Below are 72,089 nucleotides of genomic sequence, written 5' to 3' on the forward strand. Positions count from 1 at the left end.
TCATTTCTCTTTCCTCCATTGAATATTTACTGAATCCATATTTATTTACGGAAATCCATATCTATGTCAATTCCTAAGAAAGTGTTTGCCAAGGGCTAGACTGTAAAAGTCTATAAAGTTTGTAAGGAATTCATTAAAACTAAGATCAGCTAACTTAATAGGAGAAATGTCACTGACTTACTAGCCAAATAAACACGTAAATAAAAGCAAAGACTCGTTTATATTGATTCTATACATGGTTTACACTCTCTTATAAATATTTCAGAGCACCGGCATTTGGGTTTAATTTGCACATTCTGGTTCCCAAGAATTAGCTTTGATTTGCATAGCCTGAGACTGGGATCAGATATGCTAACTTGCTCCTGCGTACAGAGACCCCTTGTGGCGCTGATCTTATTGTCTCCCCGGGTTATGTGGGAAACTTTCTATTGCTTTTACAGTATGACACACAACTCCTTTACCTCACTGGTGGCAATTAATTTCAATACATTTGAACGAAAATAATATCTAACCTTTATGGAGTATTTTTTGTATGCCAGGCACTATTCTTAGTGTTCTATAAGCATTTAGTCATTTAATCCTTAGCTCTATGAGATAGATGATTTATTATCCCCATTTTACAGATGGAAAAACTGAGGCACAGAAATGTTAAGTAAGGTGCCCAAGGTCATACACTTATTAAATGATAAAGCTGGAATTTGGACCCAGAAAGTCTAGTTCCAGAATCAGAATCTGGATTCTTAGCTACGAGAATATACCACAAGCTCCAGTAGGTAGGGGACCTGTGTAAGTACATTTTAGGAGAGGATGTAGAGCAACTGGTACTTTCGTCACTGCCACTGCAAATTGGTACAATTATAAACAAATTGTTTGGCAATATCTACTAAAGCTGAATGTATACTTCCCCTATGACCTAGTCATTCCTGGGCATATATCCAATAAAAACGTTACTTATGTTGATGAAAAGACATGAATCTGAATGTTTATAAAGCACTACTCATAACAGCACTGAACTGGAAACTACTAAATGTCCATCAACAGAAAAATAGATAAATAAATTCTGGTGTATTTATATCATTATGCAGCAATGAGAATAAAAAATCTGTAACTACATGGAGTAATAAGGATGGAGCTCATGAACATAGTGCTGACTGAAAGAAGTCAGAAAAAAAGAGTACATGCTGTACGCTTCTTTCTTTTCTTTTCTTTTCTTTTTTTGAGGAAGATTAGCCCTGAGCTAACATCTGCTGCCAATCCTCCTCTTTTTGCTGAGGAAGACTGGCCCTGAGCTAACATCCGTGCCCATCTTCCTCCACTTTTATATGTGGGACGCCTACCACAGCACAGCTTGCCAAGCGGTGCCATGTCTGCACCCAGGATCCCAACTGGCGAACCCGGGCCGCCAAAGCAGAAGGTGCGCACTTAACTGCTATGCCACCGGGCGGGCCCCCCCCCAAAAGTACATGCTGTATGCTTCTATTTATCTGGAGTTCAAAGGTGGGCAAAAAGAATCTCTGCTATTAGGGGTCAGGCTACTGGTTATCCTTAGGGGTAGGAGTTGTGACTGGAAGGAATATGGGCGGGGGGAAGGGGCCACTGGGGTGCTGGTAAAGTCTTTTTCTTTGATCAGGGTACTGGCCACAGCATGTGTTTAAGTTTTGAAAATTCAGTGAACTGTACATTTAGATTATATGCACTATTCTGTATGTATAGCATATATCAATAAAAAGCTTGAAAGAGTACTATCTGTGATGAAATATTATCTAGAGTTAGGAGATTTAGGTAAATATTTTCAAATAAATAATACATATTTAAGGAGAACAGTCATTCCAGGCAATCAAAGAGTAAGTTTTTAATACCTCCAGTTCTTTCCTGCTTTCCCACTTCTTATCACAAAGGCTAACCTGATGAGTTAATAATAATAATAATAATAATAATAAGAGAAAACGATCAATATGGGATGCCCCCGGTCACCTCCTGACAGGAGTTCCAAGGCAGGGTGACTAATGAGAGTTGTATGAAAGTACATTCGGTAGCAGGCATCAGAACAAAGTGTCCTTGGCTCGCTCGCCTTTGCATCTTCTGGAGCACCCGCTTACAGTATCATGGAGAGCAAATGAAAGCAAGAGATAGGTTTCTTTTGTAGGAATCTTCAAGAATGAGGAAATTGAGGTCTAGGGTGAGAAGCAACTCCACATGACGTTCTGCCAAAGGGCAATCCCTTTTAGGAAGGATTCAGTGGAAGCAGGTGGGAGCGGCTTACCCTAAGAATTCTCACCACTCCTGGGCACCTGCGGAATCAACCCATCAGCCACCCCCTACATATGTGAGAGGTACAGCCCAATCCACAATGCTCCATTTATCCTGCCTTTGAAAGAGAAAGACTTCTTCAACTGTCACAAAGGCAATGCTTTGCCAGGGAAAGCACAAACTTTTGTTTGCTTAAGAAGCATATCTACAAAAAACTTTCATCACTCCAAATGCCTTCAGCCAAGTTCTTTGAGGTAAGTTCCATGGGGAAGAACTATTGAATCTAGATCAAAAATTATAAACAAAACAGCCACAAAATTCACCTCTGTATCAGGCAAGACAATGGTTCCCCTCCTTGTGCCAGCCCATGAACCCGGCCACCTTACTGGGTAAACAGAAGCCATGAAGTCAAAACCTCTGGTTTTCTCCTCTTCCTCTGTGCATGGCACAGAAGTATGGATAATTAAACATGAGATAACTTTGGCAAACACTTTTCTTGGAGTTCTGCTGATTATTCTCAGGGGAAAAATCATACTAAAAGGAACTAGGTTGATTTAATTACTGGATTCACTCATCAATCATTTAGTGAACTTGCTTCCGGGCCTAATTTCAAGTTGCCTTTTAAATCTCGAGCTTTTACCAGATTTATTCCCCCTTCACTCTCCCCGTCACTTCTCCCGTCTATCTCCCTCTCTCCGTTATAGACTCACCACTATTCGCCTGAAGCCTTTCTTTCCCACAAGCACTTTATGGGACTGAAGCTGAGAATTCCAACATGGCGTCTGTGGTGGGAAGAATTTCAGAGATTTCCCTGTAGATGGGTCTGGATATTCAAATATTGTAAAAAGGCCTCTGCTCCCTTCTGAGTTAAGGCTGAAGGGGCTCTATTCATTGAAGATTCTCTGACACGCTGGGCCCAAGAAGGAGCCATGTTCCCTCAGCCCTACTCTGCCACAGACCACCACATAGCATCGACACTCTAGGGCCTTGGGGTGGCCACTAATGGAGAATGGCAGTTCACAGAAGAGAAACAGGTGCCTACCTGGCAACTGTCGGGACCTATGTACCTTGACAACAAAGACAGCTCAGAAGAATGTGGACAAGTACTTTCTTGAATACCTGTAAGACATTGTCCTTCAAAGTCCCGGGGACACGAGAGGATTTTTGGGGGTAGTGATGGGCTAGGAGTCCTCATGGTCTGGGCATAAATGTTAACGTGACATCATTTGTGCCCAAAACTGCCAAGATCTGGGAATATTTTAATTATTCTAGGAAAGGGTGTCCATCCCAATCTCCTTGAAGATTATACAGATTGCGTGTTGTCAGACTACTTCCATAATATTAAGGTGCTCTGTGAAAAGAATATTCAATAGTCAAAATGGTTTGAGAAGTACTGGATTAAATAGTGTCAAGCAGATTTCTTTACTGAAAAACTTCTCAGATCCTTATTCCGCTAATGGGGCAGTGAATCCCCGTATCAATTAGGATAGGCAAGGTTACGCTGCAATAAAAATTGACTCCAAAGTCCCAGTGCCTTACGTCAACAAAGATTTATTCCTCACTAGTTCTGCTGCAAATCATCTTCACTTTAGGACCTAGACTGAAGGAGCAGACTCTGTTTTTGTTTTTGTTTGTTTGTAGAAAATACTCTTTATTTTTACATATAATAAAATGCACAGATTGTATATGATTTTATGTGTGGAAGTACAGGGAAGTTAACGCCTGTGGGGTAAACTTTGACCAGTGGGGAAATGGGAGGTGGGAGAGTCAACAGATAAGTTTCCTATACATTTCTCCTTGGATGGACTGTGATGAGGCACAGTTCTTTCCTTTAGCCATGGGGCCAGGTGGGCGCACCTGAGAGAATCAGCTGTGTCTCTCATACAGTTTGCTGGAAAGCTTGTTGGGAAGCAGTAGCCAATGCCACAAGGCATCATCTTATGTTTGAATCTCATTCTTCTCTGTCCTCACTTTAGCTGCCCTGGATTATACCTCTCCTGAAAGGATTAGCATTTAAGCCTTGCCTCAGGGTCTGTTTTCCAGGGCACCCACAATAATACAACGTGGAAAAACATCAGGGATTTCTGATCTCATAGACGGACCAGTGGAGTTGCTGTCTTAGGCCTCCTTGTTATTCCTCAGTCTCACAAAGTGTACTCTCATCTTTTGTGTATGCTGTTTCTCCATATGGAACATTCTTCCTTCAGACATATGCATGGCTTACTCCCTCACCTCCTTCAGGTCATTCATTGCCCAAATATTACCTACTCACTGAGGCCTTCCCTGCTCTCCTACTTAAAATTTCAAGCACACTCCATTTATTTTTCTCCATATCTCCATATTACATCTTCATTTATCACTCTCTAAGATTGACTTATTTACTTACTTGGTAAGCTCCATGAGAGCAGGAACATTCAATAAGTATTTGTGGGTTGGATGGATGAATGAATGGATGGATGGATGGATGGACAGATGATGGATGAACGGATGGACAGACTGATGGATGGACAGACAGATAGATGGCGCAGTGGGTGATAAAGAACTGTCCCTTTTCATGGTTCAGGATCTCTGCAAACATGATGTAAAGAGCACTGGACAAGGAGTCAGGCTCTCCAGATCTGGATCTGGTTTGATGTAAACACCCTGTGTGACCTTGGGCAAGGGGAATCACTTATATTTGAACTGGGCTTTAGAGTTTGCAATGTGCCTTAACTATATTTTCTTCTTAGATCTTGAAAATAACTCTGTGGGATGGGTAAGTCTTAGCTTTGTTTTGCAGATGAGGAAACTGAGGTTCAGAAAAGTCAGGTAGCAGCACCTGAGTGGCATACACAATGACAGGGAAGCATCACATGAGGGAATAGCCTTCGAAGGCTTTATGACCCCTCTGGTTCTAAATTATGAGCAGGCATACAAGCGAAGGAGGACACCCTATACTAGTAGCGTGTTTTAGGGAAAGAACTTCCGTGGTAATTTTGCAAAATAGTATCGAGCATTTTGTTACCATGTTGACATTAATTAAACAAATTCCCAGAAAATACATATACTATTGCTAAGCTCAGATGACTTTTACAAGGCAGGAACTAAATGTATCCTGTCTTAACAGTGTTCCAAATGCACTCTATGCAATGTGATGTTGTAGTTCACAAATGATATAGGTTTCCTTTCTGTCAAGTTCATTGTCTTTGAAAGTCAGAACAATCGACTGTCAAGTGCAGAGAGAAGAGTCAATCAGTCAGTAAACAACTTTGGCTTTATTTTATTCCATAATTTACTTATCACAGGATTGGATCAATGCTTTTAAAATGTCTTTGATGATAACAAAGAGGACGGTGGTATTTGAGAACATGCTGGGGCTCTGTGCTGAGACTGAGTGGGTGTGGGAGAGTTTTGTGGATATAGACACAGGCGTAGACAGAAGTAAAAGCAGCAGCCACCAAGGTCCTAGTGCCGCCCCGTCTCAGAATACTGGACTAGGAGGGAAGTCAGGAGATAGCTGGAGGCTTTGAGTTGTCAAAACTTTCTATAAACCAACGCAGTCAAAACGCAGTTTCCCATTTCAAAGGCCTATGAAAAGGGTTAATTAGAGTCTAGAAAATTCTGCATGAAAAGTACTCAAAATGTTTAAGAGTTTGTCAGTGGATTATTTCTTCCCTTCGCTCTTGCCAGGTTAAGTTTTGGGCCCAAAGAATGAATTTGGGGTATGCAGACTTCTAAAATTCTGCTGTGAAAGATACAGTCCCTTCCTGCTAGGAGTTTATTCTCCTTTAGGCAGGCAAGAAAAAGACTTATGTAGAAACTCAGAAGCAGAGGAAACATATAAAAAAGTATAAAGAAAATGGAGCTATACTGGAATATCCAGTATTTTTGGCTTTGAATTTCAGCTCTGACAGCTAGCTGAGGAGCCAGGGGCTTTAAGAGAACCTGCTTAGTGTCACCCCTGGAGGGCTTTCTTTGGGAATGTGTTTGGAGATTGCTGCATGGGTGGCTTCCTGGGTGTCTGATTTGCGCTGTAGCACAGGGCCCTGTGCTCAGAAGGATCCTGCCTGTGGTTCAATGTTCTATTATTGTCATATTGAAATTCTTAATAATTTTATCTTTGAATCTGTGCTCTGTAAGTGAAGCCCTACGGGACAACGCAGCATAGGAGCAGGGCGATTGGAGCCTGGCCCGCCGTGAGTCTACCTCCTGCTATCTCCCCACCTCCCCTGATGGGTTCTTAACCCCCCACTCTCCTCCACCCACTGGAGCCCCAGCCCTGCCCAAGCTCCCCTCTCTGCCCTGTGACCAATGCCACCCTCTGCCCCCACAGTATCCAGGTAGCATTGGGGGAAGAGGATGGAGTGGTTTGGATGGGGTCGGGTAGAGGGTTGGAGGTGAGGGAGGAGACCCATGTTCTACCTGGCACAGGTGCTGGGAATGTCACGTGGGGGTTAAGATTGAACATGGGCCCCACATGGTGTCTCAGGTGGGGCACGGCAAAAGCCGTCCCCACCCTGGGCTGGCAGCACCATAGTAGGTTCAGCAGGCAACTTGGTAGGGGTGAGCCCCTAGCCCATCCCTGATGCAGGTATGGAAGTTGGAATCCCTTGAGAGTTGGCCATCTGCCACGGGGTGGGACAGTGGGCAGTGGGCACTGACTTCCTGGCTGAGGCTGGGACACTGGACTCAGGTCCAGTGGCTGGTCGGGTAGGGGGAACCTGGCAGCCAGTGGACCACATGCACCCCATCACAGGATGGGATCCCTAGGTGCCTGTGAGGATTTAGCGTGACATTAAATAGGAACCCAAAAAGACCCCTCACACACACAGAGTTAGATAGAGTGAGCAGGCAGAGGAAAGAAAACATTTTATATTTTAGTACCCGTAATAGCATTCTTTTCCTGCTGTTTGAACAGAGGGCCCCAAATTTTTATTTTGCACTAGGCCCGGCAAATTATATAACCAGCTGTAAACTACAGAATATATTTTCAATAGTTACAATGAAAGGAAAGGGAGCCACATTTGCCATCTTGCCACAGGCTGGCCCAGTGTGTGAGGCATGGCCCACTCACCTATATATCCATTAAGCATATGAGCAGCCCCTCTCAGCCCACTCTTCTTACATATTTGCTCCTGTGTCCAATTGGCTGTGAGCCCACACGTTGCCGCCTGCTGTCAGACCTGGGAGCAAGGACTTGGAATTGTACTGCTGCTGGTCCTGATCCCAAAATTTGAAGTTCTAAACCTCATCGTTTTGCATTTAAACCATTCTCAGCTCTCTCTTGCCTTCCTGCCTTCAGCATACATGTGCTTTGCCTGCCTTCCAAGCCAGCTGGAACACACCAGCTAACACTCAGGCACAGGCAAAACTTTCTCATTTTAAATGGTTTTGCCCCATTGGTGAGTGACAGCAGGAAAGAAGTGTTCACAAGACTCCCCCAAATAGCCACATTGGAGTAGGATTTGGTGGCGGGGGAAGGGAAGGCGGAAAGGACAACACATTTGCAGAGTAACGTATAGTTATTACTATTTTATTTCAAGTGTTAAAATGGAAGCCTAGTAATTAATCTAATAATTAACCAAAACACACTTCAAAGCCTGAGTGGAACCTGATGATGTCAGGCAGTAGGAGAAAAAAAAAACCTTTCTACTTTGAGAGAGTTATAAGCATTTCCCATTCCAAATTTAAAAACAAAACAAAACAAAAAGCTCCAAATGAACTTCAGTTTCAGGATTCATGAGTAGCTCAGGGAAGAACTATTGGGTTATCTCAGCTGTGCTGAACATTTTCTTCTTCTTGGGTTACTCCCATCAACGGTTGAGCTCATCAATTTTGGAAGGCATCCTAGTATGTCTTATTAGGCTGTTTGAAACTATTGGTGTCAGAACATAGCACTCTTACTCCCTACTTTTTCATTGCTAATTAATGGATTGAAAGTCCGTGTAATAGGGTTAGAATCTATAGCCCAGGAAGAAGGTGGTTCTGGACTGTTGCCTAGCTGCGTCTAACACCATCCAGTGTTGCCAGTGCCTGGCCGTCAGTGCGCATTATGAGACAGACAACAAAAACCCACCAATAATGCATCTGGAGTGGTTGCTAAGTTTAGAGGCATCCATTAGTGGACTCTTGTTTTTAGTGAAATGGAAGTTGTTATTTAGAAATTTTGTATTGAATTATTAATTTACATAGAAATAAGAAATGCTTGGGTTTTTAAGCCAGATCAGCTTGGGTCCATAAAGTCATCCTGCCTATTTTAAGATGAGGAAAGGCCATCTGTTTGTCCGGAAAAGAACTGACTATCTCTTGAGTACCTCGTAAAGTAGCAAATGATGGACCATTTTAAATGGGTTGGTTTAGTTAAGTCTACAGCCTATTCAGTATTTTAATTCTCCATTTATAGACTTTGCCCATAATGTTATGAAATGAGCATAAACCCTAGTTCTGGTGGCATCTGGCTATTCACAGCCCTTGCTTAGTACCTTTAATTCTAACAGCAATAACTTCCACTTACTCAGTGCTTACTATGACCAGGGAATCACGTTAAATGTTTTCAATATGCTGTTTTATCTTCACAACCATCTTATGAGCTAAATATCATTATCCCCATTTTATGGATCAGAAAACTACCATTTAACAGGGTTAAGTAGCCTGCCCAGAGTCTCACAGCCATTAGGGAACAGAGACATAGCTTTACTATGTTTGCTGACTTCTAAATCCAGGTTCTGGGGAAAAAGGGAAAAGGCCATATAAAAATGATTAAGTTCTAAACTTTCAAGTGGTAAAATGTAGATGACCCTCATAGGACCAATCCTTTTGCTGTATTTCCAAACCTGGCAGAATCCACCTTGTTCAGGAGGAGGGAGACACCCACACATACACACACAGATACACCTTTATATATATGCACACACACAACAGCCCTTGGCCATTCACACCAGGGCAGTCAGCAGATACCCCTATTCTGAGATCCTTGGTGCTCAGAGCCAAGTCAAAAGGTAGGCCAACTGGATAAGTGCTCTGAGCACCAATCTGTAAGGGCAATTATATTCCCAATGGAAATCAGAAATATGGTACCATTTAACTCAGATCTCCACATGTGACTACTTCTATAACCATCAAAATATAAATGGGTCACACTTTAGCCAAGCAGGCAGTGGAAATGAAAAAATTATCTGGGTGCCAGCTCAGCTCCTTCACTAAATAACTGTTGCATTAAGATTGAAAGGATATCATCTGAAGTATATCAAATTCTTAGTCTGCCTCAAGCTCCAACATGTCTTGGTCCAGACCTGTTTGTGCTATGAGTGGTCGACTCTACTTCTGGCACCAAAGGACCGGGGCCTCAGCACTATGCCTAGTCCTCCATTCCAACTACACTGTCCTCTTGCTCTCTCATGAGAGGGCCAATGCATGAAGTCCAGTGCTTGTCTCCGCACCTGGACTTTCCCTCTGATCCAGTATGGAATTTAGGGACTAGATTTTGATTGCCTTGCTGGCCTTCAAACCTCTCCCAAGTTTGACTTTACATACTAGATTTTCATTTTGGTTTAGGGTAAACTACTTTTCTTGTCACATGGCCAGAAGGCATACTGCTGAGTCCATCCAGCCTGGGCCAGGCCTGGCCTGGCCTTTGGCCACCTGGGGTCAGTAGCCTTCTCCTGTTTCCCAAGCATCCCGGGAATGCTCCCAGGATGCCCCTGCTTGCTGCTTGTTCAATATCTGTCCTCTCCTGTGAATGTAAACTCTCTGTTCACCACTCTGTCCCCACAGCACCTTGCATGGTGCCTGCCATGTAGAAGGTGATCAATAAATATTTGTTGAATAAATAAATGGATGGATATTTATTTACTTACTTAGCAGGTACATGGCACTCACTATGTGCCTGGCAATGTTGTAAGGATTTTATACATGGGTTTTATATATATGAGTTATATTAAACACATTTAACTTATTTTTTTAGACTTGTCATTTCCCCCACTAGACTATAAGTTTTAGGATAACATTTATGCTGATCTCTAGCACAATGTCTGACAATAAATACATAATATTGATTACATGAAGACACATATGGTTTAATTTAATTTAATTTAATTTTTTGAGGAAGATTAGCCCTGAGCTAACATCTACCGCCAATCCTCCTCTTTCTTTTTGCCGAGGAAGACTGGCCCTGAGCTACATCCATGCCCATATTCCTCTACTTTATATGTGGGATGGCGGCCACAGTATAGCTTGCCAAGCGGTGCGTAAGGCCTCACTCGAGATCTGAACCGGCAAATCCTGGCCACCAAAGTGAAACATGCAAACTTAACTGCTGCGCCACCAGGCCAGCCCCTCACATATAGTTTTAATTGTGTTGAAATCAGATTTCTGAATCTATGTCTTTCTACTAGAAGCAACATGAGAAGTCAAATATCTTAATTAGGGTTGGATATAGTTCCTATACTTGTAAGGTCTCATATTTAAATGTGCTGCATCATGGCCAAATTATTTCGATGATTCTCTTGCATGAAAATTTCTGCTGCCATTAAGTTTCATGTTCTGTTATTTTCTTTTATTGAACTCTATTTTGTCAATACCCTTTGCTTTGGGTCAGATTTACTTTGAAACATCTAAAGTAAAGAACGTTTTTGGAAGGAACTCCAGCAGCCAATTGTAGATAATATGGACTGCGGAACTTCAAAAGTTGCTATGTTTTATCCCATTTTGTTTCCATGATTGTTATAGTATACGACTTCTGTGCCTCATCAATCTTGAAAATTCTTATTCTTAGAGAAATTTCTCTGCTGGAAAGACACACCCTACTTCATCACAGGTCAGGTATGTTCAAAATGTGTCCAAGAAATGTAACACTTTAGGTGGGTTGCTCAATGAAAAACCAATTTGCTTCTCTTGCAACATGTTTGCTAGGATATTCAAACACTATTTTATTCAGTTGAAGTTAGGTGTTCCTCTCCTACCCCCAAAGTATGATTTATGAGAGAACGTGAGGGTGTTGTGTTAATTCGTGGTCACTACTTTGACACGTTGGAAGGAAGGTAAAAGTTGAAATCAAGGACTAAGTTTTTGGGAGATCAGCTGGAACCTGCCTCTTCTTTTTCTCTTGAGTTAGAAAGTTTTGAAAGGACATTAATGTCTTATGGGACCAGGAGCCTTTTAGTTTTTACCAGAAACAAAACTTCTGAGCTTTTTTAAAAGACAGGATTATAAAAGGAAAATAAACATCAAAATTATTCCAACTATCTCATGGTGCATAAAAGATTATCCCCAAATTTAGAGGCTTAAGACAACCACTTCATTTTGCTCTCCATTTTGTGGGTCAGGAATTCAGGGAAGGCTCAGCTGAACGGTTCTCACTGGCATCTCTCACGATTGCAGTCAGATGTCTGCTGTGCCCGAAGTCATCAAAATCTCAGCTGGGCTGCACATCCACGATGGCTCTCTCACAAGTCTGGCAGTTGATCCTGGCTGTCAGCTGGGAGTGCAACTGGGGTTGTCCCCTGGAGTACCTACACCTGCTTCTCGATGTGGCCTGGGCTTTTCACAGCATGGTGGCTGGGTCCCAAGAGGGAGGCCTCTGGAGAGCAGGTGTTCAAAGAGAACTAGGCAGAAGCTGCAAGCCTTCTTCTGACAGTGCCTTGGAGGTCGTATAGCATCACTTCTGCCACATTTTAAGGCCAGCCCAGATTTAAGATGATGAAAGGGGTAGACCCTACTAATTTATGAGAGGAATCTCAAAGAATTTGTGGCCATCTTTTAAAACTTCCACAACAAGGTTAGCACTGGGCACATGAATGAATGAATGAATGAATGATACCTACTTAAGCATATCTGGAATACATGCTCTTCAAAATCCCCACTTCTACAAAAAAATTTTCAGGGGCCAGCCCGGTGGAGCAGAGGTTAAGTTCACACGTTCCACTTTGGTAGCCCAGGGTTCACTGGTTTGGATCCTGGGTACAGACCTATGCACCACTTGTCAAGCCATGCTGTGGTAGGCATCCCACATATAAAGTAGAGGAAGATGGGCACGGCTCAGGGCCAGTCTTTGCAAAAAGAGAAGGATTGGCCGTGGATGTTAGCTCAGGGCTAATCTTCCTCAAAAAAAAAAAAATTTGCATTTATTCTGAAATATTCTTAGGCCCAAAATTAAGACAATGATTTTTATCATGAGAAAGGGTCTACTTATGTTAACTTCTTGGCCTAAGGTAAAAGTAAGGAAAGAAGAGGAAAGGAAAGGAATGAGCGGCACGGCTGGCCTCCACCCACCTGGCAGGTATCCACCTCACCAAATATCTCCCCCTTCATCTATTTCCACACCTGAAATCTTGCCAATAAAGGCTTTTTCTTCTATCGGGTCTTGAGGAATTTCTGTCTGTAGAAATCACCCATTGTGATACAGACATCACTTAGAGAAGAATAACATCTTAGTTTTTTTACATCTCACCCCTTGGGAGTTAGAGTGAGAATGAAAAGGAAATGGAAATGTTGGAGCTGGAGAGATGGTGAAGGTATTAGAACTTTTCCAACTGTGATGATTGAGAACAAGAGCCTCTATACTCTGGAAGTGGGATATCAGACAGGCTACAAGTAGGAGGAGGAAAATGAATGGCGAGGTAAAAAGATTCTAAAGGTTAACTTCGCATTTCAAAATGCCCAGAACTGGCCCGGTATGGTGAGTTGAAATGTTGTCAATAGTTTATCCTGACCCACCAGGGAACTCCTAACAAAGGGAAAGGGGAAGGAAATATGGAACATCTTCTATATACCAGGCATAATTCACGTGTTAATCATTACAACACCTTTACAAGAATAGTATTGCTATATCCATCTTATGAATGAGGAGGGAAGAGCCACAATGTGGAAAGAGTCTGGGTCCCTGAATAGCCATGGAGGAGGCTGTTCAAGCAGAACACTCATATTAGACTCTGATGAGAGAGAAAAGTAAATCCACTGAGTGGTCAAGGTTTATTTGTTACAAAACCATTGCTACCTTTAGCTAATACAGCCTTGGTTAATTCTGCCTCTCCCCCAGTCACATAGATAACATATTCCCATTGGTAATAATTATCTAGGGGTGGGAGGAGACATGGAAAGGAGGAGAGGTGCAGAAAAATGTCTTAGGAAAGGCGAACGTATAGTTTTAAAGTCCCCCAGAGCCCAATTCCCTCTTAAACCCCATCTCTACTCCCCAGATACCATGTCCCCTACCCATTCACAGAGTTACAAACCACTGCTGTTAAGGTTTTTGAGTAAGAACTTCACATGACCAGAGGTGTACAGTTAGGAAAGTGAGTGGCAGTGGTATGTCGGATGTATTGGGCGGCACAGGAGCAGGGCTGTGGAGGGGTGGGTGGAAGCAGTACAACAAGTAAGAATTATCTGGGAAAGATTCCAGTGAAAGAGTTGCAGGCAGCTCTGAAGTACCAGATGTGAGAAGGCTATAAAGAGGATGGGTGCAGTAAAGATCAGGCAGATAGAAACATAGACAGGAGGACACAGGTGAACTGACTGGACTGGGGGCCCTAGGAGAGAGAAGAGCTTTTGAACTTTGGGGACTGGGAAAATGGTAACGTAGTAAACAGATTACAACAAGTCTTGCTCAATATATTGGTTATATCATATGCATGAATGATTTTGGACAAAGATTTTATAAATCATTTGGCTAAAAAGAAGGTAACAGTCAGCCTTTACAACAGCTGAAGGAATCTGTTTAATCCTTTCCACTAAAGAGTTGAAAAAGCTGCTCTTTTTCCTCTAGGGGGTCTCAATGGACAGGACCCAAGATGAGCCACAGGCCCTCATCTGATCCCCGAGTGACACTCCTATATCTCTTGACTCAACAAAGTCTGGATTTCAAGCCCATCCAAAGCAGCAGTCTCCTCTTGACCAGCCCTTTTCTGGTGTTCTAGATGCCCTGGGCCTCAGCCCTCCACTTCAGCTTTCTTAGATGTGAGTGAGGAACCATTTCTCTGATCTCTGCAGGAAACACTTTCCAAAGCTCCCAAGCAGCCCTCCAGAAGTCTGCCCCACAAAGCTAAGAGTGAAAGAGGTTGTGGTCCTTCTACCCTTAAAGCACAGCAAGAGTTCTCTCCAAAGAAACCTCTTCACAAATCCCCTCCTCTCTCCACAGTCTGACCTCTTTTGATGCTGTTGTCCTGGTTGAGGATCCCAGAGTCACAGAAACAGGACTTGAACACTTCCCCTGTAGTTTCTGCCTATGGGGTTTTGCCTCCTGCTCACTTTTGTATTTGATATCTGTGGCATTGACGCCTCAGCTGAAACTGAGGTGGGAAAAGTTCCATTCTAACCAACTGTTATGTAGATTACACTGCTATATTAAAACTAGACAATAACTGATTCTTAAAAATAATTCCTGCATTCAAAAGAAAATCTCAACCAATATTTTACCAAGTCCAATGTTATTTAAGACTCTTGCTGCTTCAACTCAGTCTCATCAGTATGCTGTCAGTGTAATTTTTCTCAATTGTCAGCAATTTTTTAGCCAGAGATCACTTTCCATCATGTAACTGATGCAGTCATTCCCAAGCCATTCCTGAGATTTGTAGGGCCAAGTACAGCGACTTACATTTTTGCATTTCTTACTCCAGCCAAATTAATCTACATGGAGGAGAAATCCACTAGGAAACAAGTTCTGAGGAACAAAAGCAATTTCAAGTGGCCTGTCTGAATCAGTTCCAGGACTGACACTACTTTGCGTCGACTCATTTAGTAGTGGAATGTTTAGTATAAATGGTGTTGTGTTCATAAAAGGCAGGCTTAAACAGACATTTTAATTACAGACGGAAGAATGTTTATCTCTGAGTATTTCTTTCTTAGTGGTTTTTACATATTCCATTTTTTAAAAGAGAATATATATTACTTTGATAATCAGAATACATTATTTACACGTGTATGGGTTTACATACAGCACAAAGACCCATCTAAAGAGTGAGAGAATGAAATAGAAAATTCAAATGGTCTTTACAGTGCTGTTCAGTAGAATAGGATGCTAAACACATAATGTAATTTTAAGTTATCTAGTAGCCACATTAAAAAAGTGAAACTAAACAAGTAAACCTAATTTCAATAATATATTTTATTTAACCCAATATATCCAAAATATTATCATTCTAACACGTAATCAACGTAAGCATTATTAATGAAATATTTTACTTTCTTTTTTTCATACTAAGTCTTTGAAATCTGCTGTGCATTTTACATTTACAGTGCATCTCAATTCAGACTGGCCTCCTTTCAAGTGCTCCAGAGCCACACGTTTACAGTGGCTCCCGAATAGGACGCCACAGCTCTATAGGCTCAGCGTGATCTCCTTACGACAGATGAATATTAAAGATCGTCTTAGACCTTGTTGATTGAACATGGATTTGTTCTTATGTACTTGATCAGAGTTCTGGGAAAATGTAAAATTTTGCAAAAAAAAGAGAAGAACTCAGTTTTTTAAGTAGAGCATTCCTGTATTTGTCACCCTACAAAAGTTATATTTATGAACTGAACATTTTATTCCCTTTAGTGATTTGTTAAATCCCAAAGCAGCGTCTAGATAAACATTAAATTGCATCTCAAAAGCATGAGTAAAGCCTAAAGGAGAATAGATTAGTTCCCATCATCCTCTGAAGTATGGAGACCGCTGCTCTCCCATATTTATTGGTGCTTATCTCTTGAGGTAACACCTTTAAATCAATAGTTCTTTTCTATTTTTAATGTCCTTCTGCCATTAGTCCAACCTTATGTCCATTTTTCTTGCTCAGTGAAGATTTGTGCAGAGGCCTGAGTGTTTTTCTAGGGTTTTTTCCCCTCTAGAGGAGTGGATTGTATTTCATTTGGAGTATGTTAAGTCGCATTGGGATTTAAAGATTGGCAGTGTACCTCCATTTTAGACAAAAGAAAAGTAATTCTCAGGTCTGTTGTATGAAAAATAAAATTTAGGTCTTACGGGTCTTTTTTTATTATTGTGGTAAAAAGCACATAACGTTAAATTTACCCTCTTAACCACTTTGTCAGTTCAGTAGCGTTTATTCACATCGTTGTGCAACCTTCTGTGTCTTTGTGTACTTTTTTTTGGTACATCTTAGTCAGAGAAACAAGTAAACAGGTCTTGTGTAGACAAGTCAATGTGTCATCTCAGACTTCAGAGATGGCTGGATGGGGAGTTTAGAATTAGGTCACGGGCCTGTAAGGAACCAGAGAGGCGTTTACGCCCTCGGACCCCCTGTGCAGTGGAGGCAGACAAGCCATCCTCTCTGGTCATCATGAGGTTACAGAATGGGCTGTTAATTTTTCTGCGTTACTGCTTGAGTTTCAGAACTCTGTGAAAGCGTCAGGACGGTCTCCTGTGCCCCTAATGTTTCTCTTGTGACACTCTCAGTCAGCTTGCACCCTTTTGCTTTTAGCCATCAGTAGATGTGTAAGACTCACCTGATGATGACAAAGCCAGAAAAGACACATCTAGTTTCAAAAACCCAGATCTTTCAGTTAAACCACAGGTTAATACTACCCGTTCAGAGGGACCCAATAAACATTTTTTCTGGCAAAATTTGCATCTTAATAGGCTCCCACGTTAAACAATGTAGGATTGTGACTCTCCATAAAAGTCATTTTCACCGCTAAAAAACTTACTGGCTCATGAAGCAGTAGTTGTTCCTATTTTTGACACACCAGTGATCAAATGATAGATATGAAGCCATGCATTTGATTGCAACTGTTAACCTCAATTTAGCAATCTCATTAAATTATTTCTTAGTTCTCTAGAGATGCTTTATTGTTATCAATATTTTACTTTGAAAAATATTAAACCTAATAGAAAGTTGCTAGAATAGTACAATGAACTACTGATGGCCTGTACCTAGAGCCACCGATTGCTAACATTTTGCCATATTTTCTTTCTCTCACTAGAGATATATTTTTTTAATTGAGGTAAAATTTACATAACATAAAATGAACCTTTCTTTTTTTTCAAGGAAGATTAGCCCTGAGCTAACTGCTGCCAATCCTCCTCTTTTTGCTGAGGAAGCCTGGCCCTGAGCTAACATCCATGTCCGTCTTCCTCTACTCTATATGTGGGATGCCTGCCACAGCATGGTTTGACAAGCGGTACGTAGGTCCGTACCCAGGATGACAAATGGTGCGTAGGTCCATATCCAGGATGACGAGCAGTGCGTAGGTATGTACCCGGGATCTGAACTGGCGAAGCCCAGGCCATCGAAGTGGAACTTAACTGCTGTACCACTGGGCTGGCCCCAAAGTGAACCATTTTAAAGTGAACAATTCAGTGGCATTTAGTACACTCACAATGTTGTGTAATCACAACCTCTATCTAGTTCTAAAACATTTTCATTACCTCGAAATAAAACCCCATATCCAGTAAGCAGTTGCCTCCCATTCGCTTTCCCCCAGCCTCTGGCAACCACCAATCTGCTTTCTGTCTTTATGGATTTGCCTATTTTGGATATTTCATGTAAAAAGAATCATACAACATGTGACCTTTTTGTGTCTGGCTTCTTAGCATAATGTGCTCGAGGTTCATCCACAGTGTAACATGCATAGTGCTTTCACCACAGACGCTTTTCACTGAGGTTGTAAACCGAGTATGAGGGAGCATTCCATCACCCATGTCTCCTGCTCCCACTTCACCCCACAAATGGGCTGGATAGGATCTTGTAGTCTTTTAAGTGCTGTAGTTTCTTTCTTTTTTTTTTTTTATTAATGTTATGATAGATTACAACCTTGTGAGTGCTGTAGTTTCTTTTAAATCAAGCGTCTCTTTGGGGAAAGGGTGGGTGTTTATTCAAGCATATGTGCGTTCACATCCCATAAGCTTATTTAAGAGTTTAAAATGGGCATAAAGAAGAAAATACCCAAAGATAACCACACTAAATGTCTATATCACTCTGCATATGTCGCTTAATCTCTCTTGCCCTCAGTTTCTTCATCTACAGAACAACCAGACTGGATCCAAGCCCTAAGAACCATTGTAGTGAAAAACTCTGTGATTCTATTCCGCAGACAATCCAGCTTAACCCTTTTCCTAAGTCTATTATTCCAGAGAGCTGCTTTTCTTCTGTGGTATATTAGAGCAAAATTGATATTGATGAACCACTGAGTGTGTGACCCTGGAGGTTACACACTGTAGCTTAGATGAGTTCACAGTCCAATTGGAGCTAAGAGATAGATGAGCCTGTGACAACAGGGATATTCATAACCAGAGGACAAACCTTGTTAAGAGATTAAATATTCAACCTTGAACCACACAAACACAGGGAAACTGATAAAAGTGCCAACAAGAAATACCAGCCTGCCCTCACTCTTCATGTGTCACTGCCCTCTTTGATTTGACCAGTTGTCTGTGGGTCAAATGGCTAGAGAATGCTTCCGGAAAGCAAGTGCACTTTAAGATCAAAGTTTACCTAAATGGCACATCAGACAGAACATTTTCTCTTGAATTTATTTTTAGTGCTTAATTTATTTTCATTTGTTTTCGTTTTTTTAATAAAACTTTTCAAACACACAGCAAAATTGAAAGAATTTTACGGGGAACCCCTGTACACCCACTTCCTAGATTCTAGCATCATCATTTTACTATACTTGTTTTATCACATATTGATCTATCCATTCATTGATCCACCTTATTTTTTGAAGGATTTCAAATTAAATTACAGGCACCAGTAACCATGTCATTAATTGGAACTCAGCATTTACCGATTTTTTCTTTTGATGTAAAATGTGTATTCAATGAGATCTACACATCTTAAAGTGTACATTCCTTGAGTTTTGGGTAATCCAAAATCCTATCAAGATAGCTGACATAACATTTATTATTTAATTTAGTTTTTTATCTTATACGTTGTTTTAAAAAACACAATATCGTGGCTAGTCAAACTAAAAGACTGCAGTCACCTGCCCTTTCCTTTCAATCCTGTTTTCTGCTTCCCGAAGGCAACTACTTTCAAATCTTTTGCAGTACATGTTTCTTCTGGTAATTTTGTATATATCTCTGTATAGAATGTCAGTACTTCTATTTCTTAAGTTTTCAACTTTAGACTTATCTATTGTTTAGCTAATATGTAAAAATAGGATTTAGCTGTCTCAAACAATTCTCTAAACATACACTTTTACTTTGCCCCACCCCCAAATATTTATAATATAGATTTTGGTTAAATCAATATTCAGTGTTTATATTATTTTAACTATGTAAATATTGATGATAGTAGACATTAGACACTGATTACATTTTATATCTTGTCTAATTTTGGTTTTTCCCAGAGTTACTAATCACCTGTTTTTTATTTGCTTTTTAAATACATCTCTCATCAGTGCATCTCTAAACTCTCTAAGGAAATTTTAAAATTTCCATAAATGTGGTTTAACACATTGGATAATGCCTCAGTTCTGTTTTCGCTTGGAGGCATCACTCCAGTCTGTGTTATTTGCTCCCTAGGCCTGCAGCAAGGCTGCCCCCAGGGTCCTCCTTCACCTCCTCTGGCCTGTGCTGGATTCCTTATTTCTGGATCCCACGTCTTCTTTATGGTTTCTTCCCTCCTTTTGATGGAACACATCCTGCAGTGGTTTCTCGAGCTGGTAAACTTTGAGAACCAAACCTTTTGAGATCTTTCCTATCTAAAAGTGTTTTTATTCTACCATCATATTTGATTGATCTTTTGTCTGGCTACAGTGTTCTAGATTGGACATCACTTTCCCTCTGAAATTTGAAGATGATGTTCCGCTATCTTCTAGCTTTCAGTATTGCTGTCTGAGGCCATCTGTTTCTTTATATACACTTTTGGAACGTTCTCTGTACCCTGGTGTTCTGAATTTTACGTTTATGTACCTTGGCATGCCCATTCAATCTAGAAACTCACATCCTTTATTCCTCAGGGGATGTTCTTAAGTGATTTCTTTGATAATTTCCTCTGAAGGAATATTTTCTCTGTTCTCTCTTTTTATAACTCTTATTAGTTGAATGTTTGATTTGACACCGTCAACATTGATTTGAGTCTCCAATTTTATCTTTTTTCTCATATAAAATGTGCTTTATTAAATAGATTAAAAATTATCTTTATAAAATGTGTGTAAGTTATGAAGAATAATAATGCAAACACGCAATACCACCATCAATTTTAAGAGGAACATCACCAGTGAATTTGAAGCCTCCATGTGACCCTCCCAGATCCAATGGCCCTTTCCTACCTTAGAGATAACCACAGCCCTGAATTTTGTGTTTACAGCGCACTTTCTTTGTACTTTTATCACATACTTCTGTATCTCTAAAGAACGCATTGTCTAGTTTTTAATGTTTTTTAATTTTATACGAATGGAATCCTATTGTATGATTTCTGAGACTTGCTTTTTCTCATTTACATTGAATGCCTGAGATTCACCATGCTATCCTATGAAGCAGTAGTTTGCTCATTTTCACTGTATTTATGCATAAATAATAATTTATTTATGCATTCTTGTATTGATGGGCATTTGGGGTTTTTTCCCCAATTTTTTACCATTAAAAATATCACGCCTATGAATATTCACCAACAAATCTCCTAGTTCTAGCATATGTACCTAGAAATAAGGTTGCTAGACCATAGGGGAGTGCCTCTTCAACTTTGCTAGATTACACCAAATTGTTTCTCAAAGTGGTTATATCAACTTACACTTCTACTGCCAATGTAAAAGAGCTCCAATTGCTTCACATTTTTGCCAACACTTAATTTCATCTCCATTTTAATTATTGTTAATTAGGGAGGTGTGAGTAATACCATAGTGTGGTTTTAGTTTGCATTGCTCTGATTATTAATGAGGTCAAGCAATCTTTTCATGCTTATTGAAAATTTATATTTCTTTGTCTGTGACGTGCTCGTTCAAGTCTTTTGCCCACTTTCTTTTATTAGGTTGTTTGTATTTTTCCTTATCTACATCCAAGAGTTCTTCATATATTCTGAATACTAATCTTTTTTCCTGTTACTTATGTTGCAAATATCTTCTCCCAGTTTGTGGCTCTTCTTTTCATGTTTTTTTAAAAGTATCTCTTATTGAACAAAAGATCTTAATCTTAATATAGTCTTGGTCTTATTTAAGAATTCCATCTCTATCTTGAAGTCATACAGATTTTTAAATATCTCCATTTTATCTCCTAAAAGTTTTTGGGTATTGTCTTTTGCATGTAACTCTTTAATCCATCTAGAATTTATTTCAATTTTTTCCCATATGGAAAACCATCTGGATCTGGTATGTTTTCTTTGTGGAAAAATTTGACTGATGATTCAACTCATTTAATGTTCAAATGGAAAACTCAGGTTTTCTCTTTCTTCTTGAATCAGGTTCGGTAAATTACATATTTCTAGGATTTTGTCCTTTTCATCTACATTTTAAAATTATTACCTTAAAGTAATTCATAGCATCCTTTTGTTACCTTTTAAAATCTCACAGCGTCTGCAGTTATGTTCCTGACATGGTTCATTCTTGCCATTTTTTTCTTCCTTTATGACTAATCTTGTTATACGTTTGTCTATTTTATTAGTTTTTTCAAAGAACTAAATTTTGACTTTGTTAAAACTCTCTATTTTATGTTTTTCATTTAATTATTTTTGCTGTTATAGTTATTATTTCTTCCTTTTATCTTCTTTAGCTATATTCTATTCTTTTCTCACTACTTAAGTTGGATACTCAGCTCTTTATTTTACAAATGAGTTCTACTAAATAATGAAGAAATTAATAATTCTAATCACACACTAATTCTTCTAGATTATAGAAAGAGAGGGAATGTTTGCCAACCCATTTTATGAGGTTAGCATAACCTTGATACTAAAACTTGACCAAGAGAATATGATGAAGGAAAATTACAGGCCTACTTCTCTTACAAATACGTAGGTACAAAAATCCTTTTAAAAATCTAGCAATATATTAAAATGACAAAAATGACCAAGAGGAATTTTCCTCAATAATACAGGGTTTACTTGATTAGAAAATCAATTAGTACAATTCTCCACAATACAAAAATAAATAAGAAGAAAAGGCACATGGTAATCTCTATAGATGCAGAAAAACATTTGTTAAGAACATTGTCCATTAATTAGAAAAATTCTTAGCAAGTTAAGAATAAAAGGAAATTTCCTTTACCTGATACAGAGTATCTACAAAAAATACACAGCAAATATCATAATTAATAGTGAAACATTGAAAATATTCAACCTTAAGGTAAAACAAAAGGTGGCTCATCTTGCCATTATCAAGAACTATTTGAAACCTATAGTAATTAGGACAGTGTGGCATACACCAATGGAAGAGAACAGACAGCCCAGAAAACAGATCTCCGTGGAGGCAAAACAACTCCAAGGACTTTTTTTGCCTGCCCAGTACTGTCACATGAGCAAGAAATACGTTTCCGTTGTGTTTCAGCCATTTTATGATTTTGGACCTACTTTGTAAAGCAGTTAGCCTATTCTCATGCAACTTCTATTGCTTTAGTGGTCACCCTGTGAATTTTAATATGCAAAAATAACATCAATATTTAAATTAAGATCTTTGCCTTCCTGTTTAAAAACACAAGAACTTTAGAGGACTTTGACTTTCATCACCATCTGCTTTTTTACCTGCTACCGTTATTGGATATTATGGCTCTATTTTTTCCAACTTTATAAGACATTGTTGCTTTTGTACTTAATGATGTTTTAGATCACCCACATATTTATTACTTTATTTACTCTTTTTCTCTTCTTATATCTCTAACCTTCTATCTGAGATTACTTTTTTTTTCTATCCACAGTGCATTCTATACAAATTCTTTTGTGGTGACCTCTATTGGTGTTAAATTTTTAATGTTTGGAAATTTATTTTGCCTACAGTATATTTTGGAGGGAGGGCAGGAGTTCAGTTACAGTTTTAAAAAGTTCACATTGAAATCAAATGCAATGAAATCAAGATAAAGTGAGACCTTGATTAGTACATCCTCCGGGAACAAAGTTCTTGGAAGCAAAGAGTGAAGTGGAGGCTTGTCAGAGTGCTCTTTTGCCTCAGATCCCGCCATGACAAGCCAGGAGTCTAGTGCAGCTGCGAGCAAGGTTGCGCTGCACTGAATCAGATGACCCAGTCATCCGGGAGTGGGGAAGAACTGTCCATGCCACGGGTGTGGGCAGATCCCATTTTGCTTCACCTGGAAGGGAAGAAGGAAAGGAGTTTCCTGCCAAGCCCGGATGGGGCTTCAGCATTGCATGACTTTTATTTCTCTAATTTGTCTGCTCAGGGGCCAGACTTCTAGGCACTGAGCAATGGCTCACAGAGCTTTTCAAAGTTTAGAGATGTGAAACACCATTTTCATAATCTCCTGGATGGGCTTCTGGCCTTGCCGTCTGATGCTGCTGCTGCCACCTACCTTTAACCAAATATGGACCCAAAGATAACATCCTGTTGACCTGAAAAAAGTTCCTTACAGCAGCGAGGAGCAGTAGGACCACGGGACGGGGCAGAAAGCCTCCTTTTTCTAACCCCTTCAGTCTGACTCTTTTCCATTCTCAGGAATTATGGGTAGTAATTTCCATGCCAAGACCAGTGCACTAGCAGAGTTTTTAAAAGCAAAGTGGAAAATGGTGAGGCCTACCCAGACTGATCTTATTCCAAAATAATTTCTTCATCCATCTAAGGCCTATGAGTTCTTAATGGAAGCCATGAGGTTTGCCTAAAGCTGTGAGTTTGTTTTGGTTCACTAAAAGAGTGTTTCCCAAATAGTCATGAACCCAGGCATCACCTGGCTCAGGTGTTAAAATTATAGATTATCTCAACTTTAGTATACATATTGAATTCTTACCTCTCTGGCAGTGCTATCCAATAGAAATACCATGCAAGCCACATATGTGATTTTAAATTTTCTAGTCATCACATTCAAAAGACGAAGAGAAACAGGTAAAATTAATTTTATTAATATATTTTATATTATTTAAATAATATTTTTAATTTTAATAATACTTTAAAATATATATTTAAAATAGACTATTTTACTTAAGTATATTTTATTAATTTTAATGATATATTTTATTATTTAAAATATACATAATATATTTCACGTATATTCAAAGTATTATCATTTTAACATATGAGCAATAAAAAATTACTGAGATGTTTTGCGTTCTTTTTTCATGCTAAATCTTAAATTTCTTTGTGTATTTTATTCTTTTTTTTTTTTTTTTTAAAGATTTTATTTTTTCCTTTTTCTCCCCAAAGCCCCCCGGTACATAGTTGTGTATTCTTCATTGTGGGTTCCTCTAGTTGTGGCATGTGGGACGCTGCCTCAGCGTGGTCTGACGAGCAGTGCCATGTCCGCGCCCAGGATTCGAACCGACGAAACACTGGGCTGCCTGCAGCGGAGCGCGCGAACTTAACCACTCGGCCACGGGGCCAGCCCCTGTGTATTTTATTCTTAAAGCACATCTTAATTTGGACTAGCCACATTTAAAGTGCTCAATAGGCACATATGGCTAGCGGCTATTATTTTGGACAGTACAGCTCCAGGGGAAGGCTCTAGAACTCTGTATGTTTAAAAGCATCCCAGGTGATTCTTATCAAGTAAGTTTGGAAAATGCTGCTTTAAGGAATAGTAGACACTAAACAATGAGCTTTTGAGCCATTTTGATGGCCTCATGGATACACATGTAATATTGGAGTGGAAGGGGCCTTGGATGTCATGTGGTACAATTTCCCCCTTTTACAGATGAAAAAACAGAAGGAACTGATTTGCCAAAGTCATATGGTCTGTTGGAGTCGGAGCTGGAACTAGAATCCAAGTCTCCAGATGTTCTGTTTTTATTCTTTCCACTGCATTTATGTGTGTTCTTCAGACTGCCTGGATTATGTGGGGAAAAAACTGTCAAAGTGATATTTTACCAATCTGGTGTACTCTCTACCTCAATCCACACTTGAATTTGAGGCAATAAAAACTACCACATATTGAGTGCCTATTATGTGCCAGGCACTGTACTGTGTGCTACTTACACATTACCTTTAAACCCTCACAATGAACCAGTAAATATTATGCCCATTTTAAGGACAAGAAGCGTGGAAATATTCAAGTTCGCAACTGGTAAATTGGCAGGGAAGGAGTTTGAACTGGAGTCCGGCTCCTAGGCCACGTCCTCCCCAGCCTGCAGTCCGTATAGACAGAAAGTCTCGCTTATCCAAGCTGCTGAGGCAAGGGCTGGGGGTTCTGATACTGCACTAGGATGGTCTGAAGATCTTCCACCAGCATGTGACCCAGTCACTGCTGCCACGGCCCTTCCTAGTGCTTGGGAACATTTCTCCACCACAGCCCACCTCTTCAGAATGATTGCCAGGCCCCCTCAACCTCCTGCTATGGACACGATCTTCTGTTCTCCTAGCCACCATAGCAAGGATGGAAAAAGCCACCTGCCCTTTGCCTCGACCCTGGCCACGTCTGCATCTGTAGTTCTCGTGTCTAAAGCTCTGGTGGTTGGATTTCCAGGTTCTGAGTTCAAATCGAAGCTGGAGAAGAGTCCTATGTACAAATTTGCCAGTCATTGGATTTGGAAAGGGCATCCTAGAGGAACATGGTGAGGCAGCCATGCCTTTGTATTTGGCAAATATCTGGGAGACCTTTCAAATATTTGGGGTTCGTATAATCTAGAACCTAGTCATTAGTTTGGAATCGAGTGGATATTTTCAGGAAAGTGAAATTGTCGTGTTCTGATTCATATACAGAGAACTCATGAAAATGTATGTGTGCGGAGGGGGTTGGAGAAAGTATTAAAATTGCTGTTGTGCTCAGAGTAAGCAAGGTTATTCTTCTTCCACTTCACAGAAGTATGGGGAACTTAGAGAAAATGCCATTTCTCCCCTTTACCCAGACCCCAATGTTTTGTAAATGGGTAAAATCAGGTCAAAATCTGTAAAAAGCAATCATTGAAATTAGCCTTATAAGAGAAAGTCAAGAACAGCATGCAGAGGAGTGGATACCAAAAGTGGGGACAACTACTGGCCTTTGCCTTTGGACTGGGTAAATGGGTTGACCACAGGCCCATTAGCTTCAAGGACAGACCAGCAGCATCAGCAGTACCGTCACTCAGAGCTTGTTAGAAATGCAAATTCAAGACCTGCTGAATCAGACACTCGGGCTGTGAGGGCCTGGCAATCTGGGATTTAGCCAGTCCTCCAGGGGATTCTGGTACTGCTTTGGGACAGTAGTTCTCAACTACTGGTATATTAGACTTGGACCATGGTGGCTCTTTGGGAAAAAAGTCAATGCCCAGCCCCTACCTCTGAGACATTCTGATTTAATTGGTCTGGAGTGGGGCCTGCGTGTGTGTACATTTTAAAAGCTCCCCAGGCAATCCTAATGTGCAGCCACGGTTGAGAACCACTGCCGTAGGGAATGCTGTCCCGGCTCTTGGGCCCAGCTCTGCCTGCAGACGCTTGACATGGCAGTGCCTCAGCTCTTTTACCTCTCAAAAGGCACTGGGGACCCAGTTGTTGTCACTGATCTCTACGGTATCTTCCAGCTCAAACAAGCTTGGGAGCGCCAGCTGGTGGTGACCCCTAAAGCTTCCTCCTAAGTCCCTGCCTAGTGTTGGTAACTGGGGCGTTACATCCCTAAAGGGTGGGATCCAGAGGAGTCCTCCCATGCAGCTTCCAGAAATGAAAGGGCTGACTGACTCCTGAAAATTGACATCCCTGAGGAGCTGGTGTGACCTGTTGAGCTTGTAGAAACGACCATCTAGAAAGCCCCCATTCTGTTATCATCTGGAATGATAAATCAGTGGAAGGATTTTCTCTTTATTTCCATAAAAATGTTGACAGGCCACTTAGGAAAAGTTTCCCCCCAAAAAATCCTATTATTGCTGGAGAAAGTTTTGGCTTGTCACTCGGAGTGTGGTGCACAGATGGGCAGGGTCAGCATAACCCGGAGCTTGCTAGAAATGCAGAGTCTCAGGCTCCATCCTAGATCTATTAAATCAAAATCTGTATTTTAACAAGACCCTCTGATTGGTATGCATATTAAAGTTTGAGAAGTCATACCTGGAGCTGTAGGAGACTTTTTAGATTGGGGCCTGTTGTGGACTAAACTATGTCACCCCCCCCAAACTCATATATTGAATTCTTAACCCCCAATACCTCAGAATGTGACTGCATTTGGAGATAGGGCCTTTAAAGAGGTAATTAAGGGTAAATGAGGTCCTAAGGATGGGGTCCTGATCCAATATGACTGATGTCTTTATAAGAAAAGAGACACCAGAAATGCTTATGCACAGAGAAAAGGCCATGCAAGGACACAGTGAGAAGGCAGCTGCCTATGAGACAAGGAGAGAGACCTCAGGAGAAACCAAACCTGTTGGCACCTTGATCATGGATTTCCAGCCTCCAGCACTGTGAGAAAGAAATTTCTGTTGTCTGAGTACCCCTGTCTGTGGTGTTTTGTTGTGGCAGCCCCAGCAAACTAATTCAAGGCCTCTGTTAGAATCTAAGTTTCATGAGAGTTCGTTCACTGATGTATATCCCCAGTATCTGGCATGTAATGGGCATTCAAATTTATTTATTTGTTGAATAAAAAATGATGAATTCCCACTCATTTGGCATAATTAATCCAGGGACATGTTCACAGAATACATCTTTGAGAGGGAATGGTTATAGGGTGTTCTGCTCATCTTTTTAAAGAAATGGTATAAAATGCCAAGGTATAGCCTTTTTCCAAATAAGACCTTCAAGAAAGCTGGCAAATGGCATAAAATCTCCAGTACTTCTCTTCTCTTTCCTATGCTAACCTCTGCAACACGTTTTGCTGTGTGACCGGTATTCTTTTCAATCTCAAAGAAGACTCTGCATTCTCAAATTCTTTTCCAGCTTCATTGAGGTAAAATTGACAAATAAAAGTTTTGTATATTTAAGGTGTACAATGTGATGATTTCATATGTGTATACATTGTGAAATGATTACCACAATCAAGCTAATTAACACATCCATCGCCTCACATGGTTACCATTTTTTGTGTGGTGAGAACACCTAAGAATTACTCTCTTATCAAATTTCAAGTATCCATTACAGTATTATTAACTATAATCATGATGCTGTATATTAAATCCACAGAACTTATTCATCTCATAACTGAAAATTTGCATACTTTGTCCAACATCTCCGCAGTAGTTCCATTTCCCCCACCCCCCAACCCCTGGAAACCATCATTCTACTCTCTGCCTCTATGAGTTTGACTTTTTAAGATTCCGCATGTAAGTGAGAGTGTACAGTCTTTGTCTTTCTGTGTCTGGCTTATTTCACTTACTATAATGTCCCTCCAGGTTCATCTATGTTGTCACAAATGGCAGAAATTCCTTAATTTTTATGGCTGAATTATATTCCATTGTATAAATATACCATATTTTCTTTATCTATTCACCCATCAATGAACACTTAGGTTGTTCCCATATCTTGGTTACTATGAATAATGCTGCAATGAATATGGGAGTGCAGATGTCTCTTCAAGATACTAATTTCATTTCCTTTGGATATATACCCAGATGTGAGGTTGTTAGATCATACGGTAGTTCTATTTTTAATTTTTTGAGGAACCTCCATACTATTTTCCATAATGAGTGTACCAATTTACATTCCCACCGACAATGTACAAGGGAATTGTACCCTTTCTCTACACTCTTGCCAACAATTGTTATTTCTCGTTTTTGCTAACAGCCATTCTAACATGTGTGAGGTGATATCTCATTGTGGTTTTGATTTGCATTTCCCTGGTGATTAGTGATGTCAAGCACTTTTTCACGTACCTGTTGGTTATTTGTATGTTTTCTTGGGAAAAATGTCTATCCAGGTCCTTTGCCCATTTTTAAATTAGATTATTTGGTTTTTATGCTATTAAGTTGTGTGAGTTCCTTCTATACTTAAGATATTAGCCCCTTATCAGATGGACGATTTGCGAGTATTTTCTCCCATTCTGTAATGTGCCTTTTCATTTTGTTGATGGTTTCCTTTGCTGTGCAGAAGTTTTTTAGTTTTATGTACTCCCAGTGTTTATTTTTGCTTTTCTTGCTTATGCTTTTGGTGTCACATCCAAAAAAATCATTGCCAAGACCAATGTTAAGGAGTTTTTCCCTATATTTTCTTCTAGGAGTTGTATGGTTTCAGGTCTTACGTGTAAGTCTTTAATCCATTTCGAGTTAATTTTTGCATATGATGTAAGATAGGAGTACAATTTCATTCTTTTGTACACGAATGTCTAGTATTCCTAACATTATTTATTGAAGAAACTACCCTTTCCCCATTGTGTATTCTTGGCACCCTTGTCAAAGATTAGTTGATTGTATATGTGTGGGTTTATTTCTAACAGTTTGGTGGAGTCTTTAGGGTTTTCTATTTAAAACTCACGTCATCTGCTAGCAGAGACAATTTAACTTCTTCTTTTCTGATTTGGATGCCTTTTATTTCTTTTTCTTGCCTAATTGCTCTGGCTAGGACTTCCAGTACTATGTTGAAGAGAAGTGGTGAGAGTCACAGGGCTGCTTTAGGATTCACAATCAGACTGAGGTCAGTGGGCCTTCCTCTGAGGGCATGGACAGTCTCCCAGCAGGTCCCTGAGTGGGCAGAACTGCTCCCTGATCTTGGCTGAGAGGGGCTGGAGCCCGGTCATCGGCTGCTTCAGGGTCCACAGCCAGGACTGAGATCGGTGGGCCTGTTACCCAAGGCATGGGCAAGTGTGACCCTTCTCGGGTCTCTTAGAGGGTGCTGTTGGCAGGACCAATGCCAAATGGTACTGTATTTAAGTCCCCAGGGGGATAGGGCTATTTCCGAGTCCGTAGCCAGAATCACGGTTGGTGACCCTGCCACAGGGGTGTGGGCCTGCCTTCTCAAAATGGCCCTCCTCAGTCTTGGGCTCCACCAGGGTTTCACAATCTCCCACCTAGATCCCAAAGCTGCTACAAAGGCACTTTCATCTGTGGATGGCTGCCAAATTATTGTTGCTGTGGGGTGATATGAGTGGGGGATCTCCTATTCTGCCATCTTGCTGACATCACCCCCTGTTTCTCAAAAATTTTTTTATAAATGTGGTTAATGCCTCCCCAGGGAGGAAGACAAGGCTTAGAACTGTTTGCTCACCAAATGCCGGGTTACTTGAAATTACAGAAATAGAAAACATACATAATACATGGAAAAAATAGAGATTGTTTAACCATAGCTGAAGCCTGCTCAGCTTAAATGTTCTCTTGGTGAAAGGCTGGAAAAGAAAGGAAGGGATCCCCAAACTCGAGCAGAAAAGACTTTTTTTTTTTTTAAAGATTGGCACCTGAGCTGACAACTGTTGCCAATCTTCTTTTTTGTTTCTGCTTTTCCTCCCCAAATCCCCCCAGTACATAGTTGTATATTTTTAGTTGTGGGTCCTTCTAGTTGTGGCATGTGGGACGCCGCCTCAGCATGACCTAATGAGCGGTGCCATGTCCGTGCCCAGGATCCGAACCGGTGAAACCCTGGGCTGTTGAAGCGGAGTGCGCAAACTTAACCACTCGGCCAGGGGGCTGGCCCCAGAAAACTCTTGTTAAATAAATTACATCCTAATCATACAATGGAATACTCTGCAGCTGTGAAAAAAATTGAGGTATCTGTCTTAGATGTGACAACTTATTAGACATAATAAGAGAAAAAAACAAGCTTTTTGCGTAAAAGGGGGATATATGAACTTATATATGCTTGTGTATGTATAGACCACATCTAGAAGGATAAACAAGAGTTGTTACCTCTGAGGAGAGAATCTAGGGTTCTAATAGGGAAGGAAGAGTTACTTTTCATTACATATCCTTGTGATCTATTTGCAGCGTTACTTCGTATTTGTATTATGTTTTTAATTTAAAATTTACTTATGTGAAAATCAATAAAAATTTGAAAAGTTATTTCACAGCTTGAAGCAAGGCACAATTCCCAAGCTCTCCCTGGAATAGAAAGAAAAATAAAAGATGCTTTCTTCTCGCCCAGTTTATCCTCTGTGGCACCTTCCCTACCTTATAATACCCAATCCCCAAAGCCATAGTTAGTGCCACAGTGACACCTGGCCTCTGTGTCTTGTTAGCAGCAATGTTCTCCTTTCACAGTCTTCCACTCAGTCGATCCTTAGACCAACATTTTTTAAATGTCCATAGAAGTTGGAGGCTCCATGATTGGCATCATTAAAAAGAAATCTAAAATTAACCCTTCATCCACCCAATAGCCCACCCACCCACCCCCTAGTTTGAGAAACGATTATTTTCTGTTCATATTTTCCCTCTTCATGAACTCAGTATGTCTAAGCACTTCCTTCTCCGAAGAGCTGTAGCAAATCCCCATGAGGTTCAGAAAGAAGCTCCTCAGCAGCCACAGCCTGCTAGAACACAGGGCCCTAAACCTGGAAATAAGCAACAACTAAAAAACCTCCAAACACCTGAAATAGCAGTTGTCCTCAAGCCCTATGTTAACGCTCTAAACTTTACTCCTTAAATTTAAGTGATTTTCAAACTTAAGTGTGCATCAGAATCACCTGCAGGGTTTGTTGAAACACAGATTGTTGGGCCCCAGCCTTAGTTCCTGATTCAGTAGGTCTGGAGTAGGACCCAAGAATTATTTCTACCAAGTTCCTAGGTGAGGATGCTGGTCCTGGTCTGGGGACACTTAGAATCTGGGAATTCTATAGGATTAGCCTGAGGTGCTGACCCTTCACTAGAAGCTTTACCAACTCTTTAAAATGGATATTCTTAACATCTTTATCATAAAAATAGTGCGTATTTATTAGAGGAAATTTGGTTTGAAAATGAAAGTAGAAAGAAAAATATATCACCTATAGTGCCAACATCCAGACCTAACGACGCTTGCCATTTTTTGGATCCATAATTCCTAGTAAGCCTGGTTATCCAATTCCCCAGGCCGCTGTAGATGAGCAGCTGCTGTCCAGAATGTGATGGGAGTTAGGGGGAAATTAAAAGTGTACCCAAAGATGGCCTTGATAAATGGCCACTGAGAGTGAAAGCAGGGAGAAGAAAATGTGAGTGGACACCGAACTATATCACCATGTGATTGAATTGAGTATATTCTTCACCTTGACCCAATCATATGCACGGGGCATTGTGGGACCTCTAAGGAGGGGCATCCTCCTCAGCCAATAAGCAGGGAAGGAGGTGGACTTTCTGAAAGAAGAGCCTCAGCTGTATCCTAAAGGGAGAGTTGGAACTGAGTAGGCAAAGAGAAGGGGGAACAGTATTTCAGGTCCAGGGAACAGGAGGAGCAAGGCCCAGAGGCTTCTCTCTGCAGGAACCTAAGCAGAACTGTATTTCAATCAGAGCATCAACAGAGGGGTAGGGAAGGTTAGAGGAAAAGATCGAGACTTGGAGGCTGTGTTACCAAGGGTGTCGTATGCTCTTTTCCCAAGCTTGGGCTTTATCCTGCAGGCATTGGAAAGCCTTTGAAAGATTTCAAACAACCATATGACATGAGCAGGTGAGTACTGTAAATAGACCATCAGTGAATATGCAGAGTGGAGATGTGGCTTTTCCAGGAGTCCAGGCAGAGGTGGTGGTAAGCAATGGAAATGGGGCAGTGGTAGTAGGGATAGAGATGAGGGGGAGGATTGAGAAAATACTCGGGTGGCAAAATCAGCAGGGTTTGGGGACTGACTGGGTGGGCATGAGGAAGATGGAGCTGTGGAGGCTAGTTCTCTGAGGGCCTGTGTGGTGGGTGGCGCCTCCGCCTGGGAAGAGGAGGGTGGAAGCAGAGCTTGTTCCAAGGGGAAGAAGATGTGCGCAGCTTGAGTCATGCTGAGTTGGAAGTTGGAGGTGATATCTCACTTTTCGTATCCCATTTTCTATATTCCCTATTAAAGAAAACAGCTAGTGTAGGTCTCATTTTAGAGTCATTTCCTTTTTTTTAATAAAAGGGTTAAAATTAACCACCCAAAGAAACTAGCTTCAATTTTCCAGGAAATTATGGGATGTGAATTTCCTCATTCCCTGAAAAGTCAGAAAGATGAAGCATTGCTATGGATGTAAATGTGCCTTCATATGAAGTGAATTATATTAGTCAGGCAGCTTGTCCATCAATTGTTTATAAGAGTCTTTGGCACTCAGAAGTTGTGTATTTATTTTATGCATCTGAATCTCTACAAAACTGTTTTGAAGAAGCTTTGGCCTTAGCTCAGCTTTTCAATGACTTGCTTGGGGGCAGAGGTGAATGTAATCATCTTCTTAGAACACAAGTGGATTTCCTAGAAAAAGAGCAGCAGGGAACACTATGAACAGAATTGCCTCATGCTCTTGGGACAATCTATTCACCACCCAGGTCTCTTAAGAAAAGAAACCAAAATCCATGTCCAGAAAGCAAAGAGGGAGGGAAGGGCAGAATTCTCAGAGCCTCCAAGTGCTCCTGCCTGTTGAGGCCACTTCAATGTTCGCCACAAACCACGGTGAAAAAGAAATTGGGGTTCACATAGTTCTATTTGCAATATTATGGGATGTAGAAAGACTAAATGAGTTTGTTAGCATCCTTATCGGTGTTTTTGACATTTGGTGACCTTCAGTGAAGTGTTTGAAAAGCAAGTCTACCTGTTAGAGGATTCCTTTCAAGGGGGCTTCACCCCTGGATGCACATTGGAATCACCTGGGGAGCATTAAAAAGGGGCACAGAAAGATATTGACCACTGAAATTTTAGCATAGTGGCTGTGCCCCTCACCACCAGGAATAAGTCTGGTTCTACCCCAATGTATTAGATTGGATGATTGTTCTTGATTTTTCACTCCTTTTTCTGCCAGCAACCTTACAGTGCCTCCCGGTAGAGCATAAAAAGTATACTTCCCTGCTCCCATTGACTTTGGGCTTGGCCATGTGATGTTCTCATAGTAAACCATTAAGAATTGGGAGTTGCTTGTTATACAGCATTTTTTCAGCAGTAGCCAACTAATACAACCAGATAAGGACTGACCAACCAAATAAAAGAGCCCCTCAATATACCTCCAGACCATATATTTTTTCTTTTTTTCTTGAAAGATTGGCACCTGAGCTAACATCTGTTGCCAACCTTCTTTTTTTGTCTTCATCTTCTTCTCCCCAAAGCCCCCTGGTAGATAGTTGTATATTCTAGTTGTCAGTGCCTCTGGTTGTGCTATGTGGGATGGCACCTCAGCATGGCCTGATGAGAGGTGCCATGTCTGCGCCCAGGATCTGAACCGGCAAAACCCTGGGCTGCCAAAGTGGAGTGCGTGAACTTAACCACTTGACCATGGATCTAGTGCCTTTTTTCTTTTTAACTACCAAAATTCTAAACTTTTAGTGTGCATGTCCCAATCCCAGCGTACTCTGAGTTTTAGTTTCGTCTGTAAACTAGGGATAATATGCAAGGATTAAATGGGTATTGTAGGTAAAATGCCTAGGACAATACCTGCACATAGTAAATACATAGTAGCAGTTAGCAAGATGATTTAGGAAGATAATTCTGCAGCAGCACAGGGGGTAGTTAGTGGAGGAAAGGGAAGCTAAAATAAACATGCTTATTGAGAGCTCACTGTGTACCAGGCACCGTTCTGAGTACATATCTTTATTAACTCAAACAAATCTCACAACAACCCTCCAAGGTAGGTACTATCATCCCGTTATATAGGTGAGGAAAGTGAAGCACAGAAAGATTAAGTAAGCTTTTTGAGGTCACATAGCTAGGAAGCTGTAGATGATGAATTTGAACACAGGCAGTTGGCTCCCGAGCCCTTGCTCTTAATCACCATCTGTACCACCTCTAATCAGAAGGGTGGATGGGGGGTTCATATGAGCCAAGAGGCAGACCTGGACTAATCTGGTGCCCAAGAGTATGTGAAGTAGAAAACTAATGAAAGACACAAAGCAGAGGTATAATCTAGCAAGCTAACTTGATAACCAGCTGCACGTAATGGGTGTTAGATTAAGAGGCAGGGTTCACTCTACTGCGTATGATTTTTGCAAATCCTGAAAAGATAAAGAAAAACTCTCAATCAGTTGTGTGTTCTAAGAAATTACATCATGTCCCAAGAAGTTATCATGAGATATTTGAGAGACTTGAAACATCTTACACAGTGGATGGAGAATCAATCCAATTTTGGACAGCCATGATCAAACTATGAGAAGACAAGTGAATTTCCACTTCACCCTTTTTCAACCCAGAGATTCCACTTCTTCTATTGTTATGCCAAAGCCATCCACGTCAGAACTGTCTTCTGTGTTCAAGTCTCAAGTAAATGAAAATTAACAATATGCGCATACGACTCTAATACTGAATGTCTGCCTGAAAGTCAATCACATCTCTCCACACCTTCCAAAGACTGATTCCCTCCCACACCCTCCACCACTACCTCACCAACAACTCTTCTCTTTTCCTTTGGTGAGTTCAATAAAACTTGCTTTTATTATGGATTCAAATTTATTTACTTTAAAATTTTCTTTATTACATACAGAAACATTTTTATTATTCAATTGATATATTGTTCTATCTGTAAAAATTCTTCCAGTATCTGGGGTTGGGATGAATATATCATGGTTTTTTTCCATGAAATTAATGGAAACATTTTTATTTAATAACTTTTTACTTAGTAGCAAGGCATTTAGGAAAAAATGAAGAATGATTTATTTTGGCTGTCTAGTGGGAATTCAATACATGTTTCATAAATGAATGGGTGCATACATCCATGAAAATCAAAGGAAGAAGGAGTTTCAAGATGGACAAAGAGGACTAGTGCTACTTCCTATGTAGAAAATGCATACATGGTACATTCTTTTCTTTCTACTCTCTTATTTCATCTTCTTAGTAGCTATTTGGGAGATGTTTTCTCATTTGCTCCTTTGAAATCTAAGATTATGAGATCTAGAGATCAATAATCTTTGATTTTTATAGTCTCTTTTTGAAATATTAAAATGACTAATCCATCTCCAAGTCCTCCTAGGCTACCCCTCCTCGTGAACTAGGCTGGTCCTCAAGACTGGATTGTGTGGTTAAAGACCTGTGTTAAAATGTGGACATTGCCTTGGAAAGGTAGAAAATTAGTTGATTGGAAGCCATTCTAGTGTCGGCATTAATTAGTGCCCTAAGAGGTGAGCTCTCCTCTGCCACATTGTCCAGAGGTTGAAACTTGGCCTAGAGAAGTGTACATGGTTGAAAAGAGACCCCTGGGAAGACAGGAGAGCTCACAAGCAGGTCCTGGATTCCTGGGCCAGGGGAATGGGTTGATGGGAAGAGCTATTGCCTGAATATTTGTGTCACCCCAAATTCATATGTTGAAATTCTAACCCCCAATGTGATGGTAATAGGAAGTGGGGCCTTTGGAAAGTGATTAGGTCATGAGGGTTGAGCCCTCAAGAATGGGATTAGTGCCCTTCAAAGAGACATGAGAGAGCTTGCTTCCTCTCTCTGCTCTTGCCATGGGAGGACACAGCAAGAAGGCAGCCATCTGTAAACCAGGAAGAGGGCTCTCACCGGAGCCCAACTATGCCAGCACCCTGGTCTTGGACTTCCAGCCTCCAGAATGGTGAGAAATAAATTTCTGTTGTTTATAAGCCACCTGGTACCTATGGTACTATATTATAGCAGCCCAAATGGACTTACAGGAGGTCATCAAAATAGAGGACAAACATGCTAAAAATAAAAAATAGATTTCATTAGTCTCGTTGGAGTTGACCCTAATTGTTTCATTGAATATTGTTTAGAATGTGTTATCCATTTACTGAATATTAGACATATGGTTATAAGGAATTTTTCATTTCAGTGACATTTGTTATAATGATATTTGAATTCTTGTTTAAAAACCAAGAAATGCACATGAAAATTAGAAGTCCAGTCTTGGACATTGCCTTTGGCAAACAGTCTTGGCTGCCTACCCAACAGCCCTGTCACCTTCTTTCTCCGTAACAAATAGATCCCTGATTTTGTTCCACTGTCAGATAGCTACGTGTTTCAAGGAAGGTCAGGACACTTCCCAGCACCACGGGATGAATCTTGAGTAGTCAAAAGCAATCAGAACCATTCTTCTTGCTGATGGTTGGTTTTGGAACAAACTTGTGACACACAATTCTGGTCAATTGGACATGAGGGAAAGTCTTCTGGGGGTTGAGTACAAAGTCTTCTGGGAAAGAGTTTTCTTTACTCAGAAAGATACATAGGGAGAAACTGGTCTCTCTTCCTCTGTCTATGGCAGGTGATAGTAGGACCTGCTGCAGCCATCTTGCGGCCATGAGAGGACAAACGTGTGGACCAATGCCAACATACTGAGGATGGCGGAGCAGAAAGAAAGAAAGAACCTGGGTTCTTGATGATATCGTGAAACTTCTGAATGAACCAACCCTAGAACTTCCTTCCTCTGGACTTGTTACATGAGGTAATAAAAGTTCTTACTATTTAAGCCCCTGCTGCTCAAGGTGCAGCATGATTGCCAGTAGCATCAGCATGACTTGGAGCTTGTTAGAAATACAGAATCTCAGCCTGCTCCAGACCTACTGAATCAGCATCTGCATTTTAAAAAGATCCCCCATAGTTCCTAGCCACAATAAAGTTTGAGAAGCGCTGGTTTAAGCTGTTTGTAATTAGATTTTCTGGTATTGGCAGCTAGAAAGCAAACTGATATCCTGTCTTACAAACCAATGGCAAAGATCTTGTTTTCATATCACCACCAAGAAGAGGATGCACGGAAAAGACAAAAGTATTTCTACTTACGCAAGTCTTTGAGACCTATTAGAAAAGTTCCCTGGCTCTTTAAACTGCTTTATTTTCAATAGCGAGAGGAAACAACTTATCACATAGTAAATACACTGTTTTGGCTTCAAAAGGTAGTGAAAGTAGTTCTTAAAATCACTAAAAATGTAGACTGTACATATACCTTTTGAGTTGACATCTCCAGGTAAAGGAAGACTAAAAGGGGCAAGAAGTGGAAAGAGAGCAAGGCCCCAAAAGAAGTTCGAAACTGTTTATTTGGTTTAGATCAGTAGGACACCTCAGATTCCCTCAGAAACGTAGTTACTCAAGAGTAATTGTGGTGCCCATCCAGAGTGCAAGACATCTCAGATTTCCTCAAAAATGTAGTTACTCAGGAGCAATTGAGGTGCCCATCCAGATTGTAAGACATCTCAGATTTCCTCAAAAACATAGTTACTCAGGAGCAATTGAGGTGCCCATCCAGATTGCAAGCACATTAATAGCACAAAATGAACTAATTCTGAGTTGTAAGAGAAAACAAGACACTCTCATAACATTGTTATTCCTGAAAAAACTACTCAAGTTTCTTGAGGTTGCTCAAATGAAGAAATTTCATGTCATTCTATGTTTATACTGAATTTAAGCAACTGTTACAATAAAAGAGGCCACTAAGTATGATTACTTAATGATCTATTGGTAGACTTTTAACCAAATCCAATTTCAACAAACACAATTCTGCAGCTTTTTTTTAAAGGAAACTTCACTATTCTGTTTTGATTGTCTTTTGACAAGAAGCTCTTGGGAAATCGTTTAGGCTGGTGCTTATCATGAAAACACTGTGATTAGGATTGTTTCATAGCCTGCATTTCTGAAATTTCATTCATTATATTTGAGAATTAAACTAGTGAGCAAAAAATTATGCTGAGGACTTAAAGGTTAAACCAATGTACTGTTTAGTGATAATCCTAAAAAAATTAAGAGCTCAGGTTCCCAAATTTCATTGGCATTTTACACTATAAAAATCACTATATTTACACTATACAATCACTGGGAGAAACAATGGAGATACATTATTCTGCAGTGTTCATAAAAGCAATCAAGTGGCATGATACAAACCCAAAAGAGACTCAAAAAAGAAAAAAAGTCCAGCTGAGCAGCTTCAAAACCTTGCTTTGGTCAGTTTGAATATCTATGGAAAATGATAGCCAAAGCTAAAAAGAAATAACTCCTGGACTGGATATTTGTACATTTACCACTAAAGAACTAATAGAGACAACCTCTTCCCAATAAGTCACTTGGAAGTTCACGGTTCTATTTGTACATTTGTCTCCATGATCTTTTCCACTTTGGCTGCCTGCTTTGCTTTCCTTTTTAGCATCTCCAATGATGGAAATGTACCAGAGAAAGGAAAGGAAAAAAGTTGAGACGCATCTTTGAGTGGTTTCAAGAGTTGACTGAAAGAGGAGGTGGCGATAGATGGACGGTGTTTGTGCACTGCATGTGGAGCTCATGTATCTGTGTCCTCCTGGACTTTCTTCTCATGGGAACCAGCTCTATTTCTTCTGTCAGTTGCATCTCTAATCCTCAGGATTCAGACAAAGATCAGGCTGAAGAGTTTCATGTGGAATTATCAAATACTTGTCTCTACTGTATGCCTGCCATGAGACCCTCTAGCCACTGTGGGGGTTGTGGGGGTGTAGGTATATAGGACTTGTTTCTCTACCCTCAGAAACACTTACATTGTTGCTAGAGAACGCAAACCAAATCACACACACCAAATCACAGTTTTCTTTCTTCCTGAAAGAAAACTTTCAGGAAGTTTTTGCTTTTGTTTCTTCTCCCCCAAAATATTATAGCTTGGAGAAAGCTTTTGGATCATTGGATTAGTTGTCCCCTTCTACAGATAAATTCTTTGGGCCACCATTTTATTAAGAGACTTAGTGAAGTTCTCATAGGCGATAAATGATGGAAATAGCACCTTGGGGTTTTTGTTCTCAGAGCAGTGCTTCTTTTCTGTTGCTCAGTTCCTCCCAGTGAATAATCTCCTTGAAATACTTTTTTCACACAGCTTTCAGAATGCCAAACTCTCTTGGCTTTCCTCCTACCTTACTGAAGATTCTTTCTCAGTCACCCCTGCCGGTTCCTTCTCAGCTCCCCAAACTGTAAACGTTGGAGGGCTCCAGATCTCTATCCTCATACCACTTCTCCACAACCCTCCCTCCCCTGGTAATTTCATCCAATTCATAGCTTTAAATATCATCTGTGTGCTGACGCATCTCCCCCTTCATTCCAGATTTACATATCCATCTGTGCCTACCTGGCATCTCTATTTGGATGTCTAAGAGACATCTCAAACTTAACATGCCCCAAAACTTACTCTTCCTCCTCAAATCTGCTCTTCACAGAATCTTCCAAAATTCAATAAATGGCAACTCCTTTCTTCTAAGTTTTCAAGCCAGAAGTGTGGGCATCATCTTTGACTTTTCTATTTCTCTTGTACCCCACGTCTATTGCATCAGCAGCTTCAAAATGCAACCGAGATCCGACCACTTCTCACCACCATCACTGCTACCATCCTGAGCCAAGCCAATACTCAATTCTCCACTAGAGTACTGCAATAGCTTTGTAACTGGTCTTGCACTTCCACCCTTGATCTCCTAGAGCATTTCCTTACCACAGAAGCTGAAAGGATCCTGTATAAACAGAGGCCAGATCATATTCCTACTCTGTCTCAAAGCCCTCCAGTGGCTCCCCTTCCCACTTAGATTAAAAGGCAAAGTCCTCATAAGGGCCCACCAAAGGCCATCTGTGATCTACTTCCTTGCCCTCCTCCTCCCTTCACCACCTCTATGACTCCATCTCTTGCTAGTCTTTCCTCACTCACTCTGCTCAAGCGCACTAACCTCCTTTTGTTCCTCAAATACGCCAGGCATATTCCCACCTCAGGGCTTTTGAACTTGCCATTTTTTTCTGCCAGGAACACCCTCCCCTAGATATCTGTACCACTTGATTCTCTCACTTCCTTCACACCTTTTCTCAAATGTCATCTCAGTGAGTCCTTCAATTTCCATATTTAAAACTCCTCCTGCATCTTGGTATTCTCTGTTCTCATTACTGTTTTATTTTTCTCCATCACATTAATTCCATCTGACATATCATGTTTCACATATTTATTTATTTATTATGTTAGTTAGGGTATTGCCAAATGGCTAAAAGCAAGAAACCCCAGAATACCATGGTCTGAAGAATATAGAATTGAACAGTCTAGACCAGAGGGTATCTTTGCTCCAACCATTGGGAAATCTGGGCTCCTTCTGCTGTGTTGCTCTTCCACCTCCTAGGGCACTGTTCTCATATGCATGGCTGAAGCTGGATCACCGCCAGATCCAGGTTCCAGGTGGCAGAAAAGGGGAAGAGAATGTGAAGGAAGCAGGAGCAAAGTCTGAAAGCTCAATCTAGGAAGTAGTGTAAGTCACTGCCACTCGTATTTCATCAGTGAGAGCTTAGTCACATGACCACACCTAACTGTAACTAGAAAATGGACTTCTGCTGGACAACCACCAACATTTATTATCTGTATCCTTTCTTCCCACTGGAATAGGAGCTCCATGAAGGTAACAATTTTTGTCAGTCTTATTTATTTCTGTATTCTGAGCACCCAGAATAGCTCCTGGCACATAAGAAGAGCTCAGTAAGTATTTGTTGAATAAAAGAAAGAATTGTGGCTGTGAAGGCTTTCCACCTGGGGTTTACAACATATCTCCCCTGGGACAACCAGGCATTGACCTTTTTGACTTTATCACGTGAGAGCTCAGTAGAATCCTACATTCAGGAAAATGAGGTCTAAGATTTCTTTGACTGCATCTCACTAGTGAAGCAGTTGCAAATTCTATATCTGCTAGTGTCATACAAAAGCATACAAAAAGATGACCTTGGCTACTTGAAGAGGAGTGAGCTCCCTGGTTCAGTAAGAGGTTCTAAAACTACATCCTACAGTGATTCGGTCAGGATGGTAGGAGTCAGAAGAAGTTTTTGCATCAATAAAGGATTGGTGGTTAAAATCTTTATCTGTTCTGTGTTACCTAACACGACAATTTTGTATTAGAAATATAGTTCCCTGTCCCTAACTATGGGGGATATTTACGCTCCTAATTAACCAAAAGTAAAAGGATCCAAAGAGCCTGAAGAGTGGCCAGAGAAAGTCTCTGATGATCTGTGAACTTGAGCTCCTGTCTCTCACACCCCGTCTCTTCCCCTTGCAGACAGAACTCTTCCTCATTTCACTCCCCTTCTCAGACAGAGCATACTCACGCAACAGTTTTCTTCCAAATGTTTAAAATATAGCTTTTTAAAACTTAATTGAGTAACCCAAAGCTCCTTGCCACAACCTTATAGGACCAGTCGTATTTTACCAAAAGTTTCCTAGTGTAAACAGATGCTCTGATGTAAGGCTTGGCTCTGTTGGTCTCCAACAGTGGAAGAGAGGAAACAACCATGAAGCTCAGGAACAGAAAAAAAGTTTCCTTCCCTCAGGAGACAAAAAAAATCCCAACACCATTTTCAATTTAAACCAAGCAATGGAACAAAACATGGGACTGCAAATTTTGTCTTTTAAGAGTCTTTATTTACCTAAGGTTTGTATTAACATTCTCAATGGGTGTTGTTTTGGAGATCAACTCAAACCCAAAGAATTAAGATCCAAAGTATTAAGCTGGCTAAAGTGACTTAAATAATAGTGAGGTGTTTGGGGATTTTATTTTTGTTTTGCTCTGCAGATCTCAAAGTGCAAAGATTGAGACTCAACACTCCAAGTGATTTTTATAAATACAGCCAAGATTGCAGCACCATCCCACCTTCTTTTTGGAGAATGTGTTGCTAACTCACAATATGTTGTTGAGCTCTGGTGCGGAATCCATTTTCATAAGAAGACTAATTGTATATTTGTTCTTGGAAAGTATTCTGAGATACTTATCTATGGTTCGGAAGCCTTTTTGTCAGGTCTTTTGAAAAACGGTAAATGCTTCAAAACTTTAAAGATACTGACATTTTAATTTGTATACTTGCATTGTTGAATTTTCTGGGGCACTGAACAAAAATATTAAAGACGAAAGCATCAGTGAATAAATAGAAAGAGATTCAAGACAAGGTTTTTAAAAGAAAAGGGAAATTAAACACACGCACACACACACACACACACATCTCAGCAGACCCATTATCTGTGGTTAATGTTTGTTTCCATTCACTTCCAAATGATCATCTTTTGGCCTGTTTTTACATTATGTTTGGTTATCTAATATGATTATCTATTATTTTTAATCCATTCTTTCAGATGTTTATAAAGACTCAATTCTTGCATGAGAATATTGTTTCAGTTGTCTTCTCTTTATGTTTGAATTTCATGAAAGCCCTAGATAACACTGCCCAGGAGCTGAAGGCAGAACTTGCTATGCAGACCTAGATCTATGTGAAAGCATTTTACTTCAGTTCTTTGTTTAGTTAGAAATTTGTTAAGACTATTCTGAGGCGAAAAAATATCTAACAGCTTCTACTGAACATATTATATTTCTATTTTCCCCCTGGAAATACAATTAGCGTTACCCTTTCTGAGTTTCCTTTTCACATTTCAGTTTAGATTTTGAGTGGTAAAGGGCATAAGTTAGCCATCAATGAAAATTCTAAGTCCCCAATTGCCAAAGAGTACCTAAAAGTTGAACCATGAAAAATAAAAAAGCATCAATCACGAAATGTCCAGAATGGGCAAGTCTATAGAGCCAGAAAGATTAGTGGTTGCCTAGACCACAGGATAGGGGGCAGGGGGAGATGGGGAGTGGCCACCAATGAGTGCATACTTTCTCTTGGAAGGGATGAAAATATTCTAAAATTAGATTGTGATGATGGTTGCACAATTCTATGAATAAAACATCGAATTGTACACTTTAAATGGGTGAATTGTATGGTTATGTGAATTATATCTCAATAAAGCTGGTTTGTTGTTTTTTTTTAAAAAAGCACCAACCATGACAGGCTTAAAGCAAAGCTTTGGGCAGTGCCAGACACACACACACACACACACACCTTTCCTGCCTGCCCTGTTACTAACTCCAGCCCCAGCCCCATAAAGGCAGGACAGATGTAAGCATCCACTGGGCTAGCCTGAATGGAAAGAACAGGCTCTCTTCGGCAAGAGAGACTGAAAATAAAAAAGGGAAATTTGGCTCATTATAGTTTCCATTTGTGAGAAAATCATTGTTTTCCTGAGTCACCACACACATTTCTTAAACACTGAAAGCAAAAGTCTGTGAATCCCCTCAGAAACACAAGTGATAGACAAAGTCTCACCCCATAGACCCTTGTCCACACTTCTGCTTGAGCAAGTGACAGTGTGTCATTTATCTTCAGGGATGGACAGAAAAGGATTTCAAAGTGTCGGAAATATGTTTTAAGTTTTATGAGAGAAGCTAGCATGTGAGTAGGGAGGAATTCTACAAAGACTCCAGAGAACTTCCTGGACATGAAATGAAGAAAGAAGGAAGCAAAAGGGATCGTTGATATTTGAGCTGCACACAGCTGGTCAGAGTTAAAGGAAGGTACAATGGCCACATTCCCACCTCTACCTTCTTTGCCCCCTTTGGGATCCTAATTCCAGCAGTGAGAAAGGTTAGCTACTCTTTGGGTACAGGGGGTTTGTTGGTGTGGGGGGACGGTGTTTAAGATGGCGTGTGTGAATATAAGTTAGTTCTACACTTACCACTTTTGTCACAGCCTGCCTGAGGGAGGGAATGAAAATCATAAACCACTTAAAATATTCAAGGGTGAGATAATTGTTAAAAAACGATTTCCTTGAATATTGACTGGACATTTGATAAGGAATTAGTGTTAAACATTTTTAAGAAATGATAATAGTATATGATTATATTTTTTTAAAAGACTTTCTTTCTGAGATACATACTGGAATATTTATGGGTGGAACAATATTATATTTGGGATTTGTTTCAAAAAATTTAGGTGAAGAGGAAGTAGGTGGGTGTGGAAGATGAAACAAGACTGGCCAGGAGTCGTTCATTGTTGAAGCGAGCACAGTGAGTGAAGGGGTTCATTATACTATTCTATCTACTTTTATAAATGGTTGATGTTTTCCATGATAAAAAGTTTAACCATTTTAAGAAAACAGATTTTCACAAACATTCAGGACAAAAGTTAGGGTCTGTGGCCAAAGATGCTAAAAAGGGGCATTTAGTAGAAATGAAACACTTGCCAAAATAATATTCTAACATTACAATAAAAGAACCATTGCCAGACATGAATGGAAATGCTACTCTATAATCAAGTTCAAGTGCACAACCGTCTTCCAGCAGCGTCCACCTCTGTCACCCATTTCAGAAGGGAGTTGACTCAAAGAGGAAGTGGCCCAGCTGAGGCTAATTGGGAATAGCAGGCTGACGCCAGGCGGTGCAGAGAGCACTGGCCTGGTGGCCTTTTGGACAGCACATGCTGCCAATCCAAGAGGAGCTTCCCAGTTGAGAGCAGGAAAGAGGGATTTAAGAAAAGAACGGAAAAACAACCTTTTATAGGCTGGAAATTATTCTGTTTTCTTTTTTTTTTTTTGAAGGGAAGGACAAGAATTAAAATTAAATTCTTACCTACCTCAACAGCATAAATATCCTCTCATAAAATTTTTTATTCCTTAACTTCACATTCATGCAATATGACCTTTCTATAGTATGACACACATTGGAATTTCAACTCACTAGCATCAAACTGATCAGGGCCTTCTGGAATGTTGCTATGTTCTCTGTTCAAGAGGAAATTTAGACTACTAACCAAAAAAAGTATAGGAGGATTTGTTCTTTTTCTCAAAGAAATTTCGTACATTTTTACACCTAATTTGCATCCATTGTTATAGCATTGTATTTGTAACTATACTCTACATCAGGGGTCTCTTTCTGTGCAGAGTCAGACAGTAAATATTCTAGGCTCTGCAGGCCCAATGGCTCAGCCACAGCTACTCAACTCTGCCATTGTAGCAGCCGTGGATAATATGCGAACAAATGGGTGTGGGTAGGTTCCAATAAAACTATTTACAAAGGCAAGTGGCAGGCCAGATTTGGCCTGCAGGCCATTATTTGCCAACCTCTAATAAACTTTATCAATAAAGGTCCTGTGTTAGTTTCCTATCACTGCTGTAACCAGTTACCCAAACTTAGTGACTTAACACAAATTTATTATCTCACAGCGCTGGAGGTCAGAAGTCTGAAATGGGTCTCACCGGGCTAAACTCAAGGTGGTGGGAGGGCTGTGTTCCTTCCAGAGCCTCTAGGGGAGAATCCCTTTCCTTGCCTTTTCCAGCCTCTTCAGGCTGCCAGCATTCCTTGGCTCATGGCACCTTCCTTCATCTTCAAAGCGAGCAATGGCCGTCAGTCTTTCTCACATCACATCACTCTGAATTCCTCTTCTGACCTCTTCTGACTCTCTCTCTTCCACATTTAAGGATCCTTGTGATTACATTGGGCCCACCTGGATAATCCAGGATAATCTCCCCATTTTAAGATCAGCTGATTAGCAACCTTAATTCCATCTCAGTCTTATTTCCTCTTTGCCATGTAGCACAACATATTCACAGGTTTCAGGAATTAGAATATAAACATCTTTGGGAAGCCACTATTTTGTCTACCACAGGGCCTAATAGGAAATAACCCATTCATTAATCACACTCTGGTTAGGTTTTTGCTCATTCTTGGCAGTTGGGTCATGTCATTGGCAAGGAGGAGGGTATATCAGCAGCAGAATAACACTTCCGGTTTTAAAAAGCAGGACAATTAGTTCACTGTGATAACAGACGACTGGGTGTACATCAGTGTATATCAGAGCAGCATGGGACACAACCGAGAGTGTGGGCTCTGGAGTACAGTGACTCACATCCCTGCTCCAGTATTTATGGGACCTTGAATCAATTGTTTTCCTTCTTTGTGGCATCAGTTTCTTCATGGGTCTAATGGGAATAATAACACCTACTTGCAGGGTACTGTACATATTAAATGAGATAACAAATGAGAAGCAACTAGCACAGTGCCTAGTCTATAATCAACACTATTTCTGCAGCACTGTGGGACTCTACTTTGAGTCCCTTTGAACCATGTCCCTTTGAACACAATAGCTACATGAAGAAAGCAAACTACGGCCTAATTTCCCTGCAAGGCAAAGTTTGGCTCTACCCCCACTACAGCGTTATTGAATCCTAATTATGAAGTCTAAAGCAACACGCAGAGGGCCTTAAAATAGCACTATCCATAAGCACCTAGTTAATAAAAACCTCCTGAGGGTGATAATGCCTCAAAATATTTACTCTCAAATTACTCTGGCAGACCATTCATTGGGGATACTGCAGAGGGCTTGCCAAGTACAACACTTGTCATATGTTAAAAATAGATGTCAGAAAGCCATTCAATAAATGCAGCAGCTTTTATAGTCTTAATAAATGGTATTAAATTGCTTTATCCAGGTTATGGGATAAAGCTTATTCAAATATAAAAGCAGAATTACTTTTCTCATTTTGAGAGTTAATCATCAGATGTGTTCAGTAAGCAAAGTTTCAACTATTTGGTCCTTCATACATGTCCTCTGCCGGCAAAGTATTTGTAAAAATCTTCTTTGGGGCCGCCCGGTGGCACAGCGGTTAAGTGTGCACATTCCGCTTCTCGGCAGCCCAGGGTTCGCCAGTTCAGATCCCAGGTGTGGACATGGCACCGCTTGGCAAGCCATGCTGTAGCAGGTGTCCCACAAATAAAGCGGAGGAAGATGGGCATGGATGTTAGCTCAGGGCCAGTCTTCCTTGGCATAAAGAGGAGGATTGGCGGTAGTTAGCTCAGGGCTAATCTTCCTCCAAAAAAAAAAAAAAACTTATTGGCATCTCTTAATCATTTGCGTTTTAGCACTTTACAGAACCTGAAAAAAGGCAAAATTAGTTGCCAAAGGCCACCAAAAGTACTAATGGCAAACCAGAGAAAGGAATCCTAAATCCCATTTTGATGCTCCAACCACTAACATACTCATTTGTAGCGTTAAATGAAAAGAAATCTTCCCTCACAAAGAACTTCCATAATCTCAGGAGAAGACTGACGTATCGCATCTGAGTCATTTTTCTGTGGTCTGTCTAAATATCAAAATCTGAAGTCCTCTGAGCCACTCCAGATGCACACCTTTATCTTTTTTCATCCAGAAGAGTATCCGGAGTGAAGAGAGCATTCGCAGATGCATACTGACTTCAACATCCAGATGGTTTTCATGGCAGTTCATATAGAAAGGAATCTTTGAAGAAAATTATTCCAACTACTAATAGTTTTCTCCTTCTCCATCCCTAGGGCTTCCCGTGTTTTTTGAATTCTCCACTTCAGAGTAAATCCTTAAAATGAGGCTGACTCATGTACCCCATGATTAACTGTAACTTCTTTTCCTTTCTTCCTTCAGATCCTTTCCACAATGTGACTATTTCCTGTGGCGGCTAGCCAAAATTCCTCAGCCAGCCAAACTAAGCAAGAGATGACCACTTTTCTAGTAAGGGAAAGGTCTTTGAAAGCAACTTCAAGATCTCCAATGAACTTGGAGAAAGGCTACTGTCTAATTATGTTTTTAAAAATCTAATTCTAATAGCAATAAAATTAGGTAAGGGCACAAATGTGGACTACTTCACCTAGCTATTTGAGTCTACATTAGTGGGTTTGACGATTTGCTTATCAAAATAGATTTAGAAAATATAATCCAAAGTTATCTATGTCTAAGAAATGTGTGTAATTCGAACAGATTCCAAAATTTAAGCCCTTGGAAGAACTGGCCACAGGCATAAAAGGATATTATTTCAATGCTGTGAATATTGAAGAATTGGTTCCTTTTTCACGTTTCTCACTATTGTTTCATAACAATATCTTACTCTTGTTTCTTTTAGCTGACACGTGTTTAGAAGTATGCAACTCTCAAAAAAACATTTTTTAACGATAATACCCATTGGTAGTAAGAACAGGAAATGAGCCCCAGGCACTTCTGATGGGAGCTAGAATAGCCTTTCCACTATTTGGCACTAGTGCATCAAAAGCCTTAAAACTATGCATTGCCTTTAACCCAGAAATTCCATTTCTTGAAATTTATTTGAATAAAACCATCAGGAAGACATGGGAAAGTGTATACTTTCATACAAGAGGTTCATCACAGCATTGTTGACAATATCCTAAAATTAAAAACAATCCGTCTCAAAAGAGAGAATCAATTAAATAAATTATAACATATGTCCATATTATGGGGTATATCTAGCCACTAAAAATTATGTTTTAAAAGAATTTGGTAAAAAGATTTAAGATATAGTATTGAGTTAACAAATTACACACAACATATATAGTGTGATTCCAATACATGTGTACCTTCATATAACGTGTGTATGTGTAAAAGAAAAAGAAAAAAGAATGAAAGAATGTAACCTCAATATGCCAAAAATAGTGATAGTGATTATCTCTGGCAGTTTCTGTACTTTCTGACCTCTCTACAAGGAAAATGCATTACTTTTTAAAATCATAGTACACGTTTGTGTTTTTATTTCAGAAATAGGCTTCTACTAGAAACAATCTTTGTTTCCAGTCTTGTTTCTTTTCTTGGCCCTTTATTGCTTTAAATATTTACAGAATGTCTAGTCCTATGTACTTGGACTCGCCACATGCCAGGTCCCTGACAGTGTTTGAAGATGCTGGTGTATTAGGAGATGGAGGCAGCTATAGGGGCAAGACAGGCAGGGGTGAGGATTGAAAGAGAAGCAGCAGCTGTGATGCAGAGACGGCTGGGGATCTGGATGTTTTTTCTCTGGTCACAGTCATGCATGCCCCAGAGACTGCCTGAAGGCAGGACAGGGGGAGAATGGCCAAGGTGTCAAGCTGGGTCTGGCTACTGCTTTGTGACAGGCACTGCCAGGTCAGATCTAGTCCCAGGGATGGCCTTCTGGTAATGTGGAGTAATGGAGGAATCTGAGAGGCAGGCGTCTGGCTGAGAGAAGGGCTCAATCACTGGGCTCACCCATAGCTGGCATTAGCCCTGGGCCTAGAGGTGGGCTTGCACCCAAACTGATTGAGATACAAGATGGGGGTATAGAGGCTCCGTATCCAGGCCCCACAACTGCAGGGAATCAGGGAGTGGGTCTCAGGCATAGGCAGAAGCCCAGTTACTAGAACCAGGACATAAAGTTGAGACTAACCTAGCAACCATGGTGACTTGATGCTGAGTCTCAGAGAGGTGGGTTATACTTTTAATCTCTCCTGAAGATGTCAGAATTGGCAGGAACAATGAGCTGGTCTAATAAAGAGGAGAGACAATTGACCCTAGTTGTGGGGAAATCAGGCAAGACATAGACATGAGCACCAGAGTCAGAGAATCCTGCTAGAATTGTGCTTGATGCAGTTTGTAATCAGTAAGACAAGTTAATGGACATCCTCCAAGTGGCAAAAACAGGAGACCCTTGCCAATGTGCATCTTAGCCAAACCCCTTTACAGTGTCCCTACTAAAGATACAGATACACATCAGTGTGTCTTGGTGACGTCAGCAATGTGTCAAAATAAAAGGTCAGTCCATAAGCATTTTATCTTTGCTTTGCCAAATCAAGGAGAAATCTGTATAGGCTGGAAGTCTTAGTATTGCCACACCAATGCCTCTAATAAAAACTCATAAGTAGAATTTCTTTTTTTTCTTTTTAGCTTTTTTAAAAAAATTATTTTATTGAGATCATATTGGCTTATAATATATTTTTTTATTTTTTATTCTTTTTTTATTGCAGTAACAGTGGTTTATAACAGTACATCAATTTCAGGTGTACATCAGTACATATTTCGATTTCTGTGTAGATTACAACATGTTCACCACCCAAAGAGTAATTACAATCCATCACCACATACATGTGCCTTTTGCCCTCCTCCCTCCCCGCTTCCCCTCTGGTAACCACTAATCCAATCTCTGTTGCTATGTGGGTTTTTTTGTCGTTATTTTTATCTTCTAATAAGCAGAATTTCTAACTCCATAAATCTCAATGAAAATGTCATGCTATACAAAAGATTCTAGCTAATCTATTATTTTTATGAAAATTCTTTAATATTTAAATGTTTTTTCTGGAATATAAAGTTGAATTTTGTGATATTTCTTTCCCTCAGATCCAAATGTTGGGGATGTTACCTCAAACTTTACCATAAACAAAGAAACACTTCTTGGTGATAGCAACATTTGATTGGTTTTCCCCAAAGTACACTTTCTACTCCAACAGACCCTTATTTCCGTGACTATAGCTAGAGCAGTGATTCTCAGCCTTGGCTTCCCATTAGAATCACTTGGGAGCCCATGCAGCAGACAAATGAGCCAGAATCTCTGGAGATGGGGCTCAGGCATCAGGATTTTTAAAAGCTCCCCAGGTGATTTAAATCTGTAGTCAAGGTTGAGAATCACTGAGCTAGAGTGACTGTATTAATTTATTATTCAAGCCAAGACACTTTTAAGAGCGAAAGGTGACACTATTACTAATTACGCTGAGGCCACAGAATAAGGCAGTTGATTTCTGAGCATACTGGGACATATGGTCATTCTAGTTTTGGCTGTCAGCTGATATTACTCTGTCCCTTAAAATTTACAAAGGAGAGGATAGGCTCATAAGAAAGTTCCATACCCCTTGGGAAAGCTGAAGATTTCTGGAATTCCTTGAGAACCCTTTGAATTACCTCTAATTCTAATTTCTAATTTAAGTTGAATTATCATTCTGTGCTCAGCCTTTTGGAGTTTTTCTCTCATCTCCACCCTGAGGGTGGCCCAAACAGATGTCCCAGGCTCTTCTCCTGGTTCCCCACCCTACTCCCCAAAATGAATCCCCCTGAGGCACCTGAATGTGGCTAGATCTGGCTAGAGGAGATCGTTTAAAATTTAGTATTAAATTTCTTTGTTCCTGAAAACTTCCTCAGCCATTTCTGCTGCCCAGGGCTCTAGTCTCCACCATATTTCCCAATCCTTTCTTTTTTTCTCTTCTATGTTCTCACTATACTCTCGAATTCTTGTTCCTTTCTTACATAGGCCAATTTACCATCTCTTTAGTATTCCCTTCCAACCCATGTCTTCAGGGCTTCCCTATCCACACAAATCAGCTTATCAAAGATCTTTCTCAAAGTTCCTTCTTTTAGAGAAACTTGGATACCAGTTGGAAAACAATATTTTTGCTCACCCCACTGCACATAGACTTAGATATCCTTTGTGTCAAAATCTGCTAGGAACCCACGAGAATGGCTAAAATGAAGATGACTGATAATGCTAAGTCTTGACAAGGCTCTAGAGCAATGGGAACTCTCAAAAGCTGCTATGGGAGTGTAGAATGATAAACCACTTTGGAAAACTGACAGTTTCAATAAAGTTTAACACACATCTATCTTGTGACTCAGCAATTCCACTACTAGATATTTATTCAAGAGAAATAGAAACATTTGTTCCCAGAAATATTTGTACAAGAATGATCATAGCAGCCTTAATTATAATAGCCCCAAACTAGAAAGAGCTATATGTCCATCAACAGGAGAATGGATAAGCAAATTGAGGCACAATGAAATACTACTCAGCATCCATAACATGGATGCATCTTACAGACATTATGCTGAGTGAAAAAAAAACCGGACACAAAAGTACATATTGTACAATTCTATTTCCGTGAAATCCTAGACTAGACAAAACTAATCTATGTTGATAGATATAAGAAAGTAAAGTAAGATAAATTTTCTGTATCTTGTGCTAGGTGGTGGTTACACAGGTGAATATAACATAAAAAACTCATCTAACCATGGACTCATGAACTAGGCATTTTATTATACATAAATTATGTCTCAATTTTTCAATCAGCAAAAAGAAGCACCCAAAAATATAACCTGCTAGGACACGTTTAGACCTTCAAGTGAGTCTTTCACACCTATAGTAGAAAAGGTGGGAATTAATATTTGGGTCCTGCTGTTTACCAGGCTGTGTGTGAGACACTTAACATAGAATAATTAGACTTCTCCCTGAAATACTAGGGAATTCCAGGAACCAAGTGCAATTCTGTGACATTTCTTATCAGGCCCTTTCAAGAGCAAGCATTTTAGACATTTTAATGGCAGATGAAACTCTTAAGGAATTTTTATTTCTAGGTGGACTAATAATTTTCCCAATAGTTCATCCTGAAAATGGTGCTAATACACATCCAATTTACTACTACAGTAAAGAAAGTCTTTCTACATAGATACCTGATGAATTTTATTTGTCCCAACAAGATTATATTTGTCAGTTGAAGGGCTTAAACTGAGATTGAAATGCTAAATTTACATATGACAATAAGTGTTCCACCGACTCAAAGTGCACCAAAGAAAATAATAAATTTTCCTTTGAACCACAACAAATCTTTTAATAGAGTTTTATTTGAAGAATATAACAATCCAGGAAAATTCCAGATGTTCATTTTATGAAGCCAAAAGGAAGAATAGAACAAGAATAATCTACAAAACAGAAGTTGCTATTTGGGGGAGAAAAATGAAGTGTTCAGGCAAAGAAAAATGGATTTAGGTTTTCTTAAGAGATAAACAGAAGATGAAAGTTGCTTGGTGGGTACAATCTATTATCACTGTACTTGTTGACTAACTACACAGATATAACTCTTGGCACTTTAATTTAGTGCAAAATGACATCCATGATTTGAAGAAATTCACTTTTTACTGTCATTCCATATTTATATGACATCTTTTGGAAAAAAAATTAAAATTCTTCACTCTCAACTGCCAGTACTTCTCCTTTATCCATAAAAGAAAGTCTAAACTTTAAGCCTGATATTTGAAGTTTTTATAATCTGACCCAAAGTTATCTAACCTTTATCTCCTACTGCTTTTCTACACTTGCCCTTTGGTCCAGCCAACTCTATTTACTTGATGCCTCCAGAGCAGCTTACTGACTCTCACCTCCAAATTTTGTTCATGCTATTATTCTTGGTGGGTGGTAAAGTGGAAAGAGCATTAATTAATTCTCACTCCTCACTTGGTTATTAATTAACCATGTGATCCACTCATTAGCCATGTGAGCTTGGGCAGGTCTCTCAGTCTTCAACATTGATTTTCTTATCTGTAAAATGAAAAGTACCTACCTCTATTTTGATATTTTAGTACTCTATTTTGAATATTAAATGAGATGGCTGATGTGTCTGATACATCATTCATGATAAATACTACTTCCATATCAGATTTCATCCTCACTTCTGCCTAGAATTCACTGCCATCTTGATGCCTTCCTAAATCCTGTCCTTTCTTCAGAGTCCAACTCAAGTCCCACATCTTGAAACCTTATCAAACCACCCTTTTACCACTTGATTGGTCCTTAAAAATACAGCCCCATATGGCTAAAAATTTCCCAAATTTGATGAAATATGTGAATATAAATATCCAAGAAGCTCAGCAAACTCCAATAGGATGAATTCAAAGAGACCCAGACAAAGACACATTATAACCAAACTTTCAAAAGACAAAGAGAGAATTTTGAAAGCAGCAGAAAGGTGACTTGTCACACAAAGGATCCTCAACAAGATTATCAGCAGATTTCTCATCAGAAATTTTGGAGGCCAGAAAGCAGTAGGCCAATACATTCAAAATACTAAAACAAAAAAAAATGTCAACCAAGAATTCTATATCCAGCGAAACTGTCCTTCAAAAATGAAGGCGAAATTAATACACTCCCAGGTAAACAAAAGCTGAAGGAGTTTGTTACCACTAGACTTGCCCTGAAAGAAATGCTCAAGGGAGTCCTGTAGGGTGAAATAAAAGGAAACTAGACAGTGACTCAAAGCTGTATGAAGAAATAAAGATCTCAATAAGGAAAATAAATGGGCAATTTTTAAAGCTAATATTATTGTAACAATGGTATGTAACTCTACTTTTTGCTCTCTACATGATTTGAGACTAACGCATTTTTTGAAAAACAATTATTCTAAAAGCTAGTATTAATGTAACTTTGGTTTCTTACTCCAAAATTTTGTTTTCTGCATAATTTATGAAAATAATGAAAAAAACACTAAGGCATTTAATAGAATTATCAGTTTATGTTTTGGGGCACACGATGTGTAAAGATGTAATTTTATGACAAAAACAATCAAAAGCGATGGGGACAGAGCCATAAAGGAGCAGAATTTTTGTATATTATTGAAGTTGAGCCAGTATAAATTCAAATTAGCATTATAACTTTAGGATGTTAAATGTTATCCCCATAGTAACTGCAAAAAAAAATAGCTATAGGATACACACAAAAGAAAATGAGAAAGGAATTTAAACATTTCACTACAAAAGTATCAACTAAACACAAAAGAAGAGAGTAATGCAGGAAATGAGGGGTGAAAAAGGTATAAGGCATATAGAAAACAAATAGCAAAATGACAGAAGTAAGTCCCTCCTTATCAGTAATGACTTTAAATGTAAAATAGATTAAACTCTCCCATCAAAAGAGAAATCAGCAGAATAGAGAAAAACACATGATCCAACTATACACTGTTTACAAGAGACTCACTTTAGATCCAAAAGCATAAATACATTGAAAGTGAAAGGATGGAAAAAATATCCCATACAAATAGTAACCAAAAGAGAGCAGAGGTGGCTATACTAATATCAGATTAAATAGATTTTAAATGAAAAAAAGTTTACAAGAGAAAAATGAGGATATTACATATTAATAAAAGTTTCAATACAGGAAGAAGATGTAGTAATTATAAACATTTACACACCTAATGACAAATCAACAAACTATATGAAACAAAAACTGACAGAATTGAAGGGAGAAACAGACAGTTCTACAATAATAGTTGGAAACTTTGATACCTGACTATCAGTAATTCATAGAATAACCAGACAGAAGATAAATAAGGAAATAGAGGATATAAACAACACAGTAAACCAACTAGATCTAAAAGACATATACAGAACTTTGTACCCAATAACAACAGCCTACACATTCTTCTCCAGTGTACGTGGCATATTTTCCAGGATAGATCATATGTTAGGCCACAAATTAAGTCTCAATAGATTTAAAAAGATAGATATCATACAAAGCATCTTCTCCAACCACAATGGGATAAAATTAGAAATCAATAACAGAAGTAAAACTGGAAAATTCACAAATTTGTAGAAATTAAACAACACACTCATAAACAACTAATGGATACAAGAAGAAATCACAAGGGAAATTAGAAAATATTTAGACACAGATGAAAACAAACACACAAAATACCAAAACTAATGGGATGCAGCAAAAGCAGTGCTAAGGGGAAAATTTATAGCTATAAATGCTTACATTAAAAAACAAGAAAGATCTCAAGCCAGCCCTGATGGCCTAGTTGTTAAAGTTTGGTGCACTCCACTTCAGCAGTCTGGGTTCAGTTCCCAGGTGCAGAACCACATGACTCGTCTTTCAGTAGCCATGCTGTGGCAGTGGCTCACATAGAAGGACTAGAAAGACTTACAACTAAAATATATACAACTACGTACTGGGGCTTTGGGTAGAAAAAAAAATAAGAGAGAGGAAGATTGGCAACAGATGTTAGCTCAGAGCGAATCTTTCCCAGCAAAGAAAAAAAGAAGAAATCTCAAATCAACAACTAGCTTTACAATTTAAAGAACTAGAAAAAAAACTAAATACAAAGCTAGCATAAGAAAGGAAATAATGAAGATTAGAGCAGAGATAAATGAAATACAAAATAGAAAAATAACAGAAAAATCAATGAAACTAAAAGTTGATTCTTTGTAAAGATCAACAAAATTGACAAACCTTTAGCTAGATGGACTGAGGAAAAAAGAGAGAAGATTCAAATTACTAAAATTGGAAATGAAAATGGGAACATTATTACTGAGTCTACAGAAATAAAAAGGATTATGAGAGAATATTGTGAACAATTGAATGCCAACAAATTTTTAACCTAGAAGAAATGGACAAATTCCTAGAAACACAAAACATAGCAAGACTAAATCATGAAGAAATAGAAAATCTAAATGGAGCTATAACTAGTAAGGAGGTTGAATCAGTAACAAAAAATCTGCTGACAAAGAAAAGCCCTGGACCTGATGGCTTCACTGGTGAATTCTATCAAACATTTAAGGAAAAATTATTATCAGTCCTTCTCAAACTTTTAGAGAACACTTCCTAACTCAGTCTATGAGGCCAGTATTACCCTGATACTAAAGCCAGACAAATACACTACAAGAAAACTACAGATCAATATCCCTTATGAACGTTGATGCAAAAATCCTCCATAAAATACTAGCAAGCTGAATAGGGCAGCATATTAAAAGGATTATACACCATGACCAGGTGGGATTTATTCCTGGAATGCAAGGATGGATCAACATGCAGAAATTTATTGATTTAGTACACCACATTAATAGAATGAAGCGAAAAAAAACCACATGATTATCTCAATTGATGCAGAAAAATTATTTGACAAAACTCAATACTCTTTCATGACAAAAACACTCAACTAGCAATACAAGGAAACTACCTCAATACAACAAAAACCATATATGAAAAACCCACAGCAAACACCATACTCAGTGATGAAAGACTGAAAGCTTTTCGTCTAAGATTAGGAACAAGACAAGGATGCCTGCTTTCACCACTTCTAGTCAACATAATACTGGAAGTTCCAGCCAGACAGTTAGGTAAAAAAAAAGAAATAAAAGTCATCCAAATTGGAAAGGGAGAAGTAAAATTATCTCTGTTCACAGATAATATAATCTAACATGTAGAAAACACTAAAGACTTCACAAAACAACTGTTAGAGCTAATAAATGAATTCAGCAGGATGCAAAGTCAACACACAAAAACCAGTTGCATTTCTTTATAGTAGTTTAAGGACCTGTCACCTTACAGTCAGTTGAATGCCCCAAGATTTTTGGAGGGTGAGGAGACAAATGAAGAGGAATAGAGCATATTCACACAATATAGTTTATCCAAAATCCCACCTAGTTTTAGATATAAAATTAGTTCCTGTGTGATTATTATTGAAGATTAAGTTTATGCAATCCAGAATCCTGGTGTAAGCCTGGACCACATGTGATTTTTCAGGATCACTGTGAACTAGACCCAGCTCCACACGGGGATTTTTGTTTCTAGTCACATTATCTTCTTATATCCACGACAGAAATGGATGGCATGACAGATATGGCTGTTCACTGCCCTGCAGGAATATTTCTATAATGGTTTCTGAAGAGGCTAATTAATAGCTGTCCTTGGAAGGGAGTCTTAGCTGGCAATAGCTATCACTGGGTCTACCTTGTTAGAAGATCAAGGGCCCATAAATGGGTCCTTTGATCCTGTAAGTAAAGGCCACAGACTAGCATGGTGTATTATCAAATCAACTCAGTTCTGGTTTCTGGACCTGTCAATATCATCATTGGAGAAAATTATTTTATGTCTGATTTACAGTGATTGGACCAAGATGGTGGGCTGAACCCACGTGCCATCCTCCCTCTTCCACCCTCAGAGCTGTTGAAATGACAGAAAAGATAGGGACACAGTTTTAAAAATGATTAATGCACGTCAGTGCTAGAAAATATGAATCTCTGAAAGACTTAGGGCAAACGGGATTGAATAGAAAGTGTAGCGCAAGAATAAATTAGAGATTTTAGAAACGAAAATTTTCATTGTTAAAACTTTCTGCCCCGCAACTCCTAGTTATTCATAAGAAATTTTGATAGAGGCCATAATGGATCTTAAGCCCTCTGCTCCAAGTAATAGGCACCGTGTAAAAATCACAGAGAACAGCTCTTTAAAGGTGAAGATAAAGATGAAGATTGAGGTAGAATCATTACCAAAGTTTTGGATTTGGAAAGGATTTTGGCAATTCTGAAAGAATGAGGTAAGTCTGACCTATTTGCTAGCCCAGCAGGAGAGATGTTACTTCCATAGTGCTTGAGCGATTTTCTAGCAGATCACTCCTTCCTAGCAATGAAAAAAACACCATGAGATTCCGTGGTGAATGCAAGCAAGACTTAAACTGTGACAAATGCCAAAACTATATTGGAAGCCTTGAGAGAACCACCTGACATTTTTGTACAGTTTCCAGCTCCTTGACTTTTCGAGTCCTAGCTGGAAATACTAGAAACAGAATTTCTCCTGGTGTTTTGAAATTTACCTATCAAAATCACGGAGTGCTTCTGGGGCTTTAAAAAAAACAGAATTTGAATGTGATCCTGTAAAACAAATTGGTGTGTAGTGAAATGATTTAAAATAATCTAGTAAATTCATTATCTGCCCATAATATTTGTCGTGATTACAATAAACCTGCATTAAAGTGCAGGATCTATAAGAGAAATACAGAATGGTCAGGATTCAGAATTATCTGATTACATAATGAAGAACAATAGGGCATTTAATTGGTTGAGAAACAACAGCTCCTTTGAATTACAAATTAACTCAATATTAGTTCATTGTGGTTTTAGCGTATTTAATATTTCATTATGTAGGAAGTCTAACAGGCTCAAGATAGGAAATCTGAATTCTAATTTCAGATCTGTTGCTACATACCTCATGACTTTGGACAAATCAGTTAATCTCTCTGAGCCTCAGTTTCCTCATTTGTAATATGAAGGGATTGGGCTAAAATCTTCTCAAAGCTTTCTTCTGGCTCTGAAATACTGTGGCTCCATTTCTTTTTTTCCCCCGGGGCCCTTCTTGATTCTCACACTTCCTTCCTCTGTCCCAGCCTCCTAAGCTGCTCCTGCTGCCTCTACTTCTCCCACTGCCAAAGGTTATTCCCTGAGACCTTCGCCCATCCTAGACAACAGCACCTGTCCTGGGCTTCTTCCTCAGGGACACTAATCAAAGCTTACTCTCATGTGTCCCAAGCCATAATACTTATGGATTTAAAGGAGTGAAATGATGATAAGGATTTGAGCTACTGTGACTAGGTTTGTGGGGGAAGAAAGACAAAATTCTGCTGCCTATTCTACACCACCGGAAGCCTGTTCTTTGAGAACTGAGGCTTGTGTGTTTGCTTCCAATGTGGGTCTGTCTGTAAGGAGGGTCCTGGTAGGTTGAGAGACTGGGGGAGGGAGATGCTTGCCTTGCTTTGAATAAAATCAAACGGAAAGCTTTATCCCAAGATGTGTAAAAATCAGTCTAACCAGCCACTTCAAATTTTAATTTATATTTATGTGAATGAGACAGTATATGCAATTTCATGTGTGTACGTATTTATCCACTATACACAGTATTATAATTTGTACATCTATCCTTATATCAAAAGCAACTAAACACACAACTTAAGTGGTTTCTTTTTGATTTTTGCCTGTAGGAGTCTCACCCAAAACCCTTGTGTGTTTGTCTAATTCCCTCTCAGCTTTCCTCTCCCCCCGGGAGGGTTGGGAAGGAAATTTGCTGGGTAGTGATGACACCACGACATTAAGAGTAAAAATTACTTCATAATCCCATAAATTGTCCCTCCCCCCAATTCTCATCAGTCGGTGGGCATATTTATCCTATAACCCTGCTGCCAAAATACCCACCCTGATGTAACCCTGACGCAAGATTACAAAAGTGCACACGTGACATTCACAAGGTCTCCTGAACCAAAAATCTTCTCCCTCCAAAAACCAAGTTACCCTGAGCATCTCTCTCCGGGCTGGGTTGACATGGTGGTAGCTCTTCAAAACTAAATGCCAGTGTGTATTTGTGTACATGTGTGTGTTTGTCATACAGCCTAAGTGATTGCATCTTTTCTTTTAACACACTTAAGTGAGAGATGTCTCCAGCAGATAGCCTAAAACTTGATTTTTCATTTTAACCAAAACGTTATCTCTCACCTATCAATATCTTGGCCCACATGTTGTTATGCTGAGGCAGAAATACTGAATCCGAGAAAAACCAAAGTCAAGGAAACTCTGTGTCGTCTCCCTTGGTACTCCACCTCCCAACCCCCACCCTCATGTCTAGACATTGCCGCAGCCTTCACAGTTACCACCCTTTTTTTCCACATTTCATTAATAATTGTACAAGTCAAACAATAGCTAATCTGGCAATTATGTGCAAGTTAAAACACTGGAATATGTTACCCTGCATTGCCTGCCAAATCACACTAAAATTTGGATCAATGAAGGTGCTGAAAGATTTTTCAAAAGTTTGTCCTGCCTTTCTTCCTGTTTTGGGGGCAGACTTCTAAAGGGGACCGGAGTTAGTGGTTCCAAAAGTAAATCAACAACAACAACGTGAAACCTGTCTCCTTGTGTCTCTATTTTTCACAGTTGAACCAGAGTTGGAAACTCAGAGTTTGGGGGCGGAGAGGAAAAAAGGGGGAGTGAGGCAGAGAGTACCCACACCCTGAGATAATTGCATCAGGGTGAAAGAATGAGCACCACACCCCAGGCGGTCAGATTTCTGGGGTCGCTTAATCATGCTCCGTACACCTGTGCTATGAGGGCAGTGCAGCTGCAGAGACAAATGCTGTTAGGCTAAGAGGCCAATGTTCCTGTTCCCCGCTAGATTTAGCTACTTCCAAACGTCCAAGATTAGCCACAGAATTTTTGAGGAATGAAGTAAAGCAAATGCAAGACTGGGGCTGCAGTGTGCGCTTCCAGAGTCAGCCTCGGGCCAAAGCTTCTCTTTCACACTTCTCCAACTTGTGCTTGGGCTTCTAACAGCCCACAGGACCTCAGTTCCTCATAGCTGTGGCGTCCTCCAGATGCTCTGTGCGTGGGGCAAGCTGTATAGATGAGGGACTCCAGCAGCCTCCAGAAGCGCCTTCAGAACTCAGATTCAGCCTCTAAAAATAGCATCAATTCTACTCACACCTCCTCCTCCTGCGGTTCCCCACTTCTAGTACTCCCAGTAGATATTACTAAGAGGTGAGAACATGAACAATTGCAGGAAGCAGAACATCAATCATTCCTTCCTTACCGATTTCCATGGAAATCCAGAACAAACAGAAAGGGAGTCGATTGAAGGACTGCTCCAGGCTTGAAGTGTGATTCTCAGGAAAGTTCAGTCAGGGGACTTACTAGACAATCTCAAAGGCCAATTCAGACCTGGATGCTTCAATTCCTCGCCTGCATACCTGACTGGGATTTGGATGTGGACTGGGAGTAGGATGTAATATGCCAGGGTCATGCTGGGTTCTGTATGCAGGCGATGGAGCCTCGTCACTAAATTCCTGGGTTCAAAGGACATGGTTGGTTGATTGTCCCTCTAGAGATTTGGTCTGCCTCACAGCTAGAGGCAAAGACCCAGCGTTTGGGCAAGAATCCTGAGATGATTCTTAGGTTGTCCTTGGTAATCTCAAACCTACCTTGGAGGTCTCCAGAATGACCCATCTATGCATTGTCTCCAGAGCACTTAGATAGAGGAGGAGCTGGTGTCAGCCTGGAGCCTCTAGCAGTGATTACCAGCAGAGTCCCGTTCCCTCATGGGAATCCATTTCAGTCTTTACATTCATCTAGGGCTGGCACAGATGGTAAAGTAGGTTTGCTTTCATTGCCCTGTGTCCCCTTTTAGAGCCCACATCCCCCATCTTCTTTCTCTTTCTTCCTCCCAAGTGCCTAATACACTCATGTGGCCCAGGATATTTCACTCTGGTGACTCAGCTAGATGAACTCTGGTGCTCCCCAGCCGCTATCACCTCTCACCTGGATTCTGCAGCAACCTCTGGTCTTGCACCTCCTACAATCCATTTCCTGTTCCAAAATCTAAATCTTATGAGGTTATAGTCTTGCCTAAAATCCTTCATTGTCTTTCCATTATCATTATTATTTTACTTCTTTACTGCACCATGTCTTCCAGCCTTCATACCTACTATTCCCTTCCCTGGAATATTCTTTTCTTCTTCTTTTGCCCAGTCCACCTTTTGCGTGGGGTCACCCTCTCATCTCTCTCCTCTATGGAGTCCCCTAATTTGCTTAGGCAGGTTTCTGTTCTCTTACAGCCAACTGTGCATCCTCAGTCACACCTCCTTGTCCCTGCTTGGTGATTTTCTGTCTCCCCTACTAGATTGAAAGCTCCATGAATGTAGGAACTTCATCTATTTTGTTCATCACCAATCACTCTAGGCGCTTGGATATGTTCTTACTCTCGTGCTTAGCAGATTTAGCTGAAACTCACCATCACCCTTGGTCTGATGTATCTTAAAGAATAATAGTACTACCCAATATTTCCACTTTAGGATCTACAACATTACCTCCTTTTACACATCATCCTGAGAGATAAGTACATGAACTCCACCTTAACATACCAGCATACTGAGGCTCAGGGCAAAAGCTCCAGCATCATTGTCTATTCCTTCAGTGGCTATTTCTCTCCACAATAGGAAAGGCATCACACTAGTTGGTAAGGATACAAAGATGAAGAAAATATGACTTTGTCCTGAAGATCTCAAAGTCTAGACAGAAACAACCACTCTAAAGTGTGATAAGTCTATAATGGAGGTATGAACAAAATGTTGTGGAAGCAGAGAAGGAAAACTACTGACTTGACTTGGGGAAGCTGGAAAGGACATCACAGAAAGTCCCTCTCTTCCTACAAGCTCTTACTTATCCTTTGAGATTAACTTACTTGTTACCTCCTCCTCCTTGTCTTTTCCTCTCTATACTTTTCTAAGGCTCCCTCAGCCCTGTGCAGAATGAATCCCACCATGGTCCCACAGCACACTTCTTTCACAATGCCTGTCAAGTTCTTTGAGTCTGAGGAGATTTCTGCAAGTCAGGTGAAGTGGGAGTCAGGCCCGCTGGATGCCTGATGCATGCAGGCTAAGGAGCCTCCTGAGAGAGAACTTAATCTTAGACAAAGAGTTTGAGCCAGTGGGAAACTTTGGTCATTAGGCAGGAGAAGCAATCCAAAAGCCAAAGGATGAGAAGCAATTCTCAGTCTGGTATGATGTCTGCCACTCAGATTTTCTTACCTCTAAATTCCCAGTTGAAACTCACAACTTCGCAAGCTGGAGGGCTATAAAGGAAGCCAAAAGAGCTGTTTTAGTAAGAAGGTTTCAAATATTTGGATATCAGCTGCTTGCTTTGGAAGCCCTCTAACAGACTGAAATACACAGGGGAGACAGGCATTCTCCCCTTCTTTCACTGCAGACCACAATTCTGGTACTATGGGGGCTTTGGTGAGCCTGGAACAGCCCCTGGGTGCGAATCAGTGGCACCCTGCAAAGACTTCAATGGCTAAAGTAGAAGGACAAGCACCCCATGGGACAAGATAGCTCCACAGGGTAGTGATCGTCAAATTGTGGCACCTGATGCATTAGTGGGTCATGAAATTAGTTTGGCGAGTCATGGTGAGAAGTTTTTTCATAGACTAAAACAAGATAAAAAACATCAGAGTTCTTCGCAAGTAGTAAGTTTTAGTAAGTAGGTATATATGTGTATGCGAATATGTGTACATGTGTATGAGTATATGTGTATATGTACTGGGTCATTAGGTAAAATATATCTCTCCCTGTGGGCCATGATCTAAATCACAAAAGAATTGCCTGTAGCACAAGTAATATCTGACAGAAATGGTAGTTATCTTGTATTTAAATTCACAGAGATTCCCAGGTGTAATCAAGTAGGGTTTGCAAGGGCTAGCCACCCTGTCCATTATGGAAGCTACTAGCACATGTGGCTATTTAAATTAATTAAAATTAACTAAAAGTAAAAATTCTGTTCCTTAGTCATACCAGCAACATTTCAAGTGCACAATAGACACATGGCTAGTGGCTACTGTATTGGGCAGTGCAGGTATAGAATATTTCCAAGATCTCAGAAAATTTGAGTGGACAGCACTGGGCTAGAGGTTCTACAGCAGCAGGAGTGGGCAAGAGTTAGTGAAATGTATGTGTTTATCGTTATTCTGACTTCTGCCTGTACGCACAGAAAACTAGAGAAATGATACACTATTTCCCCACTATCTATTTCCAGCTCATCCAACTAGATTGTGAGGTCCTTGAAGGCAGATGCTCTGTCTTACTCATCTTTGTCTACAAGAAGAAGAGCAACTTCGGGGCACTGGGAACATGGAGGTGTGGAGGCGAATAGTTGGTTTTTAGACATGATAAGTCTGAAGACACAAGAGATATCCAGGAAGAGTTGCCCCTAGGCCATCAGTTCTTAACCCAGTTGTGTGTCAGAAATCACCTGTGGAGTTTTAAAAGCGTGCAGATGCTTGGACTTTGCTCTAAATCTAGCGGACCAGAATTCCCAGAGATGGGACATGGACACCTACGTGTTTTTAAAGTTCTACAGTGACTGTGAAGTGCAGTCAAGGTTGATTCCATTATTGACCCCAGGCTGCAAAAGTATAAATACGGAGCTTGAGAAAGAGATTAAGCTGGAGTTTAGATCTGGAAGCCATCAACATGTAAACTGTAGTTAAAGCAAAACAAATGGATGAGCTCACTCATGGAATAAGGAAGAGCAAGGAAAGACGACCAAGCACAAAACCTTAAGATGGAAGAAGCAAAACCAGTGAAGAAGCCTGAGGAGTGGAGGTCAGAGAATTAAGAAGGAACATCAGAAAGTGTGCTTTTAGAGGCAAGATGCAAGCAACAGAATATCCCAGCTCACAGCAGCTTAAACGATAAGAAAACTCATTATGTAACGTTACAGGAAGTTGAGAAGTAGCATGGGCTCCAGGCACAGTACCTCATCTCTCCAACTTCACTTCTTTGTAACTTGTGCAGAATAGTGTTGGCTTCCTCCTTAGGCTGGAGGGAAAATGGTTGCAGAAGTTCTTAAAGTAATCATTCGTTGTCAAGGAGAATAGAACCATCATGATTGGCTTAGATAATCATATTTGGGTTTGAATGAATACTGAGGTGTCAATCACTATGACCATGACAAAAGAGAAGCAGGAAAAATGGGTGTCAGAGAAGCCAAGGAAGAAAGTAGAGCAAAGAGCACAGTAAAAATGCTGCCTTGAGGTCAGAGTGCACACCGTGTACATATTACAATTGAATTATTTTTAATAAAATGTATTGTTTAGTGGTTGATCATGATGAATTTACCTTATCCAGCTGGAACCACATATATAACAGCTCAAAATTCTAGCAGGCTGTTCAAAGGAAAGAGATCAAGAAACAAAGGGGATCATAGTAAAAGAAGACAAGGAAAAAAAGAAGGGAAGGTCAAGAGCAAAGAGAAACAAAAAGTGTTTCGAGTTGCCATTAACAGCATAGAAGACATCTCCCCAACACATTCAGCCAAGAAAAAAAGTTAAAATAAACCAACCAGAGAACATATATTCCAAAGATCCAGATTTAAGAGCAACTATAACTTGTGACTTATGGCAAATTTAAAGAAGGTCAGGGTCTTGTTTTACTTAGTGTTGTCAAGGCAACCCCATAGCCTTAAGAACTTTGGCAAAGCACTCCTTGGCCAATGGAGAAATCCTCTCTCAGAGGCCTCAGTTGGCCATTGCCCACTATGTAGATCAGCTCCTTGATGCCATTCTCAGAACAAATTTTCCAGCAGATGCTAAGTCAATGAAAACACACTGAGACTTGTAAGATAATTTATTTTCCATCTGTTTTCACCTGTACTCAATTGAGGATACCAGCTCATAGCCTAGACAATATATAACAGAGGCCAGGGGCTACTCCACCCATATTTATAAAGTGCCTACAGTGCCAATTTTAGCATTGCAGCTGTAAATTACAAGACCTTAGAGTCAGGAGGAGTGATCTCATTCTCCGACATACATCCAAAGCTTAAAGAAGGCCAGTGTGTCCTTACGGATCATTGTTACTGATGTTGCTGAGCTCACCAAAGCTCATGTGGCCCAGCTTAATTTCCTCGGGGCTCCTCTGTACATTCTCCCCTTCCTTCTCCATCTGGGAATTGCACACACTGTTTCCCAGGGACCAAAAACTAAGAAACTATGCACTACAAAATTTGATAAGAAGTAGGGGAGCCATGTCATCTCCACTGGCATAATCTGGTAGTTTCAGTTTTGTTTTACTCAGTGGGGAATTTAACAGCAAATCATACTGAAGAGATGAATTGAAAATTATCCTTCTTAAAGACTGTCAACCGCTTCCCACAGCTTGGAAATAATAATCAAATTCCTGACATAGTTTATGAGGCCCTGGGGGTCTGCCAGCCCCTTCAGCACCCTCCATGCTGCCACCCACTTCTCACTGTTCTCTGTCCTCTGGCTCCTTGGCAGAGGAGGCCCCATTTCCTCTGTCTGAAATCCTTTCGACATCACACCCAGTCTTCATCTACTTTATTCTTAATAATCCTCAAAGCTTGACCCAAACATTTCTTCCTCAAAGAAGGTCTCCCTCCCTTCCCAGATTAGATTGGGGTCCTCCATTATACCTTTTCCTATTACCTGTATTTTTCTTCTAGGGTGTTTACTCAATTGTGTAGTTAGTTACTTAATGTGTGTCTTTCTAGCATACTCTAAGGACTATGAGTGTGGTGACCATGCCTGTCTTGTTCACTATCCTCAGCCCCCAGCCCAGTGCCTGGTGCATAGTAACTCAATAAATATCTTGCTAAGTAAATGACTGCAAGAGTGAACTGCTAAGGTGGAGTGATTCTAAATTGTAATCTGTTAAATATCAAAATAGCACAAAAGTTTTTTCTTTTGTTAGTTAAAATCCATGCTATTTCTCCCTCCTTTGTTCAAACATTTTTAATAACAGTTTTATTGAGATATAACTCAACTACCATACAATTCACCCATTTAAAGTGTATAGTTCAATGGTTTTCAGTGTATTCACAGTTGTGCAACCATCACCACAATCAATTTTAGAACACTTTCATCACCTCAAAAGGAAATCCTGTACCCATTAGCAGTCACTCCTCATCTTTTCTCAGTCCTAGGCAACTATTAATCTACTTTCTGTCTCTATAGATTTGCTTATTTGGGACATTTTATATAAATGGAATCATCATATGTGTAGCCTTTTATGACTGGCTTCTTCACTTAGCATAATGTTTCGTGATTGTAACATATATCAATACTTCATTTCATTTTATTGTCAAATAATATTTCATTCTATGGATATACCGCACTCTATTCATCAGTTGATGGACATTTGGGTGGTTTCCACCTTTTAGCTATTATGAATGATGCTGCTGTAAACAGTGATGTACAAGTCTTTGTGTGGACATACGTTTTAAATTCTCTTGGTGTATATGTAGGAGTGGAATTTCTGGGTCATAGGGGACCACTATGTGTAACCTCTTGGTGAACTGCCAAACTGATTTCCAAAGCAGCTACACTATTTTATATTCCCACCCGAAGTATACGAGGGTTTCAATTTCTCCATATCCACACCAGCACTTGCTATGATCTGACTTTTTGATCATAGCCCTCCTAGTAGGTGTGAAGTGGTATCTCATTGTGATTTTGATTTGCATTTCCTTGATAGCTAATGATGTTGAGCATCTTTTTATGTGCTTATTGGCCATTTGTATATCTTCTTTGGAGAGATATCCATTCAGATCCTTTGTCCATTTATTAATTGGGTTTTTTTTTTCATGGAGTTGTAAGAATTCTTTGTATATTCTAGATACGAATCCCTCGTCAGACATATGACTTGCAAAAGTTTTCTCCCATTCTATAGGTTGTCTTTTCACTGTCTTGAGGCTGTTCTTTGAAGCATAGAAGTCTAATTTTGATGGAACCAAATTTATCTGCTTTTTCTTTTGTTACCTGTGTCCTCACGTGGTGGAAGCAATGAGCTAGCTCTCTGGGGTCTCTTTCAGAAAGACACTAATCCCGTTCGTAAGGGTTCTGCCCTCATGACCTAATGATCTCCCAAAGGCCCCACCTCCTAATACCTTCGACATTAGGTTTTCCACATATAAATTTCGGAGGGACACAAACGTTCAGATCATAGCAGTTGTCATTCTCTTTAGTCCCCTTTAATATAGATCAGTTCCTCAGCATTTGCCTCTATGATATAGACATTTTAAAAGAATACAGGCCTTTTTCTTTTTTTAATAGAATGTTCCTTAGATTCCAGTTATACAGTCCCAGCCAGAATGCTATATAAATGTTATCGTGTCTTTCTCAGGGTATCACATCCATCTGATGTCCATCTGACTTTCATTTATGACGTTAATTCTGATCCCAATCTGAGGTGTTATCCAATTCTATTTAGTTACGAATATTCTAAAATTGTAACATTTGTCTTTCCCTCTGTCCTGACTGTATAACCTTAAGCTTTTTCTCTATCAATAATTTGATATTTCACCTTGTGTCCATTCTTCTTGCTGTTTCTAATTAATTTATTCAATCTCTAATAGTATTGTTCTGGTCCTCAATTTGTTTCCTTAACTCTGACATCTCCCTTTCAGCTGCATCTGTTTTTCAGCATTTCATCTTGTTTTTTTGTCTTATTTTTATTTTCTCATTCTCGGTGTTGGCAGCTGTCTGGACCTTCTGTTTTCTCTGACATGTGTGAGTGAATTCTTGACCCTCTCCTAACTCACCTAAAACCCATTTATCTTCTTACTGCTCCAGTTTGAGGTCTAAATGAGGTGTTCTACACGCTTTTCTCTACCCTGATGATCAGGTCACAGGGGCAGAGGTAGAGAGTTCAGCTGGAGTTGCATGTGCTCTTCGTTGGGGGACATGAACTCTCTTTAAAGAATTTCTACTGTGTTCTGCACTAGGAGTTCAGACCTCATACTTGAGCACATTTCCTATTCTTAATATGTTGTAACCTTAAGCTTGGAATTATGCCTTCAATTTTCTGTGAATCCATAGTTCACGGCACCCTTAGAGGATTATTTTTTTCCTGTCTCTGATAAAATACTCAGTTTTCCTCTGATTTTTCCCAGGGTTTCTTGCTTTCCTCGTCAGTTCACTTCCCTCTAAATTGAGTTACTGGTGAGAATTTGGGTTTTTGTCAACTCACTTTTTTCTCCCCCAGTACCACTTCAGGTGACCATTGGTGGAGGTGAGGATGAGGTTAAGAGCAGTGGTGTGGTGGTAAATGTTTAACAACTGGCTCTCAAAAATAAAAATCCCTAATGTATAGTGTATGCTACTTTCCATAGTATGAATACTCCCACTATAGCCAATTTCAAGTTACCAATGTGACATTACCAAATGTGGAATTTGAACACATGTCATTATATAGCATAGCACATCATTGAATAGTGTTTCCCCCATACAGATGCAGTGGATGGAAATAACCTCAAGAGCATGGAGAATAGTAAAATGAAGTAAAACAGTTAAGAAGTGATGATTTTTGAGTATTTTCTACCTTTGTTTTGTTTTTTGGGCTTTTTTAAGATTTTATTTTTCGTTTTTCTCCCCAAAGCCCCCAGGTACACAGTTGTGCATTTTTAGTTGTGGGTCCTTCTAGTTGTGGCATGCAGGATGCCGCCTCAGCATGGCTTGATGAGCGGTGCCATGTCCATGCCCAGGATCTGAACCAGCGAAACCCTGGGCCACCGAAGCAGAGCACGTGAACTTAACCACTCGGCCACGGGGCCAGCCCCTACCTTTGTTTTAAATATAATTTATTTAATTGTAAGTTTATATAATTTAATTTTTAATAATTGGTCTGTTTAATACCTGGCTTGAAAAATCTCTGAAAATTGGACTAGCAGCTCTCGTGAGCCAGTGTGAATCTGCTCCAATGTATCACTGAGCCAGAATAAGAGTCCAAATTATCCGTTTCTTCCTCTGGCCACCAGGTCATACCTCTTATTTTTGGGGGCACCAGGTCATACCTGTTTTCTTCTGTGGTTGCTGTTGGTATGTTTTTGCTATTTTTTAAAATTCCTTTTTGTTTGTGTTAAGGGAAAGAGATTCTGTGATTGACTCATCCTGCCACCTTTGCCTCAAAATTTCACTCTTTCTCGTACTAGAAGTTTCTTTGGATCTTTTTTAGGTTTTATGTACTATTTAGCACTGAGAAGATAATATCCTCTGAGACAGTAATCCTAAGTCTTCCTCTAAGTACAAGCACTACTAACTAGAGTTGGAAAAATAGTCTAAAAAACACTCTATTGAGGAAAGTTAACAAAGAAACAATTGCAGAACTATGCAATTTCAAATAGACAATGTTTGAAGATAATAATGGAGATAATTCACCTTGAAGAAAGGAAGAATGATGTTCTAACACGTGGCAAGTAGCCAGCCTTTTTTACATTCTTTGAAAGGAAACGTCTAAGGATCAGGTTTGATGAGCAGCGTCTCAATATACCCAAGGGAGTAAGTGAGAGGCTCAAATATATATAATGAATTTCATCTGTGCGAGTGTGTGCACATATATAATTTTTTAATTCCATTTTGAGAAATTAAGGGTGTTTTTAAAGGATTCCTTATTAAATGACTCCTTACTGAAACAAATCATAGACTCTAGTCAATATTTCCAATAATGCAGTTGTTCTCAGCTCTGGCTTGACATTAAAATCACCTGGGGAGCTTTTAAAAAACACGGATGCCAGGACCTTACTCCAAAACATTCTGATTCAATTGGTCTAGGGTGGGGCCACGCCATTAGTATGTCTGCAAAGCTCCCCAGGTGATTCTAATCGGCAGCTGGGGTTGAGAATCTCTGTCATAATGTAACATTTAGCATCTTATTAATACCCCAGAGAATCTACTAAATATATTAACCCCCTAAGATGGACGGTAATGAACAGCAAAATTTGTAAAGTTCTTGAAGATGTTTAAAGAAAAACAAAATAACAATTATAATGTCATTAAGGTCTTTTTTGTCTGGGTCTCCAAATGTTTTATAATTTTTTAAAAAACCTGTGCAGTGACTTACGGAGCAAAGGTCTATTAAATATAATAATACCTTGACGCTCAAGACTAAAAAGTAGTATGTTTTCAGTTTTTCTTTTGGAAGTTCAGGGTTTCCTATGATCAGGATATCAGCACACCCAGTTATTCATCAGGCTGGAAAAGACATCATGAGCCTTCTACAACAAAATCCCACTGATGTGTTTTAGGTAAGGTGGGAGTCAAAACGTATCCTTTCTGAGCAAAGTATTTCTCAGAAGCACACATTAAAATCATAGGTAAGATTGTAAGGGGAGATCTCTAAAATATTTAGCAAATAAAATTCTTCCAAAGGATTGATCAGAAGGGAATTAATTAGGCTTATTAGATGCCATAATTACCTGCTCACTAAAATAGAGTTCCCTGGAGATTGCTTCTACTTTTTAGCTTAGATTTAATTCT

General features: G+C 39.8%; 1 long non-coding RNA gene across 1 annotated transcript; it reads left to right on the plus strand.

Moving 5' to 3' along the window:
* The first annotated feature begins 2,083 nt into the window (after window positions 1-2,083).
* On the plus strand, window positions 2,084-43,912 carry LOC139081003 (uncharacterized). The gene is made up of 3 exons (XR_011535927.1): window positions 2,084-2,504; window positions 37,416-37,595; window positions 39,285-43,912. It is a non-coding gene; the product is annotated as an uncharacterized lncRNA (long non-coding RNA).
* The last annotated feature ends 28,177 nt before the right edge of the window (window positions 43,913-72,089 follow it).

This window comes from Equus przewalskii, chromosome X (assembly GCF_037783145.1).
Source record: "Equus przewalskii isolate Varuska chromosome X, EquPr2, whole genome shotgun sequence".
In the NCBI taxonomy this organism is placed as follows: Eukaryota; Metazoa; Chordata; class Mammalia; order Perissodactyla; family Equidae; genus Equus; species Equus przewalskii.